The following is a 72089-nucleotide window of genomic DNA, read 5'->3' on the forward strand; positions in this document are numbered from 1 at the left end:
ATCCACACACTTATGGACACCTGATCTTTGACAAAGACGCCAAAACCATACAATGGAAAAAAGATAGCATCTTCAACAAATGGTGCTGGTCCAACTGGATGTCTACATGTAGAAAAATGAAAATAGATCCATACTTGTCACCCTGCACAAAACTGAAGTCCAAGTGGATCAAAGACCTCAACATAAAACCAGACACATTAAATCGGCTTGAAAAAAAAGTGGGAAATACCCTAGAACTCATTGGTACAGGGGGAAACTTCCTGAACAGAACACCAACAGCACAGGCTCTAAGAACAACAACCAATAAATGGGACCTCATGAAACTGAAAAGCTTCTGTAAAGCAAAGGACACCGTCATCAAAACAAAGCGACCACCTACAGATTGGGAAAGAATGTTCACCAACCCTTTATCTGACAGAGGACTCATATCCAGTATATATAAAGAACTAAAGAAGCTGAAAAGCAGCAAACCAAGTAATCCACTTTAAAAATGGGGAACAGAGCTAAACAGAGAATTCTCTGTAGAGGAATACCGAATGGCAGAGAAGCACTTAAAGAAATGCTCAACCTCATTAGCCATTAGGGAAATGCAAATCAAAACAACCCTGAGATTTCACATTACACCCATGAGAATGGCCAAGATCAAAAACTCAAGTGACAACACATGCTGGAGAGGTTGTGGAGAAAGAGGAACCCTTCTCCACTGCTGGTGGGAATGTAAACTTGTACAACCACTCTGGAAATCAATCTGGCGCTTTCTCAGACAACTAGGAATAGCACTTCCTCAAGATCCAGCCATACCACTACTGGGCATATATCCAAAAGAGGCTCAAGTACACAAAAAGGACATTTGCTCAACCATGTTTGTAGCAGCTTTATTTGTAATAGCCAGAAGCTGGAAACAACCCAGATGCCCCTCAACTGAAGAATGGATGCAGAAATTGTGGTACATCTACACAATGGAATATTACTCAGCAATGAAAAATAAGGAAATCATGAAATTTGCAGGTAAATGGTGGGATCTGGAAAGGATCATCCTGAGTGAGTTGTCTCAAAAGCAAAAAGACACACATGGTATATACTCACTCATATAGACATACAACATAGGACAAACCCACTAAAACCTGTGCATCTAAAGAAACTAAGCAAGAGAGAGGACCCTAACTAAAACGTCCAATCCCCATCCAGAAAGGCAAAGAGGATGGACATCAGAAGAAGAAGAAAACAGGAAACAACCTAGGAACCTACCCCAGAGGGCCTCTGAAAGCCTCTGCCCTTCAGACTATCAAAGCAGATGCTGAGCCTGATGGGCAACTGTTGGGCAGAGTGAACGGAATTTTAGGTAAGAACTGGGAAATAGTAAGAGCTGGAGAGGACAGGGTCTCCACAAGGAGAGCAACAGAACAAGAAAATTTGAACATAGGGAACTTCCCAGAGACTCATACTCCAACCAAGGACTATTCATGGAGATAACCTAGAACCCCTGCACAGATGTAGCCCAGGGCAGTTCAGAGTCCAATTGGGTTACATAGTAATGTGAAGAGGGACTGCCTCTGACATAATCTGATTGGCCTGCTCTTTGATCACCTCCCTCTGGGGGGGGAGCAGCCTTACCAGGCCACAGTAGAGGACAATACAGCCACTTTTGATGTGAACTGACAGACTAAGATCAGAAAGGAGAGGAGAACCTCCCCTATTAGTGGACTTGGGGAGTGGCATGCAAGCAGAGGGAGGAGGGAGGGTGGGATTGGGATGGGAGGAGGGAGGGACTTATGGGGGGATGCAGAATGAATAAAGTGTAATTGATGAAAAATTTAAAAAAAAAAAAAAGAAGAGATGACCCAGCTTTGTAACTATGTAGTTCTTTAATTTTAATTTTTATATTAATTACAGTTATTCACTTTGTATCCCAGATGTAGCCCCCTCCCTTATTTCCTCACGATCGCACCCTCCCTTCCTCATCTCCTCCTATTCCCCTCTCCAAGTCCACAGATAGGGGAGGTCCTCCGCCCCTTCCATCTGACCCTAGCCTATCAGGTCTCATCAGGACTGGCTCCATTGTCTTCCTCTGTGGCCTGATAAGACTGCGCCCCCATCAGGGGAAGGTGATCAAAGAGCCAGCCACTGAGTTCATGTCAGAGACGGTCCTGTTCCCCTTACTAGGGAACCCACTTGGATACTGAGGGACCATGGGCTACTTATGTGCAGGGGTTCTAGGTTATCTCCATGCATGGTCCTTGGTTGGAGTATCAGTCTCAGAAAAGGCTGCTGTGCTCAGATTTCTTGGTTCTGTTGGTCTCCTTGTGGAGCTCCTGTCCCCTCCAGGTCTTTCTATTTTCCCTTTCTTTCATAAGATTCCCTGCACTCTGCCCAAAGTTTGGTTATGAGCCTCAGCATCTGATTTGATACACTGCTGGTTAGAGTCTATCAGAGGCCCTCTGTGGTAGGCTCCTGTCCTTTTTCTTGATTTCTCCTTCTTCTGATGTCTATCCCATTTGCCTTTCTGAATGAGGATTGATCATCTTACCCAGGGTCCTCCTTGTTGATTAGCTTCCTTAGGTGTACAGATTTTAGTATGTTTATCCTATATTATATGTCTAATATCCACTTATAAGTGAGTATATACCATGTGTGTCTTTCTGCTTCTGGGATACCTTACTCAGGATGATCTTTTCTAGTTCCCACCATTTGCCTGCAAATTTCATGATTTCCTTGTTTTTAATTGCTGAGTAGTATTCTATTGTATAAATGTACCACAATTTCTGTATCCATTCCTCAGTTGAGGGGCATCTGGGTTGTTTCCAGGTTCTGGCTAATATGAATAAAGCTGCTACAAACATGGTTGAGCAAATGTCTTTGTTGTGTACTTGAGCATATTTTGCTATATGCTTAGGAGTGGTATAGCTGGATCTTGAGGAAGTCCTATTTCTATCTATTGCTTGAGGTATAAACTCTCTGTGCAAAAGTAGGGAGCAAATTAAAAGCAAACATCAATAAACAGCATGCATACACACAACCCGAAGACCATGTCTTCCTAGCACACTTCATCTACAGAACCCTGGACACAGGCAGATGTAGGCTGTTTCTGCTTCATGTGCCTTCTTTTCTCCAGAGTTCCTTGTGTTGGGATTGAGGTATGGGTCTCAGTTATACATCATGGGGAAGGGCTTCACTGAGGATAAGCTCAGTGTACATGTATGTCACAGTTCCAGGGAGGCCATGGCCAAGAACAGTCTGTGGTCAGTTGCATACTTGGGGAAACAAGATGTGTACTACCTGTCCTGGAGTTTGTTTTGGTATAATCAAAGGCTCAAACTTTACAGATATAATGTCACTTGCTGGCTAAGGTTCATTGATCCCACATCACTGGCTGTCCGAGGCTGCCAAGAGCTTAATAAGTAGGTTTCTTGTCTTCCCTCAACATTTCTCACTTTGTGACTTCTGTGGTCACAAAGTGACCAACAGAGAGAGCAAGTTTGAGGTCATCAGAATTCCCCCTTTTGTATACAGACATTGTTTAAACTATTCCTATCAGAAGAGTACCAGCAGAGGCAATAATTTTTGTTTTGGTTCAGGACTGACAATTTATGAGCTGGTTGTTTTAAAATAAGGCTTCAGGTTCAGTGAGATCAATTCTCTGGAAAGCATGGTATGTATCTGATGCAACTTGCAACTGTTAGGGGAACAGCTGTGGGTGTTTATATCAGTTTACAGTGGAGATAAGTTATCTTGTGACATCAGGACCAAGGTGTTTTGTTATATCAGATAAGATGAAGGTAAGTATTTGCTGCTGAGGTTTCCTTGGTGCCCAGCATTCTGGTCTTATGTAAGGAGGTAAAAGAGTTACCAGGATTTTTTGCCTTTATCCTTCCTGAAGGAAGATTAAAAAAAAAAAGATTTTAGCTTAGATCACATACTTCTTATATGTACACACACACACACACAGACACACACACTATGTCGACTTGGTTTGGTTCAGATAAAATAAAAAATAGAATAAATTTTAAGTTCCTTGTGGGCTTTTCTGTAACTGTGGTCTCCTTGGAACTTTCAAAGATTTTAAGAAAATTTTCCCTGTTTTCTTTTTCTTCCTTCCTTCCTTCCTTCCTTCCTTCCTTCCTTCCTTCCTTCCTTCCTTCCTTAATTCCTTCCTTCCTTCCTTTTTTCTTTCTTTCGATCTGTCTTTCTGTCTGCTTGCCTGTCTTTCCTTTTAAAGATTATTTTAACTTACATGTATCTGCACAAGTTTGTGTATTATGTGTGTGTAAGTGTCTGACGAGGTCAGAAGGGGGCATCTTGGAACTCATTACAAGCAGGTGTGAGCTGCGTGATGTGGGTGCTGGGGACTGGATTCAGGTATTCTGCAAGGGTGGTACGCTCTTAACCACGGGACCATCTCTCTTCAGCCCCACATGGAAGTCTTATATGTAGTGGTATCGGTCCCTAGATCCATCTCAGTTATGTGCTAGACTTTCATGAGTCAACATTACTATTTTGTATTTCAGTTCCTGTACCAAAGTAGTATACTGAGGCGTGCTGGAACTGTGCAGATTGCTTTAAAGAACAAGTTTTTGTCCCTTATCTGTTTATTGTGCAATGTACATCAGATACTGAAAATTAGGCTTGTGCTTCATGTCCTTCTAGCCATGGGAATAATTAATATTAATAGTATATAGTCTCTGTAGTCCCTGGCCTGTTGACAATGCAATTGCTGATAGATTTTCTCATCCTTGGGTAAGGGTGAAAGTTCTATCCAATAAGCAGTATCTCTGTGCATGTGTGTGAGTACATGCAGAACAGCCTTTGTATGCTGCTTTGAAGCTTGTTATCCATAGATGATAAACCTGTGTATATCATTTACCCAAATCGTTAAACTATTTGAAGCAAATCCGGGTATTTATAGCGATAGCTAGAACACATAGTGCTCATGTATTGATTAGTTAGCATATGAACAAATAGATGGACTGTGACACCTGGAGAGGAAAAACAAAATACGAAACGAAATCTTGTTATGCAGTAGGAATCTTAATCTTTGAAGAACAAATGTGGCATATGAGTTATAATGGTCATTGTTTTGATATGGAACATTTTGTGTCTTTTATTCACTAAATAAGTATATGATTCAGGGAAGTGTAGAGACATGATTATTATATCATGTGGTAAATTTGTACAAAGAAAAAGACAAACTTTTGGCGTATGTACCTACTTTCAGTTCACTTATTCAATAATTCCTCAATACCTCTGAAAAATACCTAGACAGAATCAGGAAAAGGTCGGTGGGAAATGGCTGCCCTTCCAAGAAATTCCTGTGGTAGTATTTCCTCTTGGAACCAAGCTCATAATCATAACTGAAACAGAGGCAGGCCTGGAGGCAATGCGTACAGATGTAAGAACCAGCAAAAATGGTGTCTGCGTGCGTTGATGTGTATTGATCTATGTACACATGCATTACCTGATGTCTGTGTGTACATGTGTTTGTATGCACCTATATCAATGGCTGAAGCCATTCCAAGCACAAGACAGTCATCAGTATTTTGCCTATTTTCAGTAGCAGATGGTGCCTGCAGTAGCAGGCACTTACGTATTTTACATTTTTTTATAACTGAAAGACTAATTCCAATCTTAAGGGCCAACTCTTTGGGTGAGCATAAATGGCTAAAAGTTCTGGACAGAAAAACTCAAGTCTTAACAAGTAATCTCTTGCTTTACATTAGGAAAAAAACATATTTGTAGTTAAAAAGTGTTATATATGCTCTTTCATTAGATATTAAAAAGTGGGAGAGACAGAAAGAAAATCCACAAAGTTTAATACGCAAATACACAAGGCAAAGGTGGCCTCTAAAGTACAACCTTAGGTTGAAATTTATCAGCTTTGGGGCTTGATTTAAGAAAGAAAAGCTCACTGTGGTTTCTCCTGGTCTTCAATCACTGACATATCTCTGAGAGAGGACATGTTCATCTATAGTACCGCAGCTCGTTTAGGTAAAGTTCTTGAGGCAATCTGACAGGCTGAAGATGTACACGTAAAAGTCTGTGTAAATCTGAATTGTACTTTCTACCAGATAAAAAATAGTTCTCAAGCCCTGAACTATGTATGACAGTACCATGTGTATAAAATTTGTGTACGAAATTGCTACACATTTTATTTGCAATTTGCAAAGTGTTAAGTAGTCGTTAATCTCTGCTTGTAAATATCTCAGCTCAAATATGAAGGTACAATCTGTTATTGCAGGCAGCAAAGTATGTGCCTCTCAAGTAGCTACGTGGAATGAAAAACAAAATCTCAGGAAGGTATGGACTGAATGAACTTCTGTATATAGCATTCTGAAAATGGCAAAACACGAAATGGCGAACAGAGCAGTGGGGGTGGGGCTAGGGGAAAAAAAGGGAGGTGTGATTGGAGTCAGCCCCGAGGAGTTTCTTCATGATGATGGAGCAGTTTTCAATCTCGATTGTGGCAGTGATTACAGGAACCTACACATGTGGTAACATGTCATAGAGCTGTACACAAAAGTGTAAGCTGAAAAAAATGAGTGTATGCAAAAGCCTTCTGTTCTGTGTCAGTGTTGTGGCTTGGCTACTGTCCTTGTGTAAGATGGCAGCACTGGGGGAGGCTGGGTGATGGGCTTAGAGGACTTTGGTCTACTGCTTTTGCAAAGAGGCTATAATTATTTCGAAATGCGGAGGCTTTAGATCTTGTGTTGAATACGGAATCCCAACTTCTAATTAAACATACTTAGGAAGCGATTTAGGCAGATTGCGGTCCTTTCTGGAGGCGGGCCTTTTGCATATAAACACCAAAGACTTGATTTACCACAAGCCTAGCATACAGGTCTACAAACCCCAAGCTGTACAAATGGAGCAATGCTGTTTTCTTTGCTTCCTTAAAAGTGTAGACTCAGGAGATTTTGGAGCAAGTAGAGATCTCCTGGAGAATGTGGGCCAAGCTCTAGCATTCCCCCTTCTCCTGGTTTTGGTGAACTCGTTGGTAACTGGAGAGCTGTGTCCCAATTTCTCAGCAGTGTCTGGTCTTGTTGGAAACTTTGCAAGCCACTGTTTTCCAGTACAAACTACAGAAACCTTGGTGGTAATCTTGTAAAGTTATCCATGTTATATATGATAAGACAAGTATTTCAATTTTTTTTGTGCATGATATATGTGGATGCACAGATGCTGGTGTAAGGCTATATCACAGATTAAAAATAAGTGGATACAAACAAACCAGGCTATCTGCCACAGTATCGCAAACATTAATTTTAATCAGACCTAGGTGTGGGCAGATTTCTTGAGATGAATTAGCATCACATCTTCCTTTTAATATCACCCTGTGTGTTCACATAAAAAGAAGGCATCTGCTAGGTCAATACTCTTCACGAAAGCCCACAGGCTTGTAAACTCACTCCTGAGACACAGGCCAAGCAAACACTAACCTGAGAATTAAAGCTGCTGTCATTTGGAAAAGAGAAGATATTTTCTCTCTTTGACTCATGTAGTTTACATTCAACTCATGTAGTCAGTGACTTTTCTTCTTGGATTGCTAGTATGTGAGTGCCTTTGTAAATCTGCCCCGTGCACTGGCCCAGAAGGCCCCAGCCTGGGCTTTACTCTTGATCTCATGCATAAACAAATGACCTTAATAACATGATTATGTGTGTGGCTACTGATTTACCTTAAGTTAACAATGATTAAACTCAGTCTTTGAAGTAAACACAGGAACAAAACTAGTCACTCATATCATTAGTATAACCATTTTATTAACAAAAGGAACCCATGGGGTTCAAACAAGAGTACAAAATACAATCTTTATTTTCCCCTTGGTTAAATTATTATTCTTTAATAAAAATTTTAAAAAGCTAGTGAATTTACCAATAACACAACCTTTGCCTACTGAGTTTCTTATTGTGCAAAACAAAGACACAGAAAGTAAAGTTCTGCCCATGGAAAGAAGGATCGGTGTGTGCCAAAGGATGCACACTTTGAATCTCAAGCTTTGTGCATCAGAAAGAAAATCCTAAGGGCACTTTTCATTTTTCCCAAACTAAACGAGAGCAAAAGGGGACTAAACAGGCAAGTGTTAGCAGCTGAAAGTCTTATCTTCATTCTCAGGGTTTCTGATGTAGCTTTCTACATTCACGTTATCCTGGCTACAAGCTTCGGGTCAGACAGACCCCTATAGAGTTATGTCTCTGAGCTCTTCACGTCAATGCCACTGTTAGCTCTGCTTCACTTTCACGGGGGGCTTCATGATTTCTCTAACCAACCTGACTGCAGTGGCGTTTCTACAGGGAGCCAACCTGTTCTGTGCCTCTCTTCCCACACTGCCACTTTCTTTCCCTTTGTTTTGGTTTCAAGATGGACCATGTCTTGACATAGCATGTAAACTACGGTCTGGAAGCCAAAAGATGGCTCATCTCATCTTTTCTACGGCAAAGATAAAAAGTTTAGACAGTATTTGAACAACCATAACTGTTTACAGACACACAACAAAAAGAAAAAAAAAAAACAAATCTTTAAAAGACCAAAACAAGAAATAAGGTTCTGTGGTAGTTCCCACACTACAATTACTGGCAATTAATACCATTTGGCATTGTAGACAGTGGCTTACAATGAAATATATGTGTTTGACACTAAAATGACCATAGAAGAGAGAGGTATGCTCAGAGGGGACAAGTTCTCATTTACCTAATATTGGTACAAAAGTCCCTGAACAAATGGCCCACTGACTTTTGAATACAAAACAACTCTAGAAGGATACCTCTAAGTGAACAAGGTGACTGAAATGAAAGATCGATCCATCATCCTGATGGACGCAGCACAACATTCTGCCTGGGAAGCACCAGGGTTTCTAGAGTAAACCCTTAGGATTTGGCAGTCCAGGTCTCAACTGTGACATCTCCCTCCCACCTGGTATCAGAAATGTTCTCAGCTCATGGGACCATCAGACTGTAGAGATTGAAGGTGTGACCCTGTACAGGAGGGAGGAGGCTGGTAAAGACACGGCTGACCAACACAGTCCTGTAGGTCTGAATATCCTGAGGCTCAATGGCAACAAAATATTGCACCAAACAAGTTTTTCAAAGAAATCACAGTTTAAATGAAGTTACTAACGAACTAGAATAAGAATGTACAACACAGCAATTGCCGTCCACCCACTGAAGCCTCTTTACAGGGACCAAGTTCACGCGTGCTCCTGTCCTCTTTTGATTTGGGATTTCTTTTAAGAGCTTAGGTGTTCATATTTATTTCTATTTAATGCTGAGCTCATGGAATTTTTCCTTGATCTAGTTTCAGATCAAGTGACAGGCTGAAAGGAGTCTAAGTGCATACAGCAGAAACTCCAGAGGTCAATCAGGCCTGGGCTTTTGAAAGCAGGTCCGACAAAGCCACTAGAGGTAGGATAAGAAAACACTCTGTTTTGTGTAGGTATCGGGTATCCTAAAGATGTCAGGCCTACCCTTCTTTTTTTTTTTTTCTAACATTCCCTAGGTAAATAAGGGATGAGGAAAATCAAACATATATCCTGCAGAAGTTCTTAAAGGTGTAAGAAGTACAGGCTTTCACAACACACTTTCATGTGAGAACTCCTTTCCTTTTGATATAGGAAGTTTTTAAGGAATTCCTTCTCGGCTTCCTAACACAGTAGAACCAATTTCCAAAGTACATTTTAACCTCCCCACGAAAGAAAGAGTGGAAACATTGTCACTTCCATCAGGTCTCACATGACCCCTGAATCCAGAAAGGATACTTTCAAAGACCTCCATCCTTGCTCTGGTAACATAAGAAATCATGAAGACCCCAAAACATGGGGACCTCAATTGCATTGAAATTAGACCACCTCCTCATTCACACTTACTTCACGGCTGTCTTGTCCCCTACATCAAATCTTCCTACCAAATCCCTAAGTTCCCAACTGTGTGTGAGCCCTGGTCAGAGCATACACCAGCAACATTCCAATTCCTTAAGACTCCTCTCTCCAACAGTGTGGGCATTCTTTCACTTCCTCTCCCACCACCAGGACTTCCGGTTTTTCAACTCATGTTTCCACCCATTTTTAAATGGGACAAGTGACCCCACCCTATCAACTTTTTTAACCGTCCTACTGGCCTATTAAAATGTTCTCATATTCTTCCATTCCTGTCCCCTTCAGGTTTGAAGTTCGTTGATGTTCTGAAGTTAACTTTCTCTCCTATAGCAAGGCAGGTGAAAGAACCAATATTCGAAGTGATAACAACACAGTGAATCCCGGAGTCTGTTCAGAGAATGAAGGAAACAGGCTGGGACTCTTGGGCATCCCCAGGATGTGGGTCAACCTGCAGAGACAAAAGAGGGAGGTGATGGCTACAGCACCGTGGTTCTCCTACCTACTTCTAATTACATGATAGCCGTAAGGCTGGGTTGCTCAGAACCTGTCATTAAGTCTTCCTCTGGCTGCTGAGTTATCTTCCCTGGCTAAATAAAACATCTTCGAGGCAATCCACAATACTGCACATGCATGCCAGAGATCACAAGCAACACACCAGAAGAGGTGCTAAGTGGTTGGTTGTGATAGTCTATCAACACTGTAAGAACAAGTTTATGCATATACCCTACCAATTATGAGTCAGCGACAGCACATTAACGAATGGAGCAAGTGATTGTCTGCAGATGGCATGACGAATCTAATTTTCTTTACCTCTGAGTAAAGAGGTGGAGGCTGGAACCGGAATTCTTGTATGCAGGCGAACATAGAGTAGCAGGTCTCTCCCTCACAGTCTGGGGGCTGGGGGTACGGAGGAATGTGTCGGGAGAATTCTTCTTCTGATACAACATCTGCATAATTTGGTGGTGCTGAAACAGAAATGGAGTTTGAGCTAAGAAATCCATGCAACAATTAATTTGTTTTCTCACCTCTTACAAAAACAAGAGATTGAGCCAAACTGAAGACACTGTGGCCATCACAAGATGTGGTTCCCTTGATACACAGCTACGAATACTGATTATCCTACTTTCAATTCGATTCCGTTTTTTGTGATCTACATATTACAATCAAAGCAAACAAATACCTATGAGATGTAGCTATAGAAAATATGTAACAGTCTATACTTTTATTTTAACCATTTCTCATTGCTATGATACGATAAGTTAGCCTTAGGACATGTCCATTTTACTCCTGGGTTTGTCATTGGCTTTGTGTAAACATTCAAGGTTCATTTTCCAGGAATGTTACATAAGTTTTTGCAGTATAAGACTGCAGAGTAGTTGTGATGGTTTGTCCTCACTGTCAACCTGACTGGATTTAGAATCACCTAGGACACCGGCCATGTCTGTGACAGCTCTCCGAGACTGAACTGCAGAAGAACCACTTGGATATGAGTGGCACTGTCCCATGGCACAGGGCTCCAGACTCAGCAAAGAGGGCCGGGGCACCCTGGGCACCAGCACTGACCTCTCTGCTTCCAGACGGCGGATGCAATGTGACCAGCTGCCTCACACTCCTGCAGCCACAGCTAAAACTGTTCGCACCGCCTTACTAGTCCATACCTTGACACTGTAAGTAAACCCTTCTCCCTTCTAGTGTCTGCTTTTCAGGCATTTGGTCACAGCCCAAAGAACACCAATGCAGTGGGGACAGCTGACACGTGAACCCATTTCTGTCATGCTCTGTTATCAGCTAGTCTCTATTTAAAACTTCACAGAGAAAGACTTGAATGTTTTACCTTCCGGCTGCTCTGGCAGCGCCAGTGCCAACCAGCTCATGTCCATACTGAACTGGCTTGCAACACTGCTGTTTCTGCGGCCAAAGCCACTGTACGGAATCGTACCAATAACCAAGGGCAGCTCCAGCATCAATTTTTTAGCACCAGGAATGTGAATGTATACCTAATACGTTCAAGAGAAAAACGCACGTGTGAGGGAGAGAAAGGCACAGACTTAGGGCAAACCTCACGGGAACTAAGCCAATTCATCTTCCTTTTCATAGAGCAAATGCTTTCGTCTCCCACCAAGCCACCACGAGGACAAATGTAATGTGTCCTGAACAAACCAAGTGAAGACTTCACTATGAAAGGACAACCTTGTGACAGGGAAATGTGGCCTTCACATGTTTTACTGTAAGTTGGCATGACTTGTAACAAGCCTGGAAAGTGAAATCTATGCTTCAGTGTAACAAACGCTCCTCACATCACCTCAATCCTTTTAAGGTTACTGCATTAAACCCTCCAGGTAGAGACAGATTTTTAACAATAAGGCCAATCTTCATATACCCATAAATGGTAGCAATGCTAACATTTTCCAGAGTATTGATGGAATAATTGGAGATATTATTTGCAATCATGTGGCTTTCTGCTCTCGGTTTTATGCATTTTAATTATTCAAGAAGCTCTGCGTACAGCTAAGGAGTAGTCCACTCTGATAATGCAGCAATCCAGGATGGATGGAGTGACAGGTGGAATCTTCAGCATCTTCCCATTCCATGTGTCCGTACTCCCAGAACCAATGTGGTTTCCTCGGACATTGGCTACCCTGTGCCGGACTGTCTTTGTCTTTCCACTAGCCAAATATGTCTGGGTTTGGAATATGGCTGCCTTAGGAACAATCAGACGAGATGAACAATTCTCTATTTCTGCATATATGGGAATAGCTTCTCCTAAAGAAAGAAGAGAAATGAGATGGATTCGGGGATGCTTCATAAAATCAAAGCATCAGTGAAGACTGAGACAGCCCAACACTACTGAAGCCCTGGCTGGAAGCTTCCATGGGAAGTCTTAGGGAGAGGAACAGACGTTCAGTGCAGAAGGTGACATTTTATACCAATTGCACTATTCAGTTTTCCAATGTAAAAAGACAATGATAACAGTGTTACCTCAAGGTATATAAATAAGCAGTATGTATAAATGAAGACAAGACATACGGAGAAATGATGCAGTAGGAGGCTAAGTACAGAGCTTACTATGAACCAGCGAGGGTCCATGGAATGAAAACCTGCCCATCAGTGAGCAAAGTGCTTGCTTTTCAGATGAGGCAGACAAGCCATTCACATTACTACACATCTATAATCTTGCTCTCCCAGAGCTCTGTACTTTCTTTTGTAATGTTAAGATAAGTTCCAGCCTTTCCCTACTTTCCTGAGTTTCCTTCTCTTAGAAAGCAACAAGCTTACAGTCAGAAAAAGAGAGGAGTTTTGTTAGGGCCTATTATACATACCCTTAAAATATGTAAATGTTAATGACTTATACTTTAAAGTACAGTGTACTTCAAAGATTACAAAACTTACTGTTTTAAATTGCTTAAATTATCTAGTAAAATCATTGAGTCTTCCATGTGGACTTTTTCACATGTGTTACTTACCATTACAGTAGCCCTTTCTTTCAATTTTGACACTCAGTGACACGGGGCCAGAAGTGAAAATCCAACAGCCAACCATTTTTTCTTGCGTTTTCAGAATAGGAGTCTTGAAAGTTGTAAACAAAAGGACTTTAGTTAAACCACTGAAGAGAACTTATATTCTTTTAAGTAATTTTTATAAAGAAATATCTATGTTTCACATTCTCATGTATGAAATACATATACGTATGAAACCATTTCCCTCTTAGGGAACCTGGTGTGAAGTTTCAGCTTCCAACTAATGACATCACCCTACTTTATCCTGAAGTTATTGTGTTTCTAGGAAATGACACAACATCCTTCAGAAAAGTGAGCAAGGGTCCTATTCCTACTGCAAATGTTACAGAATTGTCATTGTGTGTGTTGGGTGTGGCGAGGCATATGTACAAGGGTGTGTGCAGGTGTGCACATCCATGCCAGGGCATGCAGAAGGCAGAGGAAAATGCTCAGAGTCTCTTTCTGTAACCCTCCCCCCCATTTTCTTTCCTTGTTTGCAACGTGGTCTCTCAGTTAATGCATGCTGGTAGCCTGTCCATGACCCCCTGGGATCCACCGTCTTCATGCCCAAATTCTGGGGCTATGGGCATGTATGAGCCCACCCCCAGCTTCTGCATGGGAGCTGGGGGTTTGAACTCAGGTTTTCTTGTTTTCACAGTAAGCACTCTTACCCCCGAACCTTGTTATTATCATGAAAGAATTGTGTTTTAAGACAATGTAAAGATCGGAAGAAAGGAGGAACAATATCGAAACCGATAATCAGAATGTCACACGGCGCGGCAGATGCTTCATGGCATAAGAAAATCATCGTTTTGTTTTCTACAGAGTTCATGTCAGACAGGAATCTGAAGAGTTCTTGGACTAGTCTGCAGCCACACGCCTGGTGTCAGCAGATCCTCCCTACTACAGGACTCTAGTCTTCAAAGACAGAAGAACACTCGGGTGGAGCTTAAATGATCTGTTTGCAAAAGCAAAAGCTGTCTGTAAAATACTATGGCTGGTCATCTTTTATTTTTCACTTATTTTAGAAATTACAGTAAAAAGGTCAAGTGTCTGTTTTTGAAAAAAAAAAAAAAACCCACAAAAAACAAAAACAAAAAAACCTCAAGAAGTGATTTCCCATGAAAACCCTGGCAATTTTAGGTACAGCTTAAAAATTCTACATAAGTTTAAAAATATAAGCTACTAATGTCACCAGTTTTCCAAACGGGATTTAAGGAGCTATTTAAGTGTGCCTATGCCGGGGAGCAGGGCACTTGCTAATCATGCAAGTGGGGCCTTATCTGTTATCTTAAAGGGAACATTTACTCTACTTCTTGTGAAAATAAGAACTAAAAACTTTTAGCTGCTGGCTTTTCCCTTGTCTTTAAATTTTTTACTTAGAAAAAGAAACATCTATTACTAAAAACACATCTTTGCCACATCAGTGTCACAATGGGAAGTTTAAATTATCTCAGTATTATCTATGAAGTAAAAAATAACACCATTCATTCATATTTAAATGAAGATGCATTTGGTCCCTAGCAGCTTTCATGAAAGTAGAAGGTATAATTTTATATTATTTTGATAATATGGGTGCAGATAAAAGAATGTAGCTCATTAGTTCCCATCTTGCCTATTCTGTTGTTCCTTATAGCCTGATCCTACTTACAGCCTACAGTATTCCTGATGATTATTAGAAGTTCAATGCCTTAATGTGGCCAAATCTGTCATAAGGAAACGGTGAGGGAAAGGACCGCAGTGGCAGCTGCACACACTTACTTAATGTTAGAAAATGACATGCAGAATGGAAGGATACATAGCATAATGGCCCGGGCTTCAATAACAGGCTGAGTGTGATTAGTACTCTTTCGTAATTACTGCTCCTCAACCTGCTATTATTGGAGTTTAGAATACCACAGTCCTGCGAATGCGGCCATGCTGGTGAGCAGGAACCCTCGTCTGCTGTGCATTATTGTTATTAAGGCTCATTAATGCATTTCAAGCCTGTGTAACTTTTTGGCAAAAGCAGCTCTGAACAGCAGGGGCATAATCAATAGTATTAACACACACAATTTGTAATTTGCCCAACCTAGAATCATATCTTTATAGTGAACGCCTATGGGTTACATCCAGTTCTCCGAGCCAGCAGACAGTGACAGTGCAGATCATCACTACCCTGACAAAATACAGTCATCACTATTGAAAGGGAGGGACAGGGCAAGAGAGAGCTCACCAGTAAGGGTGGTGTGTTGACATCCACGTGACTGACAACCTGGAGCTCTCTTCTTACACTCTGATCTGGTACTTGGGGTCGTTCCAAAACAGCCCTCACACAGTACTGAATACTGCCATACTTCCCAGTAAACGATGTTGCCAAAGGTCTGAAATAAACCAAAGATACCGATTTATGAGCTTATTTTCAGCTACACCAAGCCAGGAAAAGCATGCATGAACATGTGGGTTATGGTTGAAAAAAAAAAAAAAAAAAGGAAGTATAGGGAGGGTTACACAGGATTAGCACACACTTCAGCATTGGGGAACACCAGGGTGCTTACACAATGGACACAGGCAGGGACAGGACATGGAAAACTTAGAGCGGCACTCACTCAGATGGAAGTTGAAAGCGAAAGGGAAACTCGTGCTTTCCAGGTTGTAACAAAGTGATGCCATCACCTGAAAAGAGACCAGATCGTATCTTAACTAAGGCCAACATTAAATCAAGAGGGTTATTTTTTTTTTCCTTTTATTCAATCCAAGCCATATTTTTTAAAGGTGGTTTTCTGGCAGTACACTCCACAAGTTCATTAAACAGATTGGGAGAATTAAATTTAAATTTGTCTTTTACCAAGACACACACACACACACACACACACACACTCCCGTTCTATCCACAAGACGATCAGTTAATGCAATTAACATAAAGTGTTATCTAGGGCCAAGAGTTCGAATATACATGTACGGTACATAAACACACATGCATATTCTTATGTATAGACACATGCACACGCATGGATGTTACCCTGTCTATACTAACACGAGATGGGGACATTAAATTGTCCCTATAACTAATTGATGAGTTACATTTCATTGGCTACACTACAATAATCATATTACACGTTCTTTGGACAGAGATAGAAAGCTTGGGAACGGTATTAGTAATAGTTATAAATAAGACAGCCAAAGCAGCAAGAGGCAGCTCTTCACCTTTAGCTCTACTGAGATTGACGGGGTTTCTCGGAGGTAAGAGAATTTTCAAGGCATGGCATGGTTCCTTCCCCTTTCTTGTTAGCATCATTCACCTTCATGTACAGCTGCTTACTGAGCAAAGGTCAAAGTACATAGATGGATGGTGTAAGACCAGAGGCACCACCAGCACCCATGAAAAACGCCCACAGTCTGTCTGTTTAACGTGGATCCAAAGTGGACCCTGCAGCTTCCGCTCTCCTCAGTGGCTCTCTGTGGTGCGTGGCCGACTTTCCTCCACTGTGGTGCAGGAAGCAAGGTGAGAAAAGATGGCAGACAACTTGGTCTGGCTTTTGTCTTGCTACCTGAATTTATGTTTACACTTTATGTGATCAGAACCACTAAGAAGGTGGGTTTCTTTGGTTTATTTAATTACCAACCTCACAGTATCTCAATGCTGTACTTTTAGAAAATAAGAATGCATTATTGGCCCAACGGTCTCCTAAATCTCTCTTTCTCTCTTCTTTTTTTTTTTTTTAATTTATTTATTCACTTTACATCCCAATCATAGGCCTGTCCCTCCTTTCCTCCTACCCTTCTTTCCTTTTCCCCCCATTCCCTCTCCCCCAGCCCTCTAAGAAGGGGAGCTTCCTCCCAGCAACCCACTCCAGTACATCAAGTCACTGAGTGCTCCCTCTATCTCAGTGGCCTGGCAAGGCAGCCCTGCAGGGGAAGGGATCGAAAATCAGGCAACAGAGTCCTTGTCAGAGACAGCCCCTGTTCTCCTTACTAGGGAACCCACATGAAGACCAAGCTGCCCATCAGGTGCATATGTATAGGGGGCCTAGATCCAGTCCAGGTATGGTCCTTGATTGTTGCTTCAGTCTCCACAAGCCCACCCTCCCTGGGCCCAGGTTAATTGGCTCTGTTTTGTCCCCTCCAGGTCCCTCTATCATTACCCCTACTCTTTCACAGGTTTCCTGCATGCTGCCAAGTGTTTGGCTGTGAGTCTCAGCATTTGTTTCTATCCACTGCTCTACTTTTCAATATCTACTACATTAAGGGGAAACAAGGAACATGGGTCCACTTTGCATAGAAAGACATCCCAGGCAGAGGACCTGAAGGCAAGGTGAACAGTAACTAGTCAAGAGGACATGGGGTCAGATTAAGTAGTATGATACAGCATGTGTCCCAGAGACTCCCACTATGCAGGAGTGACCCCACAAGCCTCAGGGGGGTCCCGGCAGAGCTGTAGGACTGGAGTCATGGGATATTTCTGCACCTCAACTTTCCAAGGGGCTCAGGGACTTGAGGAAATGGATAAACGCTATAATATCTGGAAAAAAAGTTTCTTTCTCTTTTCAATTTTTAGGTTTAATTAAAAATATTCACAGAGGTACAACGTGGCCATTTCTGCTTCTGCTTTGTGGCTCATGAGTTCCACTTTGCCCACTGAGGGCTACAAATGCTACAGGAAGCTGCTTCATTCACTAAAGGACTTCTATCCAGAGCACTTAATGAAAGTTTGTCATGAGCCCTGGGATCTAGAGAAGATGGGGTGGGAAGGAATGGGATGGGTATAAGGTCCTTGTAAGGTCACTCCGGTGGGTGTCTTGAAGCCAGCTCTCTGCTTCGGTCTCTGGGTCTTTCTATCCCAGTCTTTTCACAAAGACACGAAACAGCTCAGCCACACTGAACTGCTTCAATAAGAATAGTAATTTTAAAGAGTTTTCTGGTAATATTTTTAAACATAGATCCCAGCAATACATTTCCTAGGAGTCAACAGTAAAAACCAACCAAACAAACAAACACACACCCTCCTCAGGCCACTGAATGGTAGCTACTTTATGGAGTAAATGACCCTGAGAATCTGTGTGAAGTTGCTAAGTTCTTCCAAGTTGTTGGTACAGTGATGTTCCCTCCCCCCTTATCTAAAAGCTGACTTTAAGTAAACTGTAACTACTGATAACACATTCTAAGAAAATGGAAGCTACCTAGACGTAGAAATTCTGTCTCATTAGAACAAGGCAACATCTTATTGTGAATAATAATAATAATAATAATAATAATAATAATAAAAACTATCCAGATTTTACCAAAGCGATCCTCATTTCTCATCCCAGGTTCAATGCTTCTAATTTTGCTTCTACTTTCTTGGTGGGTATGGTCTCAGAGTCTGAATTTCTGACATAAAAGCTGTTTACTTCTCTCTTCCATGGCCTATCCTCCAGCCAGCCATCTTTAACTCCCTGGTGGCTATTATCACTGAGAGAAAAAGACTCCACAGGGAGGAAAGGACACCCTGGTGGTAGGAGCTGTCACCTGCCACACCCCTTTATCCAAAAGACAGCTTCTGCTGGGTACATACTTGAGGATTTAGCTGTGGACATTGTACTTCTCCACAGGAAAAGAAGATACAGTAAGTAGTAGGCTTAAGGCATTTGACAGGTACAAGTTGGTGAGGCAGACAGGTAAGTTTACAGTAGTTTCCACTGAGAGAAGACTGACTCACCGTTACTAGCATCTTCAGGATGAAACACAATCAGTTCTATGTACCTAGCACTTAACCCAACATACATATGCACAGGCACTTCTGGGCAAGTCAGAATGAATAGGAAGGGGTAACTCATTAATGCCCAAATGTCCTTGTCTCCAAAGGCCTTTCTGAAAGGCAAGAGGAAGAGGAGGTACAGGAAGAGATGACTCTTGGTAAGATGCCGGCTCCCCAGACAGGGAACGCTTCTCTTGAACTACCCAAGTACCACTTCCCTCTCCTTTCTGCAAATCGTCGCGGACAGAGTCGTCTAGGGTCAGGATAGGAAGGAGTGGAGGGCCATCAAACCCTGGAGACCACAGAATGGAACCAACCCCACGGGCAGTCGTTCCACCTTCTGCGCCTCCAGGTCAGGAAGGACCTAGAACCCAGACAGTCTAATCGCGGGTTCCCATGGCAACGGTTCACTTCTCTCCCGGGTTACCAGAAGATCCCAGGAGGCCAGGTGCAAAGGCACAGCCCCAGACAAGGGGTCTGGCCTCTCCAAGAAGCCAGGTAGGGCCACAGGCTTGGCCTCCCGCCCTGCACCGGTGACAGTACCGATGAGTCCTCTTCCAGAAGCTTCCCTCAGTGCCACCCGCCCCCTCCCTTGTCCTCCCTGGGAATCTCCCAGGCTCACCAGCAGGGGCCTGGAGCAGACTCAAGCGCAGGTTCAAGTACTCCACCACCGAGGAGGCGGCGGGGGCGGCGCCACCGGTGCAGACCCTGGCCCCAGCGCTCTGGCCCCAGGCAGAGGTGGCACGGCCCTGGGCCTCCAGACGCAGCCCGCGCAGGGCCACGGGCTCGGCCGCCTCGAGCAGCACGTGCCCGGCCACCGTCTCGCCACTGGAGTAGCAGCCCTTGCTCTCATCTTCGAACACCAGCCCCAGGCTCTTGACACGGCCCCGGGGACCATCGGCCGTCGCCTCGCCTCCCATCCCGCCGGGCGATGCTGCTCCGCCACCGAGATCGGCAGTGGCCCCGGGACGGGGTAGCCAGCTCCGCGACGCTGCTGTCACCGGCCCCAAGCCCAGGGCCACCGCGGCCGCAGCGCCCAGCCGGGTGAAACACCCGCACCGGGGCCCTGTCTCTTTAACACACCCCGCTGGGACTGGAAAGGGGCCGACACGACCCGCCTCCCGCGCGCTCCCATAGGCCAGCTGGGCAACATGCTTATTTCTCACTGGCTGTGCGTGGGCACTCAGTCATTTCATTGGCAGCCCCACACGGGGCTGAGCAGGACGGTGGTGCGTGATCAAGAGGGCTTCACCAATCAGGAGGCACCAGAGTGCACGTGCACAGGCCGGTTATTGGTGGGGGCAAGGCACGGTCCTGGGTCACGGACCAATGGCGATGCAGTGCGCCCATGTGGACAGAGGATGGGGAAACAATATCTGTCAGGGAGGGGGCGGAACCCGGCTCGCCGGCGCGCCGGTGTCAGCTGTTGCTATGGTTACAGTGGGGGCGGGCTTTCAAGCTCAGAGAGGCTAGAGCTCAAACCTTTGGAGTTAGGACTCGGACGTGAACTTGTGGCTGAGCAGGCCCGGTGTTAGAGATGGCTTCGGCTGCACGCCCAGCGAAGGGTTTCCCGGAGAAGGGAGCTCGGCGGTCTGGCCTCAGGCCGGCCGCCCTGGAACTTTAAAGCAGCTCTCAGAATCCGCTGGCTTCCAGGATTCTGAGCCTCACCTCTCCCGGTGTCAGAATTCCTGCACTAGGTGAGCGCTGAAGTCTAGGAAGAATGCTGCGGTTCCAAATGCCTTTGCCCTGGGAAGGTCTGCTCCAGGCTTAGTCTCTGACTCTACAGAAGGTCGTGGTTTTAAAACAGCGGCTGCCACTTTCCGGTGCTGGTGTAAACAGCAGGACTCAGGATGGACTGGAAAAATGCTACCACATTTGATAGTTGCTCGTCATGTAGCTGTAACGATTGCAAAATGTGCAAATATTATGTCTGGAAAGAAAGAGACATGCCTTCTTAACACACAAGTGTCCCAGCCAAAAGGGGACTTCCTTTGCAGTCTAGAATATTTACATCAGTTGGCCATCATTTTGTAATCTTTTACAGCCTTTTGTTAAAATTCTAAGTATGTAAGCTGTTATCAAGGGCTGATAATTGAAAATTGAAACTGAAAGCTTTTTCTTTCCCCTATGTTCTTTTTTTTTTTTTTGTTTCAAGGATTTTAGAGAATTTCTACTGCTCTCTTTTGAGTTTAGATTATCAATCCTGAACTTTTTATTGTATTGTATTTATTTGAACAATATTTTTAAATAATTCTTGAAGAAGTCCATGCATGCATGCAGTGATTTTGCTCATATTCTACCCCCATTCTCCCCCTAACTCCTTCCAAATCCACACCCAGGCCTACATGTTAGTTTCATGTCCGCTTTTCAAATTTTTGATTTAAATTAACATTTTACTTGCTGTTGTAACTCAGAGCCTAATCTGTGCTGCTCTTGTGCTCATACACACATCGGTCATCCCTGGAGCATGGCTGACCTACAGGGAGACACACCCTTAATGAAGACTGATGCTAATAAGGCTTGAGGGTGGTCAAAAACTCTATCACCTCTCAAAGAAAGCGGATGGGGCCATGGATCCAGCCCTGCTTTGTATCCCGAAATACCTTTGGGTTTCTGCTCACTGTGTCCGTAATGGTCCCTGCTTACTTTCCTTCCCAGCGCAACTTGATCTTAAACTCGTGTGTTGGGACAGAGACTTTGTTCTCGTGCATTGGTTTTTAAGCGTTAGTATCTGATCCAGAAGCGTGCAGTGTGGGCTCAACAAATGTGTGTTGCCACACTGAGCGATGAAGCACAACCATGCAGTATCACTGTCTCTGGAATATATGACTAGAGTCACACCTCTACCGGGCGCCCATCGGCTCCAGGAAGATGTTCTCTTTCAAGTTAAGTGTCCGGGGAAGAGGGGAGAGGGCAATGAAATTCACAGAATGATACGAGGACAGAATTGCAGACGTGGTATCCTGTGCTATCAGAGCCTAGGCTCTCTCTGTCAGCTTCTTTTGTTTGTTTGTTTTTCAAGTTTTGAGAGCCAACCTAAGATCTTTTGCAAAGGAAGCAAGCATTCTCTCACTAAGCTACATCTCCAACCTTTAGGTTTTGCAAGCAGGGCTTCTCTACGGAGATCTGGGTAGGCTGGAAGTCCAGACCCTCCTGCCTCTGTCTCCTAAGCGGTGGCATTCATGAGCACAAGCCGTTGCACCAGCAAAGATTTTAGACTATAGGCAGCAGGAGCTGTGAGCCACAGCGGTTTAACAAATATATTTCCTGGGGCTGGTGAGGTGACTCAGCGGGTCAAGGCACTCGCCGCCAAGCTGGACAATCTGAGTTTGAGCCTTAGGACCTAGAGGTTAGAAGGAGAGAATTATTCCTACAAGTTGTCCTCTGCCCTCAACATGAATACATGGCGCGCGCGCACGCACACACACAACTTTATATCTAATTGGTTTTCCACATATAAAGCATGGTGTCTGGAGCTAGACACCAATGCTGGGCATCCTCCTCTGTTCCTTATAGTTTGAGGCAGGACCTTGCACTGGACCCGGGCTTCCCAGTTCTACAAGACCAGCTGGCCAGAAATCTCCAGGAATCAATCCCCTTGTCTTTACCTCCTTGGTGTTAGGATCATGGGCATGTACTTACTCTGCTCAGATTTGTACATTTCTGGATATATACTGTATTGGTTATTTGTATTATCTGGGTTTAGTTTTGGTTAGCCATGTCTATAGAGATCTATTTCTTGTAGATTTTCTAGATTTTTGGAATGTCACGTTGAAGTACCTGCTTAATGTTCTTTTGATATCATTGGTATCTGATGTAATGTCCATTCTCTTTGAACTTAAAGTTTTACTTTGGCTCTCTTTTTCTTTTGCTTATTTTGACTAATGGTTTGTTTTGCAAAGAACCAGCCCTCAAGTTTCATGGATCCTTTGCATTGTTTTCTATTTTATTATGTCCTGTCTTGATTTGTATTATTTCTCCCCGGGTATTAATTTTGGGTTTGGCTTGTTCTTGTTTTGCTAGAACATTGAGGAGCTCCATTCACTTATGTATTTGAAATATTTTTGATTTTGTAACTTATCCTCAATGTTCCAGTGAGTTGTGTGTTTATTTTCATTTCAAAATTCTACAAGTTTTGAGTTTATTTTCTCATTCCTTTAACAGCCCATTGATCATTCAGAGTATAATACTTTGTCTTGAACTTTTTGTGTATATTTTTAAGTTTCTTTTGCTGCTAATATTTAATTTTATCCCATTACTATGTAATGATGTGCAAGACATTATTAATTTTATCCCATTACTATGTAATGATGTGCAAGACATTATTTCAGTATTTTTTATTGTGTTAAGAAAAGAGGTAGGTAAGCAGTGGTGCCTGTTCTCTGTTTCCCTTCATCTGAGAGTGGTTTTACTCACTACTGTCCCTGATGATGTTTTTTGTCTTAATTTTAATATTAGTTACAGTTTGTTAACTTTGTATCCCTGCTGTGTCCGGCTCCCTCTTTCCCTCCCAATCTCACCCTCCCTCCCTCATCTCCTCTCTGCCCCCTTCCAAGTCCACTGATAGGGGAGAACCTCCTCCCCTTTCATCTGATACTGGTTTATCAGGTATCTTCAGGACTGGCTGCAAAGTCCTCTGTGGCCTAGCAGGACTGCTCCTCCCTCGGGGGGGGGGGAGGGCAGAGAAGGAGGTCAAAGAGCCAGCCACTGAATTCATGTCAGAAAAAGTCCCTGTTCCCCTTATTAGGGTACCCACTTGGATACTGAGCTACCAAGGGCTACATCTGAGCAGGGGTTCTAGGTTACATTCATACATGGTCCTTGTTTGGAGAAACAGTCTCATAAAAGACCCCTGTGCCCAGATATATTTGGTCCTTGTGTAGGGTCCTCTCCGGGTCATATTAACTCCCCCCCCTTTTTATGATTCCCTGCACTCTGCCGAAGGTTTGTTTATGAGTCTTAATATCTGCTTTGATACACTGCTAGGTAGAGTCTTTCAGAGGCCCTCAGTGGTAGGCTCCTGTCCTGTTACTTGTTTGTTCCTACATCCAATGTCCATCCCATTTGTCTTTCTAAGTGAGGATTGATCATCATACCCTGGGTCCTCTTTCTTGTTTATCTTCTTTAGGTGTATAGATTTCATTATGTTTATCTTATCTTATAGTTCTATATAAGTGAGTATATACCATGTGTGTCTTTCTGTTTTTGGGATACCTCACTCAGGATGATCGTTTCTAGGTCCCACCATTTGCTGATGATGTTTTAACTGGAGATAGAGTTTTAAGTTGGCAGGTACCTCAACACTATGTGAATGCTTCCTAGTGTTTTCTGAGGAACTTGATTTCTAGTAAGAAATCATCAACCTTTTAACTGGCTTCCCTTAGTAATTTTTTCTACTTTCAGATTTTTGCTTTATCATTGGTTTTCATCAAATTTGATTTTAATGTCACCTGTTCTTTTAATCTATAGTTTGGAATTCACTTTTATTCTTAGTGATGTGTATTTATGTTTTATCAAATTGTATTTTCTACAGTTATATCTTCCATCATTTTTATGCTTTGTAATCTTTTTTCTTCCTTTTGTGATCTATTGAGTCAATAGAATGCTTGTATTTTTCTTGCTGTTGTTTTGTAAACTTTATTTTCAATATACATATATATATGGATGTCTTACCTTCCTAATGGCTGTGCACCACTTGCATGCAGTGCCTGTAGAGGTCAGCAAGGATATTACATCCCCTGGAGCTGGAGTTAAAGACTGTCATGGGATGCCATATGGATGCTGACAATCAAACGTAGGTCCTCTGGAAAATCAGCCAGTGGTTTAAGCATTGAGACATCTCTCTAGTCCAAATAGAGTGACTTTTAAATTTCAAATGTTTTACTTTTACACTCTAAAGTAATCACTTTAAGTAGTATTTATGTTTTTAGAAAAAACATCTCCCCTTTCATTGCTAGAATGTCAACCATTGTCACATCTAACCTGGGTATGGTCTGGTCTTTCAAATAATTTCTATATCACAGATATTCCAAGGCAGATTTATAATTTTTTGTGATAGTGAATACTATTATACTTTGGGTCCTGTTAAATCTCCTGGAGAATGTCAGTGATTTTAATTTCACATGCAAAAAGTCCAGGCATGTTCAGACTGCAGATTCTGTTGCACCTTGTGTAGGCGAGGCCATCTCAGCTCAGCTCTCAGTAAACTTTGTATTCTTCCTGTGGGTCTGTCCACACAGCTCAGGGTGCATCTGGCATTTTTGCAGGGTCATGCATGGGTCACACACAGATTTGGAGTTCCCCTTTTTTGCTTTCCCTCTTAATGTTTCTATGTCTGTTTTGGTTTCATTTCTGTTGTTGTGGTAAAATACCCAGACACAGAGCAACTCAATGGAGAAGGAGTACATTTTGGTTCACAGTTCTAAGTTTCAGTATGTTACTGTGGGGACGTAAGGCAGCGGGAACTAAAATAGCTAGTCACGTCATACCCACCGTCAAGAGCAGAGAGATGACTGTATCTATGCTTAGCGTTCAGGTAGTTTTCTCTATTTGAATATGGTTCATGGCCCAACCTATAAAATGGTGCGGCCCACATTCAAGGTGGATCTTCCTATCTCAATTAACCTAACAACAGCAACAAAAACCTTGGATGCCCACAGGTCAAGCTGATCTACTTCTGTCTTAGTTACTGTTAACACTTCTGTGAAGACACAGTTTGAGTAAGATGGCACTTACAAAAGAAATCATTGAACTGGGGGCTTGCTTGCAGTGGTCTCGCTCAAACCACCACATTCTAGCCCTTGAATTCTATAGGCTTGCAGCCATGTAATAATGCAAAATGCATTTGACCTACATTCAAATGGCCCCATAGTCTTTCACAGCCCTAAGACTGGTTAAAAATTCAAAGTCCATGTCTCTTACGAGACTCAAGGAAATCTCTTCACTGTAAACTCATACAAAAGCAAAAAGAAAATTACATACGTCCAACATACGATGAAACAGAATATACATTATCCTTCCAAAAGGGAGGAAAGGAGGCACATTGAACAAATACTGAACCGAAGCAAGACTGACACCCATTAGGACAAACTCCAAATCCTGTCTCCCACTCTGATGTTGCAGACCCACACTGTTTCTGATACTGGAAGGTATCTGCAGGCAACTGAAGGAGAAAAGCACTTATCAATATCTCCCAGCTACAAACTGCGCTGCCTGCAATGGTGACCTGCCTGAAAGATTTACTGGTGCGATAGTGGTAGGAATGGTATGGGGCCAACCAATCACTTTCTAATTAGATTTAAGGGCCACTTCCTGAGATGGCAGCCGTGCCTGACACTGCTAAAATGGCCAAGAACCTGAGACTACATAGATAATGAACCTAGGGGAAAACCTAATACTATTCTAGTAAAGGAATAGAAAACTAAAATCGCTCCTAATGATGTGCTGCTATACCTGCAGGTCAGTGATTCGCTCAGTCCTCAGCAGAGATGAGATGCCTCTTGAAGTCGATGAAAAGAACACAGAGACCTTCTACTGGGCAATGCTTAAGAGTGAGAGACCTTGAAGCAGGAGACCTAAATGGAATGTCTTCATTCAAGTGTTCCCCTCAGGGCTCAAGGAAGTAGGTGGAAGAGGAAGCAGAAACATTTTAAGAGCCAAAGGTGATGGATCAATCCAAGGAAGCAGTGTCTTACATAAGACACAACAGGACTGATGCATGTATGAATGCAGAGACCATGGCAGCATGCACAAGGCCTGCACAGGTTCAGCCCAAACAAGCTACCATCCCTGAGAGGGGGAAGTAGACATAAGCTCTCATCCATAATTAAGAAGCAATGTATACTTTTTACCTTCTGGCAAAGGGAAAATCAGTTTTCTTCAATGGAGTGTCATTTGGTATAAGTGAGTATACAGACTAAAGACACCTTAGGGCAGGGTCCATGGTCAGAAGTAAGGATGTGAGGAGGACTGGGGATGAATTGGAGGAGAAAGAAAAAAAATGATCAGAAAATGTTGCATGAAGTTTTTGAAAAACAGTTAAAAATAAAAACAAACAAACATTCTTTTTGGATACATTATTTTGCATATATTAATTTCCCTGGTTATCTGAATGAGAGAAGATTTTTCTCTGAGGTTTTTCCTTCACTTGAGCTTTGAGACTCCCATGATAAGAACATCTTTGGTTAGTTCGGAGATGAAAGAGAAAAAAAAAAAGTCCTCGACAGTAATCACTCTTGTTAGTACCTAATCTTCAGGGTTTTTTCAAGATGCTCCAAACCATTGATATTACTGCCAGTGCTCAGATAATTGTTTCTTTGTTGTCTGAGAAATTTGTACATGCATATAATGTGTTTTGATCAAATTAACCTCTTTCTTTTTTTTCAGCCCCTCCCATACTCTTCACCACTCTCCTCACTTCAACTTTGATGTTCTTTTATTTTAAACCCAATGAGTTCAGTCAGTGTTGCTAATATGAGTATGAGTGTGAGCATGGGTAGCCAATCAGGGACTAGGGTATAATTTTATCTAGCTCGATCTTGTGCCACTGCTGTGCATTCAGTCGCAGATGGACTGAGCTCATGTGTGCAATAGCCCTGTTATGTCTCCGAACCACAGCTTTGGTTATAGTCATTTCCTCTGGCTGTTGCAGTCTCTCCACTCCTCTTGCACAATGATCTCTGAGCAGTGAGAGGAAGGCACTAGTGAGAGGGAGCCCACTAGATGTCTCATTTTAGTGCTGAGTACTGTACAGTCTCTCATTGTCCCAAAATTTTCCAGTTGTGGTTTCTATACTGATTACAATCTACTGCAAAAGGGGACACTCTGTGGGTATAAAGATAAGTTTATATCTTATGAGGTTTTTTTTTTTTTTAATATGTATTCATTTAGCAGAATACTCTATGGCCTATGACCTAGCCAACCATAGGCCTTTGGCCCAATTATCCAGTACCAGGTATGAGTTTTGTCTTGTGGAGCGATCTTTAAATCCAATCTTAAAGTGGTTGGTTACTTTCATGACGTTTATGGCATTATTTGCATCAGTGGGCATATCTTGCTAGGCAGTCATTGTAGCACGGAGGACTCACAGTTAGGTAAGACTGTTGAAAACTTTTTTTTTTTTTTTTACCATGGCAATATGCACAGCACTATATAAGTTAACCAGTAGGAATGAAGCTTCTGGGTCACTCCCAGCTTTATTTCTCCATGCCTGTTGGCTCAACTCTTTGGTAATTTTAGCAATAGGGTCTTACCATTAGGTTCTGGTACATAACCAAGTGGAATGGCACTATCCTGTAGTGTTTTGGGGGCTCCATGGGAGCTCACTGACAAAGGTGTTACCCTGGACCTGGGCCAGGGCTTTTTTCGTTTGAGAACCTCTGTTGTCTGGGAGAGGCATTGTCCCTCATTCCATTATAGGAAAATTCCATTTAAACTATTTTTATATATGTGTGTGTGTCAGGACATAGCAGGAGGCTTGCATATGATATTTTCAAATGCTTTTAGTGGTATTTATCCCTCTCCATACCCCTCCCACCCCCCACACTACTTAGGGAGCCTTTCTTCTCCATTCCCTTTCGTCTTTCATGCCACCTGCTTTCTGTCAGTTGTAATGTCTTGGAGAAATGTGCTGTAGTGTTTTGTCTCCATACTGTTTGTACCAGAAGTCCCAGATTATTTTTACTGATCCTTCGGGTCTAACACAGGTAACCAAATTCCTGCATAAGTGTCAGTGCTAGTCATTTTCAGACAGTGCACATACTCATCTTAATTTAACTTGTATGTTTGCAGATCTTACTTACGAAACTCTCTCTCTATATATTCTTAAATGTTTAAAAATTACAGGCGACATGAATTCCTGTCTCATAATCTCACATTTGGAAATAATGTTTACAAGGTAATTATTTCTAGAATCAAGAAAACAAACTAACCTTTATGAGACACCCATTGTACCACAAACATGATGCTCAGTAGTCACCCTCCAGTGACTAACATCCCAGTGGCACTTAAGAGAAACTCTGTGAGTTTTGACAGTGAAATTCAAAGTTGTATACAGGAAGCTCAAAGCAATAGACCGTATGTCTTCCTTCCACAGCCAAGAAGCTCAAAAATGCTGTGCCCTCTTTTTTTTACTGTACCTTATTCAAAGTTAAAGAGGAAAGAAAAAGGAAGGAGAAATTTAAAGAAGAAAGACGGTGCCTGGAGAGGTGTCTCAGTGATTAAGAGCACTGGACAACTTCTCCGCCAGAAGTTCCACATTTGATGCCCAGCACCCACAAGGTGGCTTGCAACTGGACAGGTAACTCCAGTCCAAGAAGATCCAATGCTCCCTTTATGGCTTCTTCTGACACTGCTCGCACATGGTGCACAGGATCTTATGCAGACAAGACACTCATATACATAAAAATAAAACAAATATCTATAAAGAATAAGGAAGGTAAATTTATTTTCATAATTAAGATGCAGTGATGCTGACAGAGCTCCTGTGGCTCTCTCAGGCACCATGGCTGGATGGGTACTGTTAGCCTGGGAATGCTGCAAACGGGAACCCCTGCCCTCTAAATAGCGCTATGCTAGGGCACCCTGTGTATTCATGTGGGTGGGTTCCCCTCCATCCTCTCCCAGAGATGACCTGTGGAAGCAAGGAGGAAAAAGTAAAAACTCCCTTACTCGATAGGGAATATAAATGCAGAGAGTAAGGAAAATGAAGCCACATAAGAATGATGAAACAAAACAACCGACATAGCCCCCTAAAAATCCACAATCCTGCAGAAAAAATTTATTGTGATCTTCCCATTTTCATGGGGAGTTGAGGATTAACATAAGGGCAAAGGATTATTTTGCTAGAAGTACATTATTCTGAGCAGCAGTAAGGCCCTGCCTTATTTCATGGGTCACACATACACAATGCAGCTGTATTGCAATTACAGAAAGCGTCAGAAGGAAGAAAGCATTTCCGTGAGTAAGCGGACAGAAGATGACATTGACACCACTGAAACTGAACAAGAAAATACAAAATTAAGACGTTCACAGTAAGTAACATGTAAAGGTCTCCAAAATATAATTAGATCAACACTGAATGCAATCAATAGAAAAAGTTCATCTTTCCCAAACCTTATTTGTTCTAGGTGATTGCCCTTCAATATTCATTTCCCCCAGGAGGGTCTTCCCTAGTAAAAATTGCCACCTAGAAAATGGCTCTACTCTTGGTTTACAACACACCTCCTTGCAAAGTATTGAGTAGCCCACACATAATTCTAATTAAATTAAAGAATGAAGTTATTATGAAAATGATGGAATGATGAAGAGATGATAACAGCTTTAAGTAGTCATTTTATGAATGACTGAGAATTAAGATCCTGTGTCTCAGTGGATGCCTTCCATTCGTAGACATAGATGAACTGATGCCCTGGTTTCCTCCCATTTAGACTTTCTAACTCCAGCTCTCTTGTTCCTGCTTTAAAGCAACACTCATCATTCAAAGCTTAGGATGTGCGTTTGCAAACAAACGTGCATTTAGAAACATTTATGCATGTCGCATAAACATTGTTCATGTGCCTTTTAATATTTTTCGTATACATACATACATTGAAAAATCATGCTGTATCCAACACCTTAATCATGCCAACACCTTAATTTTTTTTCACTTTAAAGTTGAAAGTCTCAGAGTTTTCCTGAATGACATAGGATTCCTTTGTGTGATGGCCCAATTGTTTAATCATAGCTTCACTAACAGGCATTTATATGATGCTAGGTTTAGGGGTATGAGGATTAATAATAATATGCTGAACAGTCTTGTGCAAGTATCTTTTCACATACACAGGTTGTGTGTGTATGTATGTGTGTGTTCGTATGCTCAATGTTGGGCACCCAAGTCAATGAATTTGTAATACTTTAAAGGCACCCCTCAAAAGAATTCATGTTATTATGGGGAAAAGGAACAAATGAGGAAAATGTATAAAGACATATATATGAAGGGACCATGCTGAAACTCATTACTTTGTATGCTGTGCTGGTTAATTTTAGTCAATTTGACACAAACTAGAGTCACCTTGAAACTGGTGACTGAGGAATGAGAAATTGCCTCTCTAAGATTTGCCTGTGAGGGAGCCTGTGATGGAAACTTCTTGATTAATGATTAATGTGAGATGGGTAAATTCACTGTGAATTATAGCAGCCCTGGGCTGGTGGTCCCGGGTTGGGTAAAAGGATAAGTTGAGCAAGCCAGGCAGAACAAGCCAGGAAGAGCCATTCCTCCATAGTCTCTCCACAGTTCCTGCCTCCAGGTTCCTGCTTTAAGCTTCTGCCCTGGCTTCCCTCCTTGATGGACTGTAGGTAATAACCCAGATAAATCCTTTCCTCTCCACAGTAGCTTCCAGCTATGGTGTACAGCACAGCAACTGAAAATAAACTAGAGGACTGACTGTTACTGAGTTTGTGTTAATCTGGTTTGAGATCCATGAGTATGGTTTTTATGAAATCACAGTTTTACTTGTAACTTTTAATATGCCACAGTTTGGTATGTATATGTTTATGTACATATTGTTTAATATATATATATATATATATATATATATATATATATATATATAGGTGTGTGTGTATATATATATGTGTATTCTTAGTTAATTGTTCACTTTTTCAGAATGAAATGTCCTTATTTCCTATGATTTGTCTTGATTTCAAGTCTGTTTTGTTAGATATTAGGATAGTGACATCTGCTAGTTATCCTCATCTCATTTTGATTGGAATACATTTTCTCATCCTTTCACTGTGGTGTCTATTCTAGAAGGTAAGATATATTTCTTGTAGACTAGAAAATTATGGATCTTGCTTCTTAATCCATTCAGTGAACCGCAGTCTTTTGACTGGTGAGTTGAAGCCATCAGTATTTAGATAGATTATTGTGAGCTGTGTGCAGATCACTGTCACATTGTTGCTTATTTACTGTTGTGTTCTTAATACTGTCTTGTATTGGAGTAGTCATAGCTTCACTAGTTTCCTTTCTGTAGCCTTTTTGCTTCATTCATTTCTCTTTTCAGCCCTAAGTATTACTTCCAGTACTTTTTGGCTAGTTTGGTGGACGTGAATTCTTTTGGCCTGTCTGTATCATGGACCATTTTTTTTTTCTTCTTTGAATGGTGGCAGGTAGTTTTACCGGGTACAGTAATCTATGTTGACATCAGTTTCAGAGCTTGTAGTCCATTGTTTCAGTTCATTTCCTATGTTTTAAAACTTTAGCATACCCTTTAATTGTGTGGTCCAGTTCCTCCATTTTATATTCCCGTCTCAATAAACCATCTTATATTTGATCCATTCTGCTGGTAAGGCTTCTCCCTTGTAGTTGGGTTATTGAATTATTGAGTTTATCTTAATTTCCAACTTTCTTCAGCTTTTCTATCTCTACTGAATTCAGTTTTCAGTCCTGAATTGTCTTTCTTATTTCATGCAGCTGTATTTTTTTTAATCCAATCTTGAATTTATTCCTCTCCTCTTTAAGTTATGGTGTATGTTTCCTCTTTAAACCTTTCAATCCTTTGATAATGTTTACAGTTGCTCATTCAAAGTCTGTGGTTCGTCTGGAGAATTCTCATTAAAGAGCCCTTTCTTAGAGTTAGTGGTACTTGGTTGGGATGCACTGTCTTAACTTTCTTACCTTTCATATGTTTCTTTCTTTTTTTGTGGTGCAAACTAAGTATGTGAGTTTATTTCATTTTCTGTGTGTCTGATATGAGATTTCAACCTACCTCTATTGAGAGAAAGTTTGATTCCCATTTTTGTGTTGCTCAAATTTGGTTGATTTCAGGCCAGATAGGAAAAGTTTGTATGTCAGTTTTTTTTTTAGATACTTGGTGTTGATTTTTAATTGGAGAGAAAAAGTTGATTTCAATTCAGCAAGAACCTGTGAGTGCCTTAAGGCTTTTAGGAGATTGCTTGGGTGTGCTCCAAGAAAGCTGTTTGATGTAGCTCTAAGCTGGGCATGATGGGCATGATCACAGAAAGCCACAGCAGGACAGGAGAGTAGGCAGAATAATATAGAAAGCAAATGACTGCCACTTGCTTCTGGGTTTGAATATGGAAAAGACGTATGGGATGAGGAACCCAGATAGGCTCATTGAGGATACACACAAAGTGGCTCCTGAGTGGGCCTAGGCATAGAAAGGCAACGTAGAGCAAAAGAATTACTTGTGCTCATAAAGAAAGGTGCAAATAGAGGCTTTAATCTGGCATAGGTTTAGAAAAGGTGAAACAACAAGGAGGTATGAGTCTCTTTGTACCTGAGAATGGAGAGGTGCAGGGTAGTCTTGGGTTATGCACATGAGTTGACTCTTGGTTGGGAGTCCCGGGCCTGGGACAGACAAGAGAGTGTATAAGCAGAGAGGGACACTATGTTTGGCCTAGTCAAGTAGGTACAGAGCAGGGCAAGGGTCTGAGGTGACTCACCCAGAGAGGCTGAGGACACAACTCCTGACTGTAGAATAATCTTCTGACAGACCATACAGGCAGATGTGACTCCTAGCCGGGCCTGAGCTGTAGGCATAAGGTTAAATGTAATTCAAATACTGATTTCTGTACCTCATATTTGGTTGCAATTTTTGTTCTGAGAATATCCTGCCCCAAAGCTATGTAAGTACTGCTCCCCAATTGGCCTCTGATATGCCAGTAAAGCAGATTATAGTCAATCACTGAGTAGAGGAGAGAATAGGGCTGAACTTAATGCCAGCCAGGAGACGAGGAGTTACAAGAGGAAGAAGGGGATTAGGCCAGGGGATTCAGCTAAGGGAGAGGTCCAAGAAACATCAGGAGGAGCTGGAGCAAGAAAAGCTACCAAATGTCAATATTGCTGGGATGAGCCCTGGAAGGAAACCAAATTAGCTTAGAGTGTTAAGAATAGAGTAATAACTGCTCAGCTCTTGTGCTGTGAAGCTTGTTAATATAACAGAGTCTCAATTACTTGTGTGATAGCTGGGTTAAGAGAAAAACAGAAACAAGTACATTTTTTATAGAATTAAAATTAACACTGAGGGTAGAGGGGTGGCACAGGGCAAGGGTCCAGGGTGTCTCTCACTCAGGAAGACATATTCTTGGATACAACTACAAGTTACACATGGCCATGTAGGGGTGCAAGGCAAGGGCTTAGATTGATTCATCCAGAGAGCAAATGCAGGTACAAACCGCCAGCATTGGGATTTGGTAGACTCACCTAGAAAGATTGTGCAAGTGGATCCACTATGATTCAAATTTAATTTTTATAAATATATGGAACTATGAATGAAATTGAACAACAGTCTTTTCATTTATTTATTTTATTGCTTTACAGATTTTCAGATGGTGTGTATTGGAGGTTGGTCTAATGCTAATTCTTGGCCCTGAGGATCTGGTTACTGCCCCCCTGGATACATCCATCCTTGTTTGTGAAAACCTTCCTAAGACATACCTGATTGGTTGATTAAATAGCCTATACCTGGGCAGGGTAGAATGGGGTAGGTGTGGGTAAGATTCCCAGGATTTTGAGGAGAATCACAGGAAGCAGAGAGATGGGGAGACAGGGAAGAGATGGGAAGAAAGGAAGAAAGAGGACCTCATCATAGGTTAGCCTGGAGAAGAAACTGCATGGGGCACGGAGGAAGGACTCCAATAATGGCATAAAAAGGCCTATGTGAAAAATGCAAACAAGTACCATGGGATTATGGCTGGAAGATAGTTTAGATGAGGATGGTTAAGGAAGATGGCACTGGAGGGGGGCTGGGAGATGGATGGTGAGGATATTGAGACAGTGTAAGTGAAATACCTGCCTGGCTCAAGGTAAATAAGGCAATTATAAATATAACAGGTATCAGTGTCTTATTATTTGTGATGGTGGGTTAGTTAAATAATATCTCTGTGATAATCTTAAGGCTAATCATAAACATTATAAAGCCCTACAGCCATTTTAAAAATTGTTACACTAAGTGTGTGATCTGATATTTTCATGTGGTGTGATTGATAATGATGGTCGTGTAGAATCACCAAGTGACAAAACCTCTGGAAATGTCTATGAGAAAGTGTCTAGATGGGGTTAATTGACATGGAAAAATCAATTCTTTGTGTAGGAAATACAATTCCATGGCCATGTTATTTTGGTGTTATTTAAAAGAAAATAAAAAAGCAAGCAGAATGCCAGCACTCATCTCTCTCTCAGCTTCCTGTGGACACAATGTAATTAGCTACCTCAAACACTGCTGCCATGCATTTTTTGCCATGATGAAATGTATTCTCAAACTTCTTTTTTCAGGAACTTTGTCTTGGCCATGAGACAAGTAACTAATACAAAATGGTGCCAGGAGTGAGGTGGTTACTGTGCTAGAAATGTAAAATTCTTGCTGTGAAATGGTGCTGCTGCCTGGATAAACCTGAGCATAGAGTTCTTGGACATTTAGAACTGGTTTGTGCAAAGAATTTATAATTTTGAACAAAAGCCCTGGGATGCTATCAGCAGAGCTCAATGGGGCATTCAGGTTCACAAGGTCAGAATGTCAAGATAACTGCAAACAGTGGAACCTTGCCTCATGAAGTTTCAAAAACCAGCAAGGACTCTATCAGAAATGGGATAAAGCACAATTAGGCCAAAGAAACTGGCTGTGCTCTACCTATGTCTTAAGAATGTGACTAGGCTGACTGTACTAGTCAGGGTTCTCCAGAGTAGTAGAACGTCATATATGTATATATGAGTTTTATTGGAATCACTTACAGGCTGCTGTTCAACTAACTAATCCAACAATGGCAGGGTATGAACAAAAAGTCTAAGAATCCAGAAATCACCGGGTCCACAAAACTGGATGTTTCAACTGGGCTTATGTGGACACTGGGATTCTGAAGAAGTGGGCTCTAATACCAGTGAAGAAACTGACTAGCAAGGTGAGAGCAAGCAGGCAAAGAGCAAACTTCCTTCTTCTATGTCCTTATATAGGCTTCCAGCAGAAGGTGTGGCCCAGATTAGAGCTGTGTCTTCCCACCTCAAGATCCAGATGAAAGGTATGTCTCTCTTCCTACCTCGACATCCTGGACTAGAAGTGAATTCGCCCACTTCAAACCAAGCAGAAATAATCTATTACACTTACTCCCTCCACTTCTGCAGTGTAGCCAATAGCCATCACACTGACTTAAAAAGTAATGGATGACTCTGTTGGCTGGGGAAATCTCAGGACGGTTGTATTGGCTAATTTTCTATTGCTGTGGTAAACATCGTGACAGAGGGTTTATTTTGGCCTTATGGATTCCTGAGGTTTAGAGTCCATGATCAGTGAGCAGGAACAGCTGACAGCTCATGTCTTTAATAACTGACATGAAACAGAGGAAGCACACTAAAGATGACACTAGGCTTTCAAAAACTTCAGGGCCATCCCCAATGTCTATGGCAAGGCCAAATCTCCTAATCCTCACAAAACAGCCACAAACTGGAGAGACCAAGTATTCAAGTGCCCAAGACCTTCGGGAACATCTCATTCAAACTGCCACAGCATCATAGTATTTGTTCTGCCCTGTGCTACTTCAAACTGTTCTTATCCAAGTCTCTGATGAGAGGGAGAGGAATATGTGAAGCAGAGGAGATGAAAGGAAGGAAAGTGGGCTGTTCAGTGGGAAAAGAAGAGAGTTTAAAGTTTCGGACAAGGAGGGTACTGAGAAAGCAGCTCTAATTGTTAAAGAGATAAGCACTTTAAAGAATGCTCTGTACTGGGACAATAGGGAATACATCCCTAGGTGAAGACCTTAGTCATCAAAGACTCTGTCGTTTAAAAGTGAAACTTCAATTGAAATGAGAGCCTAAACCAGCTGCCTCTGACAGGCTTTCCTGTTCTTGCCTGGGGTTGTGTTTCACCTGCTCTCTGAGGCTGAAAGACCTGTGGTCCAGGGAGGCCAGGCTACATCTTCAGCTTGTACTAGAATTTGGCACCAACACCCACATGGTGCTGCTTTTATAGGTGGGAAAGCTGGAAGGGCAAGGGGGTCTCAAGATTCCAGAGAACTGCTGAGGCCAAGCCCTTTGTGTCAAGGCTGGAATCCTACCAGGATCCCTTGATACACCACTGTGAGGAGTTGTGAAAATGGAGATCAGTTTCAGTGGAGACCGCCCAGTGAGCTAGACTCTCCCACACCAGCCGTTAATCAAGGAAATGCCCTACTGACTTATCTACAGGCAATCTGATGGATGCATTCTCTCATTGAGGATCAGCCTTCCCAGATAACTCTAGGCTGTGTCAAGTTGACAAAAACCTAACCAGGACAGGGGGGATAGATTGCAAATATTTCTCTCTTACACAATTTACTTCTTTATCTTACAGATACTTGCTATTAAAATTAAGTTAAGCGTCAATTCATTTGATATAGTCAGGTTTGTCAATCAATTATGTTGTATCATCGCTTAAAAGTTCCCCAATTATAAATCCTTTAGCTATAATTTCTTAAAATACCATCATGTTTCATTTAACTATGTTATTCAAAAATACGATTATTTTGTTAAGGATATTATTTTCCCATAAAAATGTAATTTTTCCGGTATAAGTTAATGAATAATCTCCCGCATTAATTATTCACTGAATGGAATACTGTTGTTTACTTATTTCGTTAGATACAGGGTCTCACATTGTAGTCCAAGGTGGACTGGGGCTCACAGTGTACCCTAGGCTGGCCTCAAACTCGTGGCCATCTACCTGCCTTCGTCTTTTGGGTGGTAGTACAGGCGTGAGCCACTAGACACTATATTAACGAATTGAGTAGTCTGCTTTTTAAATTATTGTTTTTTATCATTTATTATCCATTTTTGCTTCAGTATGTTTATATTTCATATTTTTCTCTAACTTTGATACTTAGTCGGCAAATCATTTTTATTTTTAAATGTCTAATTGTGTCTATTTTTATAAGTTTTGTCTTTCAAAAACACTTAAGGACTAACTTGCCAGATTTTTGTTAAAAAACAAAAAAACAAAAAACAAAAAAAAATAAAACAACAAAAAACCTGCTAGCTTGTTTGGAACAGCATTGAGAAGTCTTAGACCTATCCATTGAATTTCAGAGAAGGGGTATTTCCCATGCAAGAACTTGTCTATTAGTCTTATTGTGTTATTTCTTCATATTTCCTGGACAGTCTAGGCCAATCTTATTTAATTATAACTTTTGCCCTCTATTTTGAGGTAATTAGGGGTGATTTAACCCTGGCACCCTTCAATTTATTGCTGCTCCCATACAGAGAACTGTTGCCTTTTGTATATGGACTTGTCCTTTGGTCCTTGGTCTCTGTTAGAAAATAGAGCTTGGGCATAAGATTTCCTAGGTTTCCTCTAAGGTTGCAGAGGCATGGGGAAAACACCTATAAAAGCACTAAAATGATCTATTTCCAGCTTTTTAAGTTTAACTTCATCATAGTTCTTTGAATCATACGAGATTTCAAAGTAACAGTATTAAACTAAAGAGAGTCCTTCCACCTTCCCATGACATACCAGGACATGGATGATAACAGGACTCTCTAACATAAGATACAGAATAGCTGCAGATTTGGAGTTACTGTGCAACATTTAGAGCTATCTGAGAGAAGGCTTCTGCTGTGATGAGAACCGCAGCTTCATTTCCTAGATAGAGGCCTTAATTCAAGGCCATGCTCTACATGGTGGGGTCAGAACTAAGTCACCAGGATTCTGATGTTGCTGCCTCTCTGTTGTGAGGCTAGCATTTTAAAAAGAATACTGCATGGAAGATGGCCGGTGTCCTGCAAGATGTCAGTCACTAGAGGGCCTCACCATTGCCAGCAGCATGCTGTTGATTAAGAAGGGGTCTGGTTTGCCCTGGTTTGAAGTGCTGGCTCTGCTATGTCCCGATGTCATGACTTGGCAACTTGTCTTCTTTCATTGTCATTTTCCTCAATGATGGACTGGGAGTTACTTTGGGAACTGTGGTATTTGATGTATCATTAGACAGGAAGCATGGTGTATCTGGCAGTCCGCCTTCTTTCTAGGAGCAAGAGAAATGTTCTCTTTGAGATGTAGAGAAGGAATGTGTTTGCTAGTTTACATTTTGACATTTTGAGTCTCTGTCTCTTTTTGTGTCTCTCTCTCTGTGACTCTGTGTCTGTGTCTGTCTTTCTCTGTCCCTGTGTGTGTGTGTGTGTTAAAGACATTCCCAAGATGTTCCTTCCTAATGAATTTAACAAGAACCCTGGTAAAAATGCATTTCATTCACTGAAAATCAAATGTCTAATTCTCTCATGCATTTGAATGTCCCAGGACACTGTTTTCAAAGTCTTGAGACTGACTTACTGGCTTTTTGTTTCTTGCCCTAGGTAATGGTATGGTAGAGTTTTTTGCAGGGGAATGATGAGGCAACTTCAGTTGCCTTGGGTCCAATATCCCACTTCTCTTTCTAGGATGATAAAACGATCTTTTTCAGTTATTCGCTGAATTCAGGCTAAGAGGGCAGAGCTTAAAGCACTTTGCTAGCAGGAGATTTTGCTATTTTGGATCTGAGCCAGATGTTCTTTAAGAGTGGACACAATGAGCTGCAGTCTGAGAACTGAGCAGTCTGAAAGTAGCCTTCCTGCAAATACACTTTTCCCAAAGCATCAGACCTAGCTCTTCAGGTCTGCAGCCAGGTGATCTGCAGCCAATCATTGTACAAAAGGACTCATTTGCTGACTTCTCGCCAAACTGCCATTCTTCCTTCTGTCTCTGCAAAAAGCAGTGTGTGTGTGTGTGTGTGTGTGTGTGTGTACATGTACAAATGAAGAAGCCTTTAAAAGTGACTTTTTTTTCTTGAGATTACTTATTAAAAATATTATCACATTTTCCGTCAGTGTCCAAAAAGTGATTGTTCAGAGATTTGCAAAATAGGCAGCTTAAGGGTGGCCTGGAAAATTCCATGTCCTCTGAAACCGTGCAAGGGCAGATCAAAGGGTAGAGCTGTCAGCAACACAGCTATGCTACTGACTCCGATCCCCTTAACAACAGGTGAGTGACCTTATGTCCTGTTCACATGCTGAAAGGCAATTGGGAGAGGACACAACCCTGCTTTTAAAAGACCTTGGTTCCTGGTGAAGGAAGGCCAGGGAAACCCCAAGCCTTATTGACAGATGTCAGTTCAGTTTGGCTTATAACTATTTTTTCACAGCTTTTATGATCAGGACAGGACTGTGTAAGTGAACAATGTACAAGCAGAAGATCAGCTGTTCCTCCATCTCCTAGGCTTATCATGTCAGCTTCTGAGAGGCACACTGAGAGGGGAGCACGAAGAAAGACAGACAGAATGTTGGTTGTTGTAGCGCAGATCTCCTTCTGATGGAAGAGCCCACATCGGCGGCCTTTCAGCTGCTTTACATTGTAGAATCAGCTGAGCCACACTCAAAGTACAAATAGCTGCCCTTTCCAGGCAATCTCAATACACACCATATAGAAGGGACTTGGCTGCAAACGCTCTGTCTGAAAGATGATTTAGCAACTCATTGAATACAGTCTGATAAGCAATCCCTTATTTGTTTTAGAAACAATGGGAGGGTTGGGATTTAAAGGTGTAGGTTCAACAAATCAACCATGATAGGTTAAAAGTGGCAGCTGTGTGTACTTAACCTGACGATCCATTAGCCCAGAGGGCTTCCATGAACTCTTGAAATTGTATGCAAAGCTTTGTGTATATGTGTTCCCACATGTGGATGATGGGCTGAGAGGTAAAGGGTCACCCTTTAGAGGTCACCCTTTTAGAGGATGATGGGAGAAAACAAGACAGCAGATCTCGTGGCAACTGCTGAGTGAAGGAATGAGCACCCATCCTCAGGAAATTCATGCCCATAAAAATCTATTCATTCTTTAACAATTTCGTATATGTATGTAGTGCATTCTGGTCACACTCATCTCTCCACTTTCTCGTGTTCTCTTCCCGCCCAATCCTCACCCCACTTTCAGTTATTCTTTTTTTCATTTCTGATTTTGCTTTGTGATCCCCTGTGTTAAGCCAGGGCCACGTGAGTGAGCATAGGTGTGGCACTATCCACTGGAGTGTGAGCAGTTAGTCATGCTGTTTACTAAGGGAAAAAAATCTTCGGGTCCTGAATTCTTCCTCTGCCCTTTTTGTCCCCTTGCTCTGTGCTTGGTCAGGCCATCAATCCCAGGATCCCAAAAGCCAGAGTGTCTTCCACATACCATTTAATCTTTACAAAGCCACCCTGGCACAGCTGTGTGACCTCAATTCTTGTCTCTTTGCCTCAAAATCACAAATAACAAAGTAAAAGTGATACTGAACATGAACAAACAATGAAGGAAGGAAGTGTTTACACACAGGTCCTGAGAGTCAAGCGTCAGAAGTGAAGTCTTTTTCCTGTACTCATGTCCCAAATGTCTGTCATTTCCCAAACAGCCTTTCTCTCTTGGAGCACTTCTACCCCCATTGTCTGAGATGCTCTTAGTTCAGCAATACAGGAATATTCTTGCAAACCAAAAGTTATTAGAAGACTGTGGAAAGACTGTTATTCTTTCTCCATGCTGTGGGCATCCTTAATATTTGATCATTTTCAAACTATTCTGGTGAGTGGATCTAATTTCATGTTGTATTGCATCAGTGGTTGAGTTGAGGGCAGCTGACCAGTGCAAGTGCTTGATGTTTTTTTTATTTTCAAAAGTATTCTTCCTTTCCTTTTATAATTTTTTCTCATAAATATATCCTGATTAGTGTTCTTTCTCCCTCTACTTGTCCCTGTTCCCTCCTCTCCAGATCCATTCCCTTTCTGTCTCTCACTAGATTAAGAAGAGGCTTTTAACATATAATAACCAAACATGACAAAATAAAATGTAGTAAGATGAAAGAAACTTTCTGTCTTTATTAATTTGGATATCTTTCTCTGCCTTTTAGTTAATTTTGTTATGGGTTTGTCTGTCTTGCTGACTTTATCAACAAGAACCTGGTGCAGACCCATGCAGATCCTGTGCTTTCTGCTTCAGTCTCTGTGAGCCCACATGTGCCTTGCTTAAATTCATTCAGAGGGGTTTGTTCTCCTGATGTCCTACATTCCCTCAGACTCTTACAATTCCCATGGGATTCCATGAGCTCTGAGGGGAAGGATGGGATAGAGACCTCCCATTTAGACTCCCTCTGCATAATGTCTGGCTGTAGGTCTCTACCTCTGTTCTCACCTGCTGTCTGTCGGAGGAAGCCTCTCTGATGACTAGATGAGGCATCAGCTTATGAGTGTAGCAGAATATCATTAGGAATCATTTAAATGATACTTTTTTCTTTCACCGGTAGTGTTTGGATTTACCCTAGCTCTCTGGGCTATCTACTTTCTGGTTCATGGCTACCCTAGTAGTGTCAGGTATGGGCTGCCTCTCCTTGACCTTAGGTCAAATCAGACATTGGTTTGCTTCTCCCACAAGTTCTGTGCCATCATTGCCCTAGTGTATTTTGCACACAGGTCAGATTGTAAATCAATGGTTTTGTGGCTGGGTGGTTGTGCATGTCTCATTTTCAGTACCTTCTTACACTAAAAACACTAGAACATAGGGGTGAAGGCTCCATGAAGGCACCAGCTCCACTTCTCCATGTTCAATAACGTGTGTGTGTGTGTGTGTGTGTGTGTGTGTGTGTGTTGTTCTTGGCCATAGGGACCCACTGGCACAATCCTGGGTTCTGTGAGGATTTCCATGGGATTCCTTGACCAACAACTCAATTGAATGCAATCATTCTTGCACCTCTGAGATGAAACCTACTTGATTTTGATGGATGATCTTTTTTTTATGTGTTCCTGGATTCAGTTGGCAAGTATTTCATTGAGTTTTTTGCATCTGTGCTCATATGGGAAATTTGTCTGCAATTCTTTTCCATTTTTAGGTATTTATGTATTTTGAGTATCAGGGTAACAGTTGCTTCTTAGAATGAACTTGGCAAAGTATTTCTTTTTTGTTTCTATTTTGTGTAATAATTTGAGGAGTATTGGCATTAACTCTTCTTTTAAAGTCTGATGGAATTCTGCTCTAAAACCATCTGGCCCAGGGCTGTTTTGGTTGGGAGACTTTTAATGATTCTTTCTATTTCACTAGGTGTTATATGACTATTTAAATTGTTTATCTGCTCTTGATTTAACTTTGATAAATAGTACCTATAGAGAAAATTATCTATTTCTTACAGATTTTCCAGTTTGGTATAGAACAAGCTTTTAAATACATCCTTATGATTCTTCATTATCTATTGCCATGCCCCCTTTCCATTTCCAGGTTTACTAATCTGGATAGCCTTTCTCTGCATTTTGGTTAATTTTACAGCACCCAGGAAGCAGGACTTATGCCTTGCCTGGGCAGCTCAGTAAAGTTGGCCTTGGCTGTGGGGCTTTCACAGGAGCCAGCCTCAAGGGTATGAGCGCGAGTCTGCCCTGCCTCTTGTCTGCTGGTCAGTGATGTGGATGAGGCAGAGAGGCTCTCCTTTTCTCCCTTGTCCCCTGCCATGTATGGCAGGAAGGAGAGCTGGCCTCAGGGCCATGAGAGTGGGAGAATTGGCCATGTCCCTTACCAGCTGCAATCCTCGGGAGAGTGGACACTGCACCTTGTGGAGCCAGCAGGATAGAGCTTGCCCTGGTTGTGGGAGTTGCTGGTGAGCCTTCCTGAGTGTGGGAGAGTGGGAGACTGGGCAGGCTGAGCAGCTTAGACTCTTCTCGGACCCTGATCCAGAGCTTTGAGTTGGCCTGTGTTAACATCTAACCCATTCATGAACTGCTAGAGTGCATGAAGGGACCGGTCCTACAGATTCAAAAACTACAGGATCTCCATGACACAGAGCAATAGGCTATCTGAGAGGAGTCCCAGTGAGGTCCCCGTACTGATAGTATAGCAGAAACCTCTTACCAGACCAATGAGTCATTGCAGTTAACATTTGCAAACAAAGATTAGTCCACACTATTGTAAGTCCAAAAGACTATTGTAGGCTTTGATTTTTCAAACACCTACTTTATTTAAGGTTCTTAAACCCTCTACCTCCATTCCCACACCTTGACCTTAGGTAGGAAATTAGTAAGGAAAGGGGTTGTAGACCTCGTTTAGCTACATTGTGCTGACAAGCATCACTGGGTTCTTTGGGGATTACCAAACACAGTCATCAGGACACCAGCAGTCTAGTAAAATTAAAAAGCTAGGCTGTGTACAGTAGCATTCATTTATAATCCCAGTGCTGGTCAGGTAAGATACAGACAGATTCCTGGAGCTTTCTTGTCAACTACCTTGGCATAATCAGTGAACCCTGATAAATACCCTATCTCAAAAACCAAGGTGGATGTCAACTGAGGAGAAATGGCACTTGAAATTGTTTTTTTTTTTTCTTTGACTTCCATCTGTACATACATGTAGATTAGCAAGACATAAAGGCAAGCACCTTACCTACGCCCCCAACACAAAGCCCACCAAAAAAAAAATCAGATTCTGAGGCTCCCTGCGAACTATGGCAAATATCAGGTCCTTAGCATCCTACGAAGTGTGACTCTGAGGCTTATAGCCAGAGACGTGCTTAAATGTGCCAAGAGTCTGGAAACGGGCAGTGCATCCCTGGCATATCAGATAATGCTCTTTGTGTTGGGTTATCAACTCTGCTTCCTTCTGGAGCACTTGGTGGACCATTTCTATTTCCCCAGACGTTTTATTTGTACCCTTCTTTTTTATTATTCTTTCTTTAGTTCATAAAAGGAGTTGGTTATCCTGACACAAGGAACAGCTACATTGCATGCTGCCTACAGCTGGTTGGAGAGCCAGTCTTGGCAGCATGGTGCTGGGTGGCTTCCACTGATGTAATAGATCTGGAGAGCTTCTGAAAGCCAGTATAGTATGGGTATCTGATGGACTTCAGTCAATGGCCCTTACAGCTGTTTTGGTTCTTACCACATCCAAGCATTGGCTCCAATGCCCTGCTGAACCTGGAGCTCAGCCTTGAAGTCTATGTTGTTTTTGCCTTTATTCTCCTAAGGATTGACTTGACTTCTGATATTCCTAGTCCAGCCTACATGGATTGTGGAGAGGTGATGCCCACAGCATCTAGTGAGGACTTTCTATCTGAGTGACAGTGTCATGTACTGCCTTCTTACACTATTGCACTTGGGAGCTGATGCCAATCCTACCTGGACCAAACTTAGGGCTCTACTTGGTGAGTCAACTGTCCCTGACTTATAGGTCAAACTCTGGATGTAAACAACTTAAACTGTCATTAGGAAGGAACATCATTATTAGCATCAGTGATCTTACTAATAAAAGTAATAAATAAGGGCAATTCTTATGTTCTAAGCTTTGGACTAAGTAGATTGTATAGATGCATTTTATATTGAGTTCTTAGAAGAAGGGAGTTTTCATTTGGGGCATGTATTTTTTTTTTTTCCAGTGAAAAAACTGAGTTCAAAAAAGCTTGAGAACTTGCCCCAAATTGAGATCATAGGTAATGATGAGGTTTGAACTCATGGCTTTGTAGCTAAAAGTCTGTGCCCTTAAGCACTATGCCTTGCTGTTTTTACACCACCAGAAAGAACCACTAATATGTGTGTGTGCGCACGTCTGTGTTTGTTTCAAGTTGGGGAGAGTTGAAACAGGATCTCATGTACCCCCTGATCAATTCAAACTCCTGGTGTAGCTTGAGGCTATCTTTGAACTCCTGAACCTACTACCCCACTTCCTAAGTGCTGAGAGTACATCCACCACACCTGGCTGTAATGATACTATTTTATGGGCAGGTGGATTTTAACTGGTTAAATATCTTTGGGATGCCTCTGATTATTCAGCATCAAAAAGTCTGCATGAGCAGAGTTCTCAAATGTTCATAGCCATTCTTTGTTTATGGATACAATTGCTCACAGCTTAAATATATGAAAAAGAAGTTGCTATCTTCTGTCTCTTGGTTTGATAATATGGGCCTCATCCAGTTCATCAAGGGTCCCAGTAGAGAGGGTAAATTGCACAAGAAGGGAAAATGCAGTCTTTATCTATCTATCTATCTATCTATCTATCTATCTATCTATCTATCTATCATCTATGTATGTATGTATGTATGTATCTATCTATCTATCATCTATGTATGTATGTATGTATGTATGTATGTATCTATCTATGTATCTATGTATGTATGTATGTATGTATGTATGTATCTACCTACCTACCTACCTACCTACCTATCTATTCATTCTAAACATGGCCATTATGTAGTAGAATTCAAGAAACATTTAAAAATAGAAAGGGCCCACAAATCTAGAATTTAAGAACAAATACACCAGCTTTTCACACTTTTCATTATCATGATTAAGCCATTCATTTTCACCTGCATGCCATTCCTAAAAGCCCTAGCATGGATGGCAGGGTAGAAGAGAGTAGTTGATTGTCCTTACTTGATGTCCAATCTTAGGACAAAAAGATACACACCACCTTGAAGGACAATCCTATTGTAGATACATTACAAAAGAGTTCACTAATATTTCTTTCCTGTTATCCAAGTCCCTTAATAGGGGACTTTGTAGCTATTTCCTCTGGAGAAGATGATGTTTGGGCAGTTGTTTTCTTGTACTTGGAACTGTGCTGGCCTTGGGAATTTCTTTAGCTAATAATAAAGGCAGCATCCCATTGCTACACTTAGACCTTAAGGGACCTCTTGAACCTACTCTTTCTTGTTGTGGTTATCTTGGCTGGGATAAGAAATACCTAATGTCTTGAAAAACATTTGTATGAGTGTGTCTTCAGAGATATTTTGGAAGAGATGGATATTTGAGTTGATAGACTGAATACAGAAGATTGGTTTCACTTGATATGAGTGGGCCTCATCCAGTTCATCAAGGGTCCCAGTAGAGAAGGTAAATTGCACAAGAAGGGAAAATGCAGTCTTTATCTATCTATGTCTATCTATCTATCTATCTATCTATCTATCTATCTATCTATCTATCTATCTATCATCTATGTATGTATGTATGTATGTATGTATCTATGTATGTATGTATGTATGTATCTATGTATGTATGTATGTATGTATCTATCTATCTATGTATCTATGTATGTATGTATGTATCTATCTATCTATCTACCTACCTACCTATCTATTCATTCATTCGTTTATTTTTTGAACCATTATCTTCGAACACTGGAGTTATATTCCTAAACTTTCCCCCAGATTCTCAGGCTTTGGAACTGAAACTGAATTACATGACCAGTTTTCCTGAGTTTTCAGCTTGCAGATAGGACAATGTAGAACATTTCAGCCTCCACAACTTACTATGTCTCTTTCTGTTTCCATTTCTCATAGACTCTTTTAGTTTATTTTCTGATTATCTAACTGACTAAACAGAACAGCTTGTGATTATGGAATCTGGGAAGAGGCAGAACTTTTGGCAAGGGATCTTGCTGCATCATCTTAAGTGGAAAGGAAAAGTGAGGGGGAGAGAGAGGAAGAGAGGAGGGAAGGAGGAAGGACAGAGATAGAGATAGATATATGGAAAGATAGATGACAGATAATAGAGTCAAACTCCTCCTTTTGTAACAAATCCCTTCTTGTTATAATAACATTAGTTCATTTATTTTCATAGCCTGATCACCTCTCATTAAGCTCCACTTTCTAACCCTGTTGCACAGGGAACTAAATTTCTAACATACGCTTTTGTGTGGAGATTTACCCAATAGATATGTATCCTATTGTTTCTGTGGCTCTGGAGAATCCTGACAAATATACTCATAAACCCTCAGAAACAAGTCCTGGCTATCAATGTCAGACTAGAGGACTAGAGACCACATGGGCAATGATAAGCAGAGCTGAGGACACTCTACAGCATACCCATTATCTATTAGCGTGTTCCAGATTAGCCCCACAACTAGGCTTGCAGTGACAACCTACAGTTCTTACTCCACAGTTCCTGAAGGTCAGGAATGCAACTGTGCCTTAGCTCTGGCTAAGCTTTGTCTTTGATCCCTCATTAAACTTCAGGCAAAATCTTACTAAATAGAACAAGCCAGTGCTGCTAGCATCTGAGGTTGTAGGACATCAAGATGGCTCTGTTCTGGGACAAGTTGGTCCTGGGCCATAGCGCTCAGTTATTCCTAGGAGGGCCTCTCTCCATAGACTGCCTGTGTCCCAACACCAGGACAGCCTACTGCTGAGCAAGCAACCGGAATCGAGTGGGAAGTGCCTCAGAGTCTCAGGCCTGCATTCTGCTGCATTTTGCTTCCTAGAAACTAGTCACACACTCGGTCCACATCCAAGAAAATAGAGTGCAATTATGCTTTACTCTGTAGATTTTAAAAGGAAAAACGTAAAAGAACTTCCTGATCTATTTTACCCTTTCCATCAAGAACTAGTCTTAATTCTCCAGTTGACTATAGAGGCATGGACTCACTATCAAGGTCAACCTGGCCAGCTTGCATTTCCAGAGTTTCCCATTTCTGTGGACCAACAGTTAAAGTGTGAGCCATTGAATTTCAGCATAATACAGCAATAGTTAGACGTATCTGAGACTTTTGGAGGGGAGAAATGTCTCCTATACACAGTGGGGATGCCACCCCACACAAATCAAAGTGAACAAAAATGCCTGTATTCCAGGGACTGGCAGTTCTACCAGGGAGATGATAAATAGTTTAATAGGGAGGTATTGTAAAAACAAAAGCACCTTCAAGATCTGGGGGATTAATAGGTTGTATATCCTAAAACAGAGGCAACACATGCTAGTCCTTTTTGATACTGTACTGAAATAGCTGAATTAGGCTATATTTACACTGAGAAGATGTTATTTAGATCACAGTTTGAGAGGCTCAAAGTTCGAAAAGGATGACACAGGCAATGGGAGGCCCCCTCCTGCTGTTTTCCCCCATGGTGAATACCAACATTGAGTAAATGTATTAGAGAGCAAGAAGTAGAGAGATATTCATAGGTTGCACTATAGTTAAAATTTACACTCACAATCACTTTTATGTGTGAGATCTCAGGAGTCTCACGAGAGCTATTGTCACCCTCCGGGGGCAGTTTACCGACGACCTGTATAGCCTCCATTAGTCCCTACCTTCTAAAGGCTTCTCCCCCTTCTACATAACCACATCAGGGATCAAGCTTCACACATGTGCCCCTCTGAGGGGCAGAGGCTGTGTCCTTCAGTTGACACTGAATAGTCCTACAAGGCAACAAAGCATGCCCATACTCAGAGAATGTTTGGCCCTGGAGTCATCCATCACTGCTTCCTCCTCAGAGATGCCAGCTGAAGAGCTTTCAAGCTCAGCAGACCCAACTGAAACACTCAGTGGTATCTATCTAGAGGACTTGGATATGATCTTTGGGAATGCGAAGCAGCAGCTAGGCAAATTGTACACAGACATGCATACTTTGAAATTTTCAGACATTGTAGCCGAAGGAAATAATGGTGGAAAGCCAGAAGGAAGCCAAGTCTGTAAAATCCAGGCTTTTCCTGAGGGTGGTCACCGCTCAGCGCTTTACACACAGGGCAGCCACCATGCAAAGCGTTCTGTCTTAGTTTCCGGGAGAGTCTAGTTGGTACATGCTGTTCTGGCATTGGTATGTCTAGAGCCCTTTAATGGTCACGGAGTGTTGGCTTGGACAATGAATTGTACACTCAGTTTATTCCTGTGTTGTGATGTAAAGAAGGGGTGTCTGCGCTTTAGTCAGTGACTGGACCGTCCACTCTAATAAAACAGTGAGAAAAAGGTCATGAGTGTTAGTTTGAAAACAAATCAGAAGGAAAAGTCACAACCCTGAAAAGCTGTTTTCATGGGTTATTGTCAAGTTAAGACTTACAAAAAAGCCTCCTCAGTCTTTTTCTTAGAATATTTATTTGAATTTTCTTATAGCTTCTTGTTGAAATGCAAACATGTTTTAAACAAATGGGAAATTTCCTTTACTAAATGTAAAAAGTGCGAAGTTTAATGACACAATAGTAACTTGACAATTTGTGTGAAGTAAACACGCATTTCTTCCCAATCAGAGACCAATAATGAAAAAAAAAATCCCACATATATCTTTAATTATTTATATTTAGCTATAAAAGTAGTGCTTCTAGTAATGGCCCAACTACCACAGAGAAGTTTATCTCAAACCTTTTCTTTACTTAAACCTTTTATTCTGTCTTCAGTCAACCTCTCAAAGATACATACTGGTTTCTTGTCTGGAAAATTATTGAAGTATTTGCCATAGTCCATTTTCAGCTGCTTTAGTGGGATACTGAGCCCGGGCAATGTATAATGGCTCTCACTTTTGGACACCAGAGGATAGTTTAAGGTCACAGTGCTGACTTCTAGCTTCTGGACCAATGAGAGCTTATCATTCTGTGATCATGTGATAGAAAGCAGGAGAAGGAGAAGGTGGGTGGATAAAACCACTCACATGCATGTGTTTAGCAAGCTGTGCTCCTTCACAGTCACTTCTAAATCCCTCCCAGAAGTGGGCTCCATTATCTAACACAATGGCCTGAGGAATTAAGTTTGCAGTACATTACTTCTGATGGATACATTCAAATAACAGCAGATACTGTTGTATATACTAATTGAATATTCATCCCTATTTATAATGACGTTCATAACTTTTTAAAATGAAGGCCTTTAGGTGTATGTGGGTGAATTTTTAAATATAACACAAAATAGAAACATACTTTTATGTCCAGGAACCCTTTCAATCACTAATTGTAAATGCCTACTTTTTAAGTTTTTTTTTTTGAGACAGTGTTTCATGACCCAGGCTGATCATCTGTCATTTCCTCTCAAGTTTTCAGGTCGTAGTTATGACCCATCATGTCTGGTTCTATGAAGTACCTACCTTTATTTTCATAAATGTATGCTTAGTTTTCGAATTTTTTTATAACTCATTATTCCAAGTACATATTTCAGGATTTACAGTTATGCAAATTGTCCTAATTAGTCCACGTTTGGCTTATGTGATGAGGTGAAGCTTCCCAGACTGTCTTATCAAAACACTTCTTTGGGTTTCAATACTTATATTTCTTTTTCAAATGAGTTAAAAGTCAGGTCTTCAAGTTCTAGTTTTAAATTTTTTTAATTAGGGGCTGAACGTCTATCTCAGCGGTAAAGAAAATCCTTGTTCTAGCACCTACGTGGCACTTCACAACTGTTTGTAACTTTAGTTCCAGGGCCTACTAAACAGTCTTCCAGACTTTGGGGCACCAGGCACGCATGCGGTGCTCATACATACCTGCAGGTAAACACTCATAAAAAGAAGTGTATCTCAGATTCTTGCTGGGCACAGGTATCTGCCAGAACAGTGACGCAAGTCTGTATAAAACCACAGTGATGAGTGAGTGTCATTTTACACTTGGGAGGACCAGAGCTATGCAATCCAGCCAACTAACTAAGCAAACAAATAAAACCACTGGGTAGCACAGACCCAAAGCTGACAGAAGCTAATGGCATTGTATCTATATTACCCCCTCAGTTGAGGCACCACTACAATACAAGGAGCTGGCACCAGGTGTGTGTGGGGGGAGGGACTATGAAAGAGTGGGGAGGGATGCAAAAACACTGTACAGGTCCAGTTTCCTGAAGACCTAAAACTTTTTCTGAAAAATGTAGCATTGTGGTTTTTTCTTTTTTTTTTTTTAAATGCCCTTTGAAACTTTTGTGGGTGAGTACATTGATTGTGGCAAATCCTAATCGCTTCTATAGTCTTGAATTTTCTAAAAAAAAGAACAGAAGGGAGAGACCTGTTCATATTTTCCATTCTGAATTTTGTACTCACCCCCCTCCGCCATTATGTTATTATGTTTTTTTAGTATAGTACAAGCCCAATAGAAGTGTGAGGCAAAAGAGCACAGTGCATGTCTTCCATAATTATAGTAGGAGTGCTGCTCTGGGCTTCATGATCATCTATCGTGTTGGCTATAGGCTTTTTTTTTCCTGTTTTTTATCCATTCTCAATCAAATGAAAAGTATATTTTCTTCTATGCCTTGTTTTGTTTTCTTTTTGAAATCTCTTTAAAAATGCCTTAAGAATCTGGTCAGATTATCATGGGCTGTTTTCCCCAAAGTACATTACTGTAATGGATTCCATTAACATACTTTCTAAAGATGAATCAAAGTTACATTTTATATCATAATGATTAATCAAGTTGTATTATTAGGAAATGGTTACATTTTATTCTGCAGGTTCCTTGCCTTTTAAAATCTCTTTTTGCAAATAGGAGTGGCTAAGGAGTGTTTTTAAGAATGGTGGATTTATATGGTTATTAACCTTTGTATAGCTTTGGAATCAAGGTAGTGTTTAAGTAGACAAGAATTAGGAAGCTAATATATGCAATAAAATACATAAGAATGTTAAAAAAATAAAATATAAAATTGATGAGTCCTCTTAAGCCACCAATACTTGTAATTTTGTATAAGTTCTATAAGTCAAAACATGGAACGCTACAAACCTAAAAATATTAAACTATATGGGATGAATCTAAGATCAGAAATATTAAAACATGCTTAAACAGACACAATATAAAATTATATATTATACTAATATATAATTCCTGGATAAGATTCATTAAATAAAATTAAGGAAATAAAAGTAAAATATAATAAAATACAGCAAAATAAAATGTGCTTTTTAGCCACCTGTTCTAGTCATATATACATGCCTGTATTTTATTTTATGGTGATGTGCTCAAATCCAGGCTTTGTGCTGTGTCATTGGAACCACACATCTAGCTACTACAGGATTTAAGGAAATATAAAGATAATTTAAAAGCATTTATGTTGCAAGAGGTCAATATTGAAATTAAATATGGAAAAATAACCATTTTAACCGAACATTATAAAAGCCTCAAACAGCATTGGAGTTTTTGTTAGAATTTCATTAATATTACATTAATTTGGGGAAAAGCTGATCTCTCTAGAGTAACTTCCTTTTATTAATTTTTTCTTAAAAATTGCTTTAATACAATATATTCTGACCACACTTTTTTCCTCCTGCAACTCTTCTCAGATCCTCTCCACCTCTCCACCCACCAAATATCTGATGTATTTGAGGGGTAGCTTGGAACTCACTCTGTAGATCATACTGACCTAGAACTCCTAGAGATCCACCTCCCTCTGTGCCTGCAGTGCTGGGATTAAAGGCTTGAGCCACCATGCCCTGCTGAGGAGCAATGATTTAATAGCTTATCTCACACCATCTTCTAAAAGAACTGTCATGGAAACAGTAATTTAGTTGAGTATATTATGTGCTAATGAGTTTCAAGATGCTGTTTGGAGATCTCAAGTTCTTGAAAACTATTGTATCATTTGAAAAGTTTCCTTATGCACAATTAATTAAAATGCTTGATTGAAAAGATTAAATTTGCAGTGACTAAAAAGTGCAAATTGACTTATTTTTAAGTCTCTCTTTGAAATAATTAACATGTGTCTTTTGAAAATCAAAGTTACAGTCTTTATTAGTGCTAATTTAACTTCCCAGCAGTAATATAAAAAATAATTATAATTCAAACTGTTTTAATCGTTAATTTTGTTTTGAACCATAATATTACATTAAAAAAGGAAAATTTTAATGATTACTATATTAGGACTGACAAAATGCCAAAATTATACTAATTTCTATCTAATAAGCAAAATTAAAACCACTTTGGTCTGGATCACTCTGTGTAGATCGGTATAGTTTTTACAGGTGAATGTCTCCTGAAGTTGTGAGTCAAGGCCAGCATGGGTTCCATACTGAGTTTGTAGCTTGGCTTCATAGTGCTGCTCTGTCCCAAAAGAACAACACCTCCACAAAAACATAGAAGGTTCTCCTGACTGAAGCAAGTGGGAGTCTGCCTAATAATATTGAGAAACGGCTAGTTTTAGTCTCACTGCATCCAACAAAGAGTACCGCACCTGTTGGTAATTTGTAATCACTGGGCTGTGCTCTTACTTTGTGGGGTCAACGCTGCCTCGGCCAATTGTGCTGCCCCTCTGCCTGGAGCCTTCATGTTAGGCTCATGCCTTCTGTAAGTGCTGGAAGCAACACTGAAGGATGGTGGAAGGTTATTGGACCTCCATTCCTTCCTGGGCTTCCACAGTGGTGCTGATAACCGTTGAATGCTTTTCCTGTAGTGAGGAGAACCTATATGGTACCCTTCAAACACACTTCCTGCCGAACACTTCCTCCTCAGATGTTCAGCTGTGAAGCCCACCAAACCCTTCTCTGAGTTGCTTCCTGAAGTTCTTCTTTCATCACATATAGTTCTCTTTTTTTGACTTCAAGTACCTAGTTTCAACCTTATATACAGTCATCAGTTTTTATTTAACGTCTTGAATACAATGATTGCATTTCTGTCTCAGATTGATGTTGCCCATTCATTCTAATTCTTTCTAAAGTGTTTAATTCTGTCTATCACTGTTAGCAGGTTGCTCTGAAACCTTCAATACATTTGCCTTGCTTTTACAATCATGTGTGCATAACACACACACACACACACACACACACACACACACTATGTGATCTACTTAGGCTAGACTATTTCATGCTTTCTGTTGGTGCATTTTAATTCACATGTCTCTCTTCTTTGGCCCTGTGGCTTTACAGTATGCTTCTGCACACTTTCTGTCTTAGCCCACCATGAAGCACCTCCCTTCATAGTGAAGTCATACACAAGTATGGACAGACATCCATTGGGCTTTACAGAATTTCATGTTGGGACAGAAGAAGAGCTCACAGTGAAAGCTTGTATCAAAAGCAAGCTCCTTCCCACAGGTCCAGTCTTTGAACATGTGTGTGTGTGTGTGTCTGTCTCTTTGTCTCTCTTTCTGTCTCTCACTCTCTCCCTCCTCTCTCTGTCTTGCTCATGCTAAGAAAGCACTTTATCATCAGACTACATTCTAGCCCTCAGTATATAATTTTCAAGCTACCCTGTTCAGTTCATGTAGACTCCTAATTACTGTCTGATCATGCTTGTTTCCGCCCTTTAAAAAGCTAAAGGATGTGAGCACAGGGGATCCTGCAGAGACTGAGGCACCAGCGGAGGACCATGCATGGAGACAACCTAGACCCTCGGCTCAGACATGGCCTATCGGCAGCTCAGTCTTCATGTGGATCTCTGAGTGAGGGGAGCAGGGGCTGCCTCTGTCATGAACTCAGCTGGCTGCTCTTTGATCACTTGCCCCTTATCTTGCAGCCTTTCCAGGACATGGAGGAAGAGGATCCAGGCAGTCCTGATGAGACTTAATAAGCTATGGGCAGATGGCAATAGTGGAAAACTCCCTTTCAGTGGACTAGGGGAAGGGGATGGGGGAAGTGGGAAGGAGGGTAGGAAAGGGGAGGAAGAAGAAGGGAGCTTCATTCAGGACATATAATGAATAAATTGTGAAAAAAAAAGAAAAAAAGAAAAAATCATAAAATTTATTTTAAATATAAAAAAGAAAAAATATTAAATGCACCTCTTTTCATCATTCATCGACTTTCCTCGGCCTGCTTGCTCCCCACACACCCCCCGTCCAACTATGCTTTGCACAGGTGCAGGAGGAGCACTGACATGTGCAGTGTTAGGACTTCCGTGCTGCTTGTCAGCTGGAGTCCAGATGGGCCAGTGAGACCTTTGGGAAAGAGTTCATGGGCTAGAAGGAATGGAGAAGCGACAGTGATTTTCCCAGTTTCCTTTCTCTACTTGCCTGGGTTGTGTCTCTTCACGAATCCTGTTAATCAGCTGTGGACACCCCAGGGACCCTGAAACCCAGAGCACCAGAGCAGCCTCCTTTCTTCTTCCTCCTGAGTATCACCTCAGCTTTCCTCCAAGCCTGTGACTTGTCTGTATTAAATCCCCTCTGCCAAAACTGTGTGCAATGGCTTCTGTGTTTCAGACTCTTAGTAGAACACACACTCTCTCTCTTTCTGGCAATATAGACAATTTTTCTTGTTAATACTAACCTGGCATATCCTTATCTTTAATCCTTATTTATAAAAGTTAGGCCTTATCTAGTTCTAAATGGTTTATAGTAAAAATAAATAAATAAATAAAGTCCTCTTAGCCAAAGAGGAGCTTTTTTTTTTTCCTTGAAAGGCAAACTTAAACCCTTTGCCTTTATTGAGATTTCATTTCTGTTGTGCTATCCCATAATGTTTCAATGTGTTGGTTCCATTTTGTCTGTTGTCTTCTACTTATAATATTTGGAACTTCTTATTTTATTTCTAGTCATTAAATTCAGTTTTAAAATGTTTTAATTTGAAGTACAAAGTTCTTATGGAGCTCTTCAAAGCAAATGTTTGCTGTTAGGGGTTTCACACAGTGACTGGTCAGAAGCCAGACAGCTGCCATTTTCCTGCACTCCTCGCTGGGCGGGACACCTAAGCTTTAGTCAGCAGTTTTCTTTTCCTCTTTTCTCTTCCCTTACTTCTTAAGGATACAGACCAGCAATGTAGCCCTGGCTGGCTCAAACTTGGCAGCAATCCTCCTGCCTTATCCCACTTCAGGGAGAAAGAGTGATCCCCATGCCTGCTTGGTAAGCATTCCGTAACCTGTGATTTTCTTTCATAATAGTAACTGAAATATTCTAATTTTTTGAAAAGTTTCTATTTACCCTTCGCTGAGACTGAGAAATGGGACCATCCCAAATTAGAAAAAAACAAAAACAAAAACAAAAACAACTGGACCTTAAATAAGGGCCAGCTAAAAAGAAAGAGCAAGTCAGGCAATTTAGGGGAGGACTGTCCTTGAAGCTGTAAGCGGCCTGCTACAGAACCGAGAGATGGGAGAAGAGGGGAGGACTGTCCTTGGAGCTGTGAGCTCCCCGCTACAGCTGCCAACCGCATAACTGCTATCTTTTCTGCTAACTAATCAATGTAAAGGCCTGATTTTTTAGGAATAAAAACTCTGTGCTTTGTATGCTTGGGGTCGTCTCCTGCTTTGAAGGGACGACCCCCATCGCGATCGGAATAAACTGCCTCTTGCTTTTGCCGGGGTCTGTGAGTCACTTTGGGGAAGGGAGCTGTACGGACCCTGCACCGGGAGTGCAGGTTTTGCAAGACTGAAGGCCCTGAGGTGGCCTGAGCTGTCAGGAGCTGCACTGTGGCTCTGCAGGGGCTCTCGGTGTGAAGCACAGCCTGACCCTGTCCTTGCCCTGCTCCCTGAGTGCTGAGTCTGTACTTGGTGACTTAGGGGGATTTCCTGAGAAAATGATTACTCATCCCTTCAGTTGTGGTCTTGCTTGTCTGGGTCTTCTCCATTTGCTCTCAGTGTTAGGCTAGCCCCACCTGTTCTCTGTTCTATAGATGGCTTATGATGTTTCGTTTCTTCTGTTGGACAATTTGGCTCTCATTTATATTTTGTTGAAAATAGATTTTTTCATACATTATACTCCGATTAAAATTTCCCCTCCAACTCCTCCCGGATCCTCCCTCCTTCCCTACCTTCCCAAATCCATTCCCTTTCTTTCTCTTATTAAAATACAAATAGGCATCTAAAATAACAACAACAATACATAAACAAACAAGCCAGAATAGGACAAAGCGATTAGATATTAAAAAATTCAAAGAAAAAGCACAAGAAACACATATGATGAGACATACACATTTGCACATGCAGAAAACCCATAAAAGCCAAAATTGGCAGCTAAAAAAAGGTAAAAAAAAATTGCAAGACAAAGCATTGTGTGACAAAAACATACCTCCAAAAATGCCATTGGTTTCATTTTGTGTTTACTAGCTACTGATGGGCATGAGGCCTGGTTTTAAGAGTGGTTTCAGTGAGACCCCATTGAAGAAATCTTTTCTTTTGCTAATGGTTATCCACTGGATACAGCTTCTGGGTGAGGGATGGAGGCTTGACTCTACTTCCCCTTCTTCGTGCTGAAACTCCATCATGTTTAGACCTGTGTATGCTGCCACAGACTCTTTGAGTTTATCTGAGTATTAGGCCTCTTGTACGTAGAATGTCTTGATTCCTTGGTGTCTTCTATCTCCACTAGCCCTTATAATCGTTTTGCCTCCTCTTCTGCAATGTTCTCTGGGCCTGGAGAAGGCCTTTTCATATTCAGCAGCCTCAGCTGGACCTAAATCCTTCAGATCCCACTGGTTCCAGACACCCCAAGGGAATGGAACAGAATGCTGAATCACACCCAGCCCCATTTCTACACATCCACTACCCATAACTATTCTATTCTTCTTCCTAGAGGGATCCATTCCCAATACCACTTAGTCCCTTACTTTATACCTAACTTATGTTGTTGCTTGAATTATAACCTGATTATCAAAGACTTAATAGCCAACATTCACCTAGGAGCTAATACATGCCATATTTGTCCTTTGGGGGCCGAGTTACCTTACTAAGGCTAAGTTATTTTTACTAGCCCCACCCATTTACCTGTGAAATTCATGATTGTATCTTTTTGTAACAGCTCAGCAATATTCCATTGTGTAAATGGACCACATTTTCATTATTCACTTGTCCGTTGACAGATATGTATGTTGTTTCCAGATTCTGACTGTCATGAAAGAGCAACAACAAACATGGTAAGCTTGTCTCTTCAGCAGGATGTACAATCTTTTGGGTGTATGCCTCAGAGTGTTATAGCTACATCTTGAGGTAGCTCTAGTCCCAAATTCCCAAGGAACAGCCACACCGCTTTCTGTAGGGGCTGTATACATTTGTACTCCCTCAAGCAATGGATGAGTGTTCCCTTAACTCACAGCCTTTCCAGCAGGAGCTGTCATTTATTTTATTGATTTTGACCATTGTGACTAGTGTAAGTTGAAATGCCAAAGTAGTTATGACTTGCATTTCCCTGATGAATAAGGATTTTTAAAAAGTGCTTCTTTGTGTTTCCTCTTTGAAGAACTCTTGGTTTAGATCTTCACCCCACTCTTTAATTGGGTTATTTGTCTTCTTAATATCCAGGTTTTGCATTCTTTTTATATATTTTAGCCATTATCTAAGTATTTTAATATTTTAGACATTATCCTTCTAGTGTGTGTATAGTTGGTAAAAATCTTTTCTCACTGTGTAGCCTGTCATTTTGCCCAAATGACGATGTCCTTTGTCATAAGAAGCTTTGCAGTTTCATGAAATCTCATTTATTTATTGTTCTTACTGACTGTGCTATTAGTATTCTGTTCAAAAAGTCCTTTCCTCTGCACAGGAATGAAGATAACATTGAATCTATAGATTGCTTTTGGTAGGGTGGCCATTTTGACAATTTCAGGTTTTTTTATGCTTTTATCATGTAAATGTTGTTTTGATTTGGCATCCTACTTGAGTTTTGATTGGATAAGTTGATAATATTTAAGTGGGTTGTTTGCCTTATCAAAACTTTGACTCTGTTTTGTTTGTTTGCTTGAGAAGGTCATCCTTTGTTGCCCAGGCTGGTCCCAAACTCATGACACTCTTGCATCATGCTTCCTAATGCACCATCTGTGATCAGACCAAGACCTCATTTAGTAAGAAAGGAGTAGGAAGTAAATGGAGAGGAAAAAAATAAACACAATGATAAGGCTTTTAAAATAAACATCATAACTCACATTCTCTTAAATGTATCATTCACACTAGCACATTTCACAATTACTTTATAATATTTCTAAATGCAAGTAAATATGAATCATAGTCAAGTACTACTGACCCAGAGATAACACACATTATCACTATTAGCAGTGAAATATTTTAACCTAATAGATATATTTTAAAACATTATTACAATTATGTGCATATAAAAATAATTATCTATAACTATTCAATATAAATGAAAAGATAGAAAGCACAAACAAAATAATGGCTAGTATAAAATACAGAAGGTGTCTTAGTTTGAGTTTCTATTGCTGTGATGAAACACAATGACAAAACACAATCTATGGAGGAAAGTTTTTTTTTTTTTTAAATTTACAGGTTATAGTCCATCATAAGGGAAAGCCAAGGCAGTAATCCAGAAGCAGGAACTGAAGCAAGGCAATAAAATTATGCTCCTTATTAGCTTGTTTCTCATGACTTGTTCAGCCTGCTTTCTTATACAACTCAGGACCACTTGTCCAGGACTGGCAATGCCCACGATGAACTGGGACCTCCAATACTAAACAGTAATCCATAAAGTACGAGACAAATTTGCTTATAGGCCAATTTTATGGAGGGATTTTCCTCAGTTGAGAGTCCCTCTTCCCAAATGAGCTTGTGTCAAGTTGACATCAAACTAGCCAAAACGGAAGGTTTAGAATTGAAAATACACCGTCTACAGAACTGATTGCATGAGCTTAATATAAGTAATTTGAAGAAGACCAAAGGAGACAATTGATAGGCTTGTAAATATGTTAGCAAATGATGTTCAGTGAAAAGAAGAAAAGAGGAAAATTGAAGGAGACAGAAGCAAACCTACAGAGATACAGAAGGAACTATGCAGCTTTCTAACATTATATTGAAATCTGAGAATCAAAATGAGAGGAAAGCTTAAAGAAAGAAATAGTAAAATAAAACATTTATTTTTAAAATATTAAGGGTTGTGCTAAAAATAAGTGATCTAAGCCATTTTGCTGACCATTAAATTTTATGCTTTCTTAAAAAGCTAACTGAAAGTGAATTATATATACTCATGTGAAATGTAAAACTATGGAATGTTCAGAAAAATAGTATAGAGAATTCAAAATCTGAGACTAGATAAAGAAATCTTAGATTTGATATTGAAATTATGACCTATAAAGGAGAGAGAGAAAAAATTGATCAACAAAACTTCACCAAAATAAAAGCCCTTTGCTCTGTGAATGGTCTTAAGAAGATGGGAAGATGGAATAGGTAAAAGCATATCGCTCATCTCACCTATGAAAGCATCAGAGCCTAGAATATTCATATACAAGGAATTCCTGAACTCAGAAATAAGAAGCCTAATTAGGAAATGGACAACTAACTAACTAGCCAACTAATTAAATAAAAAAAAAAGTGTTGATGGAGAGGAAAGAGATGGCATTATGCATATGCAAAGTTGTTCGGCAAGCACCATGAGCCAGCACTACAGACCTAAGGTCATTAACAAGTGCTGTTAAGGAAGAAGAGACAGGAATGACACCTGCATTGCTGCTGGAAGGGAAAATGGCACATGAATTTTGGGAAACATTGTGTCAGTAAATAAGCTATGTTTCCACCACTGTGGTAGGATTCCCAAGATAACCAACTTATAAGGATGTATTTACTTTTGGTTCATGATCTAAGAAGTTTCCTTTCAAAGACTGTTGGCTCTATGGCTCTGGGGCTTATGGTATCATAACTTGTCATAGTGGGGAGTACATGGCTGGAGTCCCAATATTTCCCCATGACCCACTTCATCCCATTAGGGCCTTTTTTTTTCAAACATTTCCTAATATCAGAGATTGGTGAACAATTTCTGTGCATACAGGCTTTTGGTGGATCTTTAGATCCAAATCACGGCACCATTGTATAAAAGAAAATCTGGTATTACCATATTAATACTAATGCAGGTTGGGACAGTTATCCCAGAGAAATTAAACTTATTTCTACATGAAAACTTGTATGTGATATTGTTTAGCAATTGCTTTATCACGGTCATAAAAATTCCCAGTCTAAACCTGGGGATAGTTAAGATGGCCTTCAGCAGGTGAATAGTTAACAGTTTGGTTATACATAAGATGGAATAACATTCAACAATAAATACCAGATGAGTGATAGGTACAGCAACTTAGGTGAATCACCAGGAGATTGCTATAAGTAACAACAAAAAGGCAATCACAAACTTTACATATTATATGGTTCCATTTATATGACATTTTTGAAAATAGTTATTGTTTATAAATGCAGAAGAATTGAGTGTTGCCTAAGTTGAATATTGAGGGAGGTATGTAAGAGAGATGGATATGATGGATATCATTTTTTTATATCATTTTAAAGGGAAGGATGAGGATCAGATGGGTATGATGGATATCATTCTGAAGAGAATGATGAGGATCATTGTGTCTAAGAGCATGTGGTACAGTGTGTTGAAACTGGTAGACATATGTGATAAGCTGTTCAGAACTACACATCCCTACAGACACATATGTAAACGCGCAGACACAAACACAGACACATAGACACAAATACATGTATATGCATGCAGACACATATGGACACACACACAGATAGATACACAAGCACATACACATGTATCCACACACATCCAATGGAAACTACAGGAATCTAGGTAAGAACTGTGGATCATCTTTAGTTGTTTCCAATGAGTGACACTTAAAAATTTGTATCTGTCCTTCAAGTTCACATACATACTTTATGTATTTACATGCATACGAAATACTCTACATATCTTATTTCACTCTCTATATATTTTATTTCATTACTCATCACTGCTGTTTGAAAACACTATAGCCTTCATGTAGACACCTCCACCAACGGTCTAATCACATTTTAATTGCCTTAGTATAATGCGTAAGTCTGAGTCAGTTTTGGATTACTGATTTCCTTCATTTATAGGCATTTGCTATCAATCAACTCAAGAAGCTGAGTACCAGGAAGCCGTGGGAACACTTTTCCAGAGAAGGTGAGCCATTGCCACAAGCCCAGGCTCCACCAGGACTCAAAGTGAACTGCCCTCTTCTTTCAAGATCTTCTGTGTGTGCTTTAGTGAGAAAGCTTAGCTTTGTGCAGTGTGACAGGAAAAGTACTCAACAGGTCCAGATTCCTTCCTAAAGAGTAGGCAAAGAATAGGTTTGGATTTGTGAATCGCTAATAACCAGCATTGGATAAACCACTCTATTGTTATACTATCTACTATCACTGTAAATGAAAATCCTTACTATGTGCTCTCTGCTTCTGAAGGTTTGTTCTTTTCCTGCTGATCTGTACCATCATAGTTATCACAGACAATGGCCGACGTATGTATGTATGCCTGTGTTTACCCTATATTCTCTTTCCTTTGTCAAGTTCCTTGTGATATTTTATGCTCACCTTGTCTTAATCACTGTACCTTTTTTATATATTGCAACATTTAGCCAGACTACCCTTTCTAAAGTCTTCTCCTGTCATCTGTCTGCCTGTCTGTTATCTATCTATCTATCTATCTATCTATCTATCTATCTATCTATCTATCTATCATCATTATCATCGTTGTAGTTGTCTAACTCTGTTGTAGCATAGGACCATCTAGCACAAGTAAGTATGGTGAGTAGCTTTTGTTATTGCTGTTTTTACATGAGTGTAACTTCAATGACATATCCAGTTTATTCATTTTTTTTAATTTTATGTCCTTCAAATATATTTTGATTTCATGTAAAGGTGTGGAATATTTTTATTTGTGCCTTAAAGACTATTTGTATTCTTGCATATAGCTTTCTTGTAAACTGTGCTGGAATAATGCTGGTATTGATTTTCTGCCCATTGATCTTGAGCCTAGAAATTTACTTGTTTGTGGATGCCGTGAGACATTATGTAGAACAAAAATGTACAAACATTTTCAAAAGGCAAACAGTAAACCTTAATCTGTGAATCCTCTGCCACAGCTATAGAGGGTGGCAGACAATGTTTAAACCAATGAATATTTTGAGATTTGGTCTCAAACGGGCCCTCATTTTGCAAATATTTGATATAAGTTACTTATTATCATGTTCTGGACGCTATGTATTAAGTGTCTTCCTTCCTTTTTCCTTTCTTTCTTTCTTTCTTTCTTTCTTTCTTTCTTTCTTTCTTTCTTTCTTTCTTTCTTTCTTTCTTTCTTCCGCATATGTCACGGGCTAGGGTTCCTAGTATAGCATTGCACAGCAGTGCTGGTGATGGCAACAGTTGCTTTCTCCTGAACTCACAAGGACCCGTTACAGTGTGGTATTCAGAAGAATGCCCAAGAAATAAAGTTAATTATTATCTTTTTGTTAATATGAAGCAGTTTGGGTGTAATCTGATGACTGTGTAAGTTTTGATGACACTTTCTCCTTCCCGTGCTCCTAAAGATATATTATAGATACAGAAGATACATAACAAATATAAACACACACACATTGACACATACGTGCATTTGGTTGGTGAATGCTTTTACACTTTGACAGCTGATTAAATATTTTAGTGATCTTCTACCTATTCCAAACTTGTTTTGAAACATTTGGTGGTTAAAATGCTCCTCTTTTAAATACTCCTTAAAAAATAAAGAACAATTTACATCTCTGAGATGGTAAAATGTTTGCTGGGCAAGCATGGTATGCTCTGCATGCAATCTTCAAAATCCCCGAAGAACAGCTGGGCATGGTGGTGCCAGATACTTCAAATCCAAGCTATGGAGAGGCAGAGACAGCATACCCCTGGGGCTTGTATGCCAGCCAGTCTAGCCTATGTGGTGAGCTCCAGGCTATTGAGAGACTTTATGTCAAAAACCTGGATCAACAGCATCTGAGGAATAACAGCTAATGTTATTCTCTGGCTTCTATATGCGCCAAACATATTCTTGTGTTTCCGTTCACACAAACATGTAACACACACAGGAAAAAAAATTACATTTCATTCCTTTTCAAACCAATTGGTATAATATTGCACTAAGTATAACCCATATCTTCTTATGCCCACATTCCCCCTTAATTCTGTATTATGCTGGGTTTTCTAAGCTCCTCTGTTTTTTCTTCATCATTTTTGCTAGAGATTGACATTTAACTATCATCCTCTGAAGGATCTACATTTTTGTTTTGTTGTTCACTAGTTTTCTCCTAAAATAAATTTCATTCTTATTCTTTCCCATATCCTTATTGGAATATATTTTCCTACTTTTATATGTCTGTTTTAGTTGAACATTTGGTTCATTTATTTTTAATCTTTCAAAAGCTTCAGGAAGTACCACTTCAGTTATAACACAGAAACTTTAATAATTGTTGCCATTTAGATGTTACTGTTTCACTGTCTCTGTTAACGTAGGAGTGCATTTTAAGTGCCTGATGTTTTGTGATCTTTTATCGTAAACTTTTAATTTTATTGCATTGTGATTCAGCAATGTTCTTATTATATCTGTTTCTGAGTGGTGTTGACATTTTTTTTTTTTTAAGTAGCCCTGTGTATGTTCAAAAGCACTAGGGAACTGTGAGGTGGTATAGAGCCTGCTATCTTGAAATTTGGTGGTGGCTAGCTAGAGATTCAAAGGTAATGCTTACCAAGAAAACCAGTCTGCATATGTTCTCCCATCATGCTTTGCTTTTGCTTTTGCTATCAAATTTTATGATTCAGATTTCTGTGAGACACCGTGTTGCATTTTAACATTCTGCATACTTTGGCTTCAGGTGTGTTTTTACTTAAGGACAATTTACAAATCAAAACAGAAACTTGCAATAAACTCCTTTACAGTTGTAGCTGTAAGAAGCCTTAGGCTTGATTGATAAAGCGTGGCGTTTATCCTATTCCTATGGTGATGCGCTGCAAACTTTATGACAGAGGGAAACAGCTGGTGGAGAGGGTTCATGGAAAGGTGAAGGTAATATTGCTATAAAAAAACAAGGAGATAATGATTTTTAAAAGGGCTAATAGTTTGTAACAACACCATTAACCTTTTGCTTCAGATTATTGAATGTGTGGTCATTTTTCGGGGTCTAATCAAAGGTTTGCAGGAGCTGCATCTGAGAGAAAGACAGAGCAGTGCAGAGCATGCTCTTTCTCTTTCCTTCCACGTTCTTCTCTTTCTTAAGACAGTAAGAAAACAAGACTGTTGCTGGGTTTGGACTTATTTGGAGAGACAGTTAAAGTATGACTGGGTTGACCTCTGTAGTGGAAAGATGATTGAAGAACATGGACTTGTCCACATATGCACGCAGATACCTGGTATTCAGATACTATCACCAAGGGGGGGCCTGTCTGATATGAAACCGCGTGGTTTGTTTCCTACGCTAGCATTGTAAGTCCTCCGGAGAGGTGCTTTGCCCTTTGGGCAGTGGTTCAGCTCAGTGACAACTGTGATATGTCTCCTTTTTGACTTCTTCCTTTTTGCCGCCTGTGGAGGGAGTATGTATGCAAGAAGGGCTAATTAGGTTTCAGACCAGGGCTTCCAGTGGAAACAAGAAACTGTGACTCTCAATGGAGAAAGCTTAGAGACCATATGACACTTTTTTTTTTTTTGTTGTTGTTGTTGAGAAAAAGAATCATCAGGACTGAGGAATTTTAAACTATCACTGGTGGACATCAGTGTTCTCAGACTGCAATAGTTAACACCTTCCAATTTTCCATACAGTTTCATAAGTCAGTGTATTGGATTTACAGTTTGAGGATGTTCATGGGCTCAGAAACTTCTCAAGGGTTTTCTGACATGCCAAGCGGTTCAGAATAATGAATCTAAAATGTTCAGCTTGCCTTGCTACGTAAAAACTGCTCTACTTTCTGCTTGATTTTATGTAACTAAAAGTTTGAGATTGAATTCTCTCCACAGCGTTCTCTCTTCCCAACAGCTATCAATGTCCTCTTCCGTCAACTTCTCGGAAACTTGAAATCACAGGGACTCTACTCTTCAAAGCAAACTTTGGAGTGCCTGCTTTAAAAAGTGAGTGGTCAATTAAAGATCAGGGTGGTATGAAGATGTAGGCTTTGAGCACTTTGGTCTAACATGGGAAAAGTCTGTGTACACGGTACCTGCATACATACAGATTTCTTTTTTGTGTGTGAAACACGAGGCAAAAATGATTGACCTATTATAAAGACTTTTTTAAAAAAATTAACTGCAAATATCTCCATTTTCAATCACACTCATTTTTACTTAACAGTAACTCTCTTCTCCCTCCTTTCCCCATCTTTATTTCTTCCTCTCCCCTTCTCTTTTTCCCTGTGGCTTGAAGTTAGGTCTCCCTCTCTCTTTCTCTTCACCCCCCCACTTTACTTTCTCTTTTTTACTTATGTATTTTGGGTTTCAGTAAGAACTGGGAAAAGGCAACATGCTCTTCCCTAGACATGTTCACTCACATAGCTGAGTTATACCATCCCACAGACTTCTTCAATTCCTCTAACGTTGTAGGTCCTAGAGGAAGAACTCTGTGTTCCTTAAAAAAATAGCTTTAAACACGGTGAGTCCATCAATACTATTCATACGTGCGTGTGCATAGAGTCATCCACTGGGGCACGAGGAACCTATCAATGACCATTCTGAAGAAAAGTGACATGTCTTTCCCTCAACAGCCAATGACTGACAATAGGTCCTCAGCTATGGATGGAGTTACGCTGCCCCTTCCCATCTCTATGCTTGAAGTTTTTTTCTTAAATTTATTTTTACTTTATATATTTACTTTACATCCTAATCATGGCCCCCTCCTTCCTCTCCTTCCAGTCCCTTCCTCACACCCTCTTCATCCAATCCCCCTTCCTTTTGTCCTCAGAAAAGGGGCATTCCCTCCAACCCACCTCAGCACATCAAGTTGCATCAGGATTGAGTGCCTCCTTAGCCAGTAAGGCTACAAGATGTCAGACTTAAAGATAGAGTAGATACTGAGAGAATGACCAACCAATGCCTGGCCCAAACTGATGCCCACCCGTGGGGAGAGAGACAACCCCTGACACCATTAACTATACTCTGCTATGTATACAGACAGGAGCTTAACTTCACCATTCTCTGGGTGGCCTCTCTACCCTCTGATGGAATCAGATGCTGAGACTCACAACCAAGCATTAGGCAGATCTTGGGGGTCCTGTGGAAGAGTAGGAAGGAAGGAGAGAAGGACACTGAGGAGCAAGAATGCTTCAAAAAGACCATCAGAGTTAGCTAAACTAGACACATGAGGGCTTACAGAGATGGAAGTCTCAACCAAAGAGCATGTGTGGACTGGACTAGGCCCCCTACAAATATGAAACTGATGGGCAGTTTGATCTTCATGTGGGTTCCCTAGTAAGTTGGGCAGGTCCTGTCTATTACATGGACTCTGTTGCATGCTGGAAGTTTTAACTGGCTTGATGTTGTGCAGCTCATGTGTAGGTAACCAGAACTGCTATGAGGTTTTCTGTGCAGCTGCCATGTCATGTTCAGAGGACAGCATTTCAGAGGCACATTCTATCCTCTGGCTCTTCGATTCTTCCTGCCTTCTCTTCCTCACTGTTCCCTGAGCCTTTTGAGGAGAAGAATGTGAAGTTTCTGTATTTCTTGTTTCTTGGTAACTCCAGCCCAAAGTCCCAAAGTAGACTCAAAAGTCAGTATGATTATTTGGTCCTGCTAGGGTTAGCAAGTGCCCCACCCCACCTCCAAGGCTCATGGAGTGAAACCTTGGTCTTCGGCTCGTAGTGCTCTTCCAGGAAGCTTCAATGGTGGGACCTATCTGGGGAAAGCAGGTCACCTGTGGTAGATATTTGGAGCTGTATCTTGTCCTAGATTCCTCTCTGCTATTCTTTCTGCTCCACAGCTGTTGCCATGTGGACTGCACTCCTCCACTGGGTCCCTGGCCAATGATGGACTAGAACCTCGATATCCATGAGCCAAAGTAAATAAGCCTTCCCTTGTCTTTGCCAGAAGCTTTGTCACAGTGGTGAAGTGTCTGCCTATGGAAGCATACATAATATGATTTAAAATACCATGCATGTGTAGAAGGATGTGAAAATAGGTTGTGTTGTTAGGGGACCGTGTGTGTGTGGGGGGTAAGGATCTGGAAATGGAGTCAGGAGGCTTCCCAGATCACAGTATCTAGTAAGCCAAGCAGGGGACTGGCTAGGCGGCAGCAGAAGCCCAATCAGGGGATTTTCTTTGCGAGATGGGGAGAGTAGGTGAAGCACATTTATATTGTGGCAGTCCGTGTTCAAACACGGCCAGCACACCTCATGAATCTCGAAGGATGAGTAGTTTTCTGTGTTTTGGCACATGTGCTCACTTTGCATTTCCACCACCAAGCATCACTTCCACTCCCACATAATCCCACATTCTGTTTATGTTTGAATATCCATATTTATACTGACTACAGTAAAATGTATATAATGAAGTCATTCCACACCAAGAACATCTTTTTATCTGCTTCGTCAGAGCATCATTTAAACATCCAACATCCTGTTACTGCACCGTAGTTAAATAAACTCCAAGATTCTCACACTGCAACAACCCATTAAATCATCTTAAATACTATGTCATAATGACAACTTGATGCAGCCAGATGTGATATCTGAGGAATAAAAAAAATCCTCTTCTAAAGACGTAGCTTTCTGATTTTACATCCTCGAGCCCATCTGCACAGCTGTTGACTCTCTCTGCTCTGCTCTGGTGAGTGTGTGCATGTCTCTTGCATCTGCTTCAGGCTTGGCTTCCCTGAGATGTGGTGGGATGTCTCCCAGGCCACTGTGATATACACTCTTAAGAGATCACCAACATGGTTTCATTACCGAAGTGCAGTTTTCCCACTCGGGAAAGTGTAAGCGCTACAATCCCTGTAGACGCGACAGCACTTACAACAGGCTCTGTGCAGGCCCCACGGTCTTGCGAGTCACGGTCAGTCAGCCCCAAAGGATAGTGTTCACCATACTCATGCTGTGTGGAGGACTGGAGACATGTAGAACACAGTGCCGTATCTGGAATAAGAATCACTTCCAGGTCCTGTTTGAAAGCCGTTAAAACAGCGATGGAATGCTTCCAGTGCACAGCCTTCCTCTCAATGAATGATCCGCAGGACCCATCCGCTGATAGCTCTTCGTGTTTCCATGCCACGTGGGACTCAATGCGAACTTTTGAACTTCTGATTTTATCAGTTGGTATAAAAGTTGGCACGATCGTGTACGTACTGAGCTCATCCGAGAGGGAGAGCCCGTTTGACAAGTGTGTTATGCACTGTGTGGGGAGGGATAATGCTCCATCAAGCAGCAATCCTATAAATGAGGTTATAATAGGCAGTGCACACAGCCCTAATGCCCCCGGATTCATGTATGTGGTGAAATTATACTCTGGATAATGTCCTCCACAAAGCCTCCATGCTTCAGTCTGGAAGGCGGCCCGTTGCTGATACAACAAATCAATTGATAAGAAGTGTCTTTATTGCACTCAATAAAAAAATCAGCGCAACCCTAAATAAACATGCACGGCTCATGAAACAAATTGCTCACCTAAAATGAATTACATTCTGAGTTCTTTAAGTAAATTATGCCGCAGAATATTCAATAATGTATTCGTCCTCCAAAGAGTAAGAATATAAACAGTACTAAAAGTGAACGCTTTCACGTTTCTTTTTAGTTTAGTATTTTTTTTCAATCTACAGGATTACCAAGAGCAAAATGTAAAAGAAAAAAAAGTGGTAGAAATGGCCTGTTTTGTGAAATATAGGAAAAAATATACCATCTGTGATTTAGCACTGTTCTCAATATTCCATCTGCGAGCTAAGCACAGCTCTCAACAAAGACTGAATCCCATTGCAATTCAATATAATTTTTTTAAAAAAGTTTTTTTTTCTAAGAAAACTACTCTTATAATACTCCATTATTCTTGGCATGGAATAATTGAATGAAATAGTAAATATGGTCTTTATGCATGTTTGAAGAACTTGTTATTGAGTGTCAGGGCTCTAAACTCCAGTAGCTAATAAACAGGAATGAACCATCTACCACCTTTCAGACAAGCTTGCTGTAGGAAGCTTCTTGCAAATCCTGCATACTGGGCTTTCATTGCAGAAAATTATATTCCTGTAAAGGAATATAAGCAGAGTGTGCTACCCAACATACAAAGGGAAAGAGTGAGGATCATTTAGGGACAGCAAAGATTGAGAGAGACATGTTTGTATGATATGATCAAGCCCTGTGTGGGACCACTGTGTCCTTCTCAGGAAGTTATCCTGTTCCTTGAAGCCAGTGGTTCTCAACCTTCCTAATGCTGTGACCATTTTAATCCCATTTCTCATGTTGTGGCGACCCCTCCCAACCATAAAATCATTTCATTGCTACTTCATAGCTGTAATTTTGCTACTGCTATGAGTCAGAATGGAAATATCTGTTATGCAGGATATCTGATATGCAACTTCCAAAAGGGGTCATGACCCACAGATTGAGAGTCACTGCTTGGGACCATAGCATCTTGTCCCTGGCCACCATTCCTTTTTCATGATATATTCTTGATATGGGGTTCCCAGCCCTCCCATTTTGCAAAGGAATCCCATTTTGCAAAGAAATGATGACTTTTACACCTTCAGGAGAGCATCCTGGCTACCATGGCAACACAACACATTTCTCCTTCTGGTTCCATAGTGTGCTCACTTTCAAGTTCTACTTTTCATACTCTGCTTGATATGGCTTGATTAGATGTCTGCCCCCCCCCAACATAGTATACAGTCTGTTCAGCTGGATTTTCATCTTTATGTCCTGTGCCATCTTGTCTAGGGACTGAATTTGGCTGCGACAAAATCTGGCTTAGTAAACAGGGAATTCATTCTTGTCACAGTGCAAGAAATGTGGGTGAAGCACTGGTGACTTATGTGGGAGCTTATCAATGCAGAGATTAAATCTCTAAATTTCTTTAGGCATTTCCTCTTTGATCACAAGAAGTTAGCTGTCCTGCTAGCCTCTGTCTCTGCATGCCAGGCCAGCTGAAGTAGAGCGCTGAATGGTTCAGCCCATTTCACTTAAGGAAGTCAGAGCTGAGTTATGCTGTATTTCTAACTATAGCAGAGGTGGGGGATGCATTTTTAATTAAATGGCTTTGAACGCACCGACCCCCAGTGCCAAAGACATGCCAAGGGTTCTGTGGAAGGGTTTCCACCTCAGCTCAGCTCAGTAGACATGCTTGTCATGACCATGTCCTCTCAGGACCAGAGGAACACTCTCTAGAGCACCAGTTTGGTGACTGCTTCCCAGAGAAGAGTTGGATCACCTTTGGAGTTCTCTGATCTTCTGTGTTAGTTTCTTCCCAGGGAACGGACTCAACAGAAGGGAAATGAGAAGGGGTAGGCTGAGGAAGTGTGGGAGGAAGGAAGTGAGAGGAGTCCTTTTTTTTTTCCCCTGAGACAGGGTTTCTCTGTGAAGTCTTGGCTTCCCTGGATTCACTCTGTACACCAGACTTGCATCGAACTCACAGTGATTTGCCTGCTTCTGCCTTCCAAGTGCTGGGATTAAAGGTGTGCACCACCAGGCTTGGCTAGAGAGGAGTGCTTTAATTGTACTAGAAATTTCCAGAACCCTGATGTTAATGATTCCCCCCCAACAAAAAAAAAGAAA

The 72089-nt window shown here is 41.0% G+C and overlaps 1 protein-coding gene and 1 long non-coding RNA gene across 3 annotated transcripts; one reads left to right on the forward strand and one right to left on the reverse strand.

The window, feature by feature from the left end:
* Positions 1-7732: 7732 nt before the first annotated feature.
* On the reverse strand, positions 7733-20165 carry Arrdc4 (arrestin domain containing 4). 2 transcript variants are annotated; one of them, XM_060367326.1, is made up of 9 exons: positions 19698-19804; positions 16546-16659; positions 15948-16014; positions 15575-15722; positions 13327-13429; positions 12369-12625; positions 11697-11859; positions 10673-10827; positions 7733-10310 (listed from the first exon to the last, which is right to left on the reverse strand). In XM_060367326.1, the coding sequence occupies exons 2-9, from the start codon at positions 16634-16636 to the stop codon at positions 10254-10256; spliced, it is 1041 nt and encodes a 346-aa protein (XP_060223309.1). In that variant the 5' UTR covers positions 16637-16659; positions 19698-19804; the 3' UTR covers positions 7733-10253. The 2 variants fall into 2 exon arrangements, with proteins under 2 accessions (XP_060223309.1, XP_021490347.1); XM_021634672.2 differs by lacking the exon at positions 16546-16659 and having other exon boundaries at positions 19698-20165.
* A 377-nt stretch (positions 20166-20542) lies between these two features.
* LOC132647040 (uncharacterized) lies at positions 20543-27136 on the forward strand. The gene is made up of 2 exons (XR_009585327.1): positions 20543-20772; positions 26534-27136. It is a non-coding gene; the product is annotated as an uncharacterized LOC132647040 (long non-coding RNA).
* The last annotated feature ends 44953 nt before the right edge of the window (positions 27137-72089 follow it).

Source organism: Meriones unguiculatus, chromosome 14, assembly GCF_030254825.1.
Source record: "Meriones unguiculatus strain TT.TT164.6M chromosome 14, Bangor_MerUng_6.1, whole genome shotgun sequence".
Lineage (NCBI taxonomy): Eukaryota > Metazoa > Chordata > Mammalia > Rodentia > Muridae > Meriones > Meriones unguiculatus.

Coding starts and splice junctions, on each gene's coding strand:
- Arrdc4 (XM_021634672.2), bottom strand. CDS start 19,995: ATGGGAGGCGAGGCGACGGCCGATGGTCCCCGGGGCCGTGTCAAGAGC. Junction 13,430..15,574: donor TCAACACACCACCCTTACTG/GTGAGCTCTCTC, acceptor ACAACTTTCAAG/ACTCCTATTCTGAAAACGCA. Junction 12,626..13,326: donor AAGAAAGGGCTACTGTAATG/GTAAGTAACACA, acceptor TTCTTTCTTTAG/GAGAAGCTATTCCCATATAT.